The sequence below is a fragment of the Astatotilapia calliptera genome, chromosome 12, assembly GCF_964374335.1.
Source record: "Astatotilapia calliptera chromosome 12, fAstCal68.1, whole genome shotgun sequence".
Lineage (NCBI taxonomy): Eukaryota > Metazoa > Chordata > Actinopteri > Cichliformes > Cichlidae > Astatotilapia > Astatotilapia calliptera.
The window spans coordinates 31,467,799-31,537,408 of record NC_137433.1 but is presented as its reverse complement, the minus strand read 5'-3'; the positions used below and the strand labels follow the sequence as shown (position 1 = coordinate 31,537,408).

The 69,610-nt window shown below is 38.8% G+C and overlaps 3 protein-coding genes and 1 long non-coding RNA gene across 7 annotated transcripts; 3 read left to right on the top strand and 1 right to left on the bottom strand.

Moving 5' to 3' along the window:
• The first annotated feature begins 14,649 nt into the window (after window positions 1-14,649).
• Window positions 14,650-24,024, top strand: lhx6b (LIM homeobox 6b). Of its 3 annotated transcripts, none has more exons than XM_026188820.2 (9): window positions 14,650-14,879; window positions 15,507-15,637; window positions 16,195-16,326; window positions 16,719-16,840; window positions 18,702-18,922; window positions 20,085-20,185; window positions 20,273-20,368; window positions 21,117-21,288; window positions 23,311-24,024. In XM_026188820.2, exons 2-9 carry the CDS (start codon window positions 15,635-15,637, stop codon window positions 23,391-23,393), a joined length of 930 nt encoding a protein of 309 aa, XP_026044605.1. In that variant the 5' UTR covers window positions 14,650-14,879; window positions 15,507-15,634; the 3' UTR covers window positions 23,394-24,024. The 3 variants fall into 3 exon arrangements, with proteins under 3 accessions (XP_026044605.1, XP_080165535.1, XP_026044604.1); XM_080309409.1 differs by having other exon boundaries at window positions 14,652-14,879; window positions 18,705-18,922; XM_026188819.2 differs by lacking the exon at window positions 14,650-14,879 and having other exon boundaries at window positions 15,498-15,637.
• A 9,760-nt stretch (window positions 24,025-33,784) lies between these two features.
• krt1-c5 (keratin, type 1, gene c5) lies at window positions 33,785-44,822 on the top strand. The gene is made up of 9 exons (XM_026187850.2): window positions 33,785-33,922; window positions 34,765-35,150; window positions 35,365-35,447; window positions 36,834-36,990; window positions 38,931-39,095; window positions 40,005-40,130; window positions 41,596-41,813; window positions 42,968-42,999; window positions 44,487-44,822. Exons 2-9 carry the CDS (start codon window positions 34,773-34,775, stop codon window positions 44,600-44,602), a joined length of 1,275 nt encoding a protein of 424 aa, XP_026043635.1. The 5' UTR covers window positions 33,785-33,922; window positions 34,765-34,772; the 3' UTR covers window positions 44,603-44,822.
• A 5,249-nt stretch (window positions 44,823-50,071) lies between these two features.
• Window positions 50,072-51,658, bottom strand: LOC145432209 (uncharacterized). Its single transcript, XR_013912489.1, has 2 exons — window positions 51,442-51,658; window positions 50,072-50,246 (listed from the first exon to the last, which is right to left on the bottom strand). It is a non-coding gene; the product is annotated as an uncharacterized LOC145432209 (long non-coding RNA).
• On the top strand, window positions 50,811-68,460 carry shoc1 (shortage in chiasmata 1). 2 transcript variants are annotated; one of them, XM_026188588.2, is made up of 28 exons: window positions 50,812-51,169; window positions 51,470-51,545; window positions 51,621-51,750; window positions 52,121-52,211; window positions 52,292-52,461; window positions 52,557-52,719; window positions 52,802-52,916; window positions 52,982-53,123; window positions 53,215-53,319; window positions 53,479-53,608; window positions 53,848-53,942; window positions 54,627-54,872; window positions 55,469-55,891; window positions 56,422-56,607; window positions 57,016-57,210; window positions 57,318-57,410; window positions 57,836-58,017; window positions 58,133-58,205; window positions 58,372-58,435; window positions 58,803-58,978; window positions 59,063-59,162; window positions 60,455-60,566; window positions 61,335-61,456; window positions 61,625-61,712; window positions 61,900-62,031; window positions 62,618-62,767; window positions 63,134-63,842; window positions 66,804-68,460. In XM_026188588.2, coding segments are annotated over exons 1-28 (4,356 nt in total). In that variant the 5' UTR covers window positions 50,812-51,167; the 3' UTR covers window positions 66,890-68,460. The 2 variants fall into 2 exon arrangements, with proteins under 2 accessions (XP_026044374.2, XP_026044373.2); XM_026188589.2 differs by lacking the exon at window positions 56,422-56,607 and having other exon boundaries at window positions 50,811-51,169.
• The last annotated feature ends 1,150 nt before the right edge of the window (window positions 68,461-69,610 follow it).

Genomic DNA, 69,610 nt, shown 5'->3' with positions numbered 1-69,610 from the left:
ATGTGCATGAAACAAAAGGCTGCGACCTTAGAAAGTAAGAGCTGTGTTTATTTTTTGTAAGGCTGAGGTCACCAGTCTTACCATAAAGATAGGAACACTGTCACTGGTGTAGCCAGGTTTGAATCACTGGGGAAAAGGAAGGAAAGAAACAAATGCAGCTGAGTTTCCATTTTCCGATCTCGGATACCTTCCAGTTGAGATGCCATTTGAGCCAAACCTTTGTGAGATTTTAGCCTTTTGAAAGCACTTTTGTATAATTCCCTGCATACTGTAGCAATTTTAGAGCTAACCTGTTTGTAGTGTCCTTATTCAGATAAGTTTGATCTAGACTGAAGAATTCAGCTAAGTCTTTTACACTTTGCATACTTCTCTAATTGTGGTGTCTCGGAAGGAAGTTAATCAAATCTGTTGTAAAATGATAACGATATAAGCTATTTGTTAGCCTTATATCTAACATGTGCTCTGTAGCTGTAAATGCCTGCTAAAATCATACAGATACTTTATCCATTTTCTCCAAAATCCTCAGTGAAATTAATGTCACTTTTTAATTTGTTATATTGTGATTGCATTAATCTAACTTATTGATTTAACTTGTTAAGTTAGAAGAATATTACTGTTTTCTAGTGATATATTTGTGTTTCCAAAAAGATTCCTGAAGGTCTACTTTAAAATGACCAGAGAATCAGACTTCTAAAAGTTGCAACAAAATAATTCAAAACAACAACAAAAGATGACATTTTAAAGTCTTCAAAGCTGGTTTTCCTTCACGAACTTAGTTACTTGTAGCGACTGTATGCCAATTTGGACAGTTATTATATTATTATTATTAAATTAATTAATGGGCACTGGAGAATAAAAATGTATAGAGTCACAAATCGAAACTTTTGCTGACTATGCCCAAAATAAGGTGTTTAAACTATTATTCCCCAGGAATTTAAACTTCTGCCTTCTTTGCTCTAGCTAAAATCTCCCATTTCAATTTAAAATGTTATGAGTGCTGTAAAAAGTCCACTTCATGTAGAATCTATTTTCCACTGTTGTTTTGATTACCTCAAAAATGGCACACATGCTAGATTTCCATATATAGTTTGTTGTCTTCTCTGCATTCGGTTGCTTTATATTCTTCCCGAGTTCATCAAAAACAGCACTGTTCTGTAACCAAAATGAAAACACTAATTTTATATGAAATAATTTAATCCAGCTCATTCTGCTGCCTATATGTGGTGCTTTCTGAAAAAAATGCACAATTTAAAACAACTTATTGTTTAGAGGAAATCAGCGCACCTATTGTTTACAGTTGTCTGAGCAGGGTTTTTCACAGTTTTTCAGAGTTTAGCATCTTGATGCTTTGTAAGTGAAAACTGAGGATCACTCTTCAGCCAGCATTAAGCGTACAAACCAACCAACCAACGTCCGAGGCTTCAAACTGTATTTGGGTTCCATTCTGTTTCCTAGACATGATCGATATGAAGAAGAATGAGACGCATCAGGAACTAATTATCAAATCATCTTTTCCCGCCTTACAAGTGCCTGAAAAGGACCTATCTGCGCAGGTTGCCATGGAGATGTTGGCGCAGGCTGCAACCGAGGCTCGCTGCTTCCTACAGCATTCCTGGTAATTGAGATCAGATGCTCCTCTCAGTGGAACCTGGACTGGGAGTAACCTGGAAGCATTTATTTTATGGAGAAGATGTTTAGTTAAGCCTTGCTCCCGCTCTAAATGAGCCTCGGCCCAGCTCTGGTGATGAATACGATTGGTGAAAGCAGTGAAGGCTGGTTCCTGACTTCTTCCTTCCCCTGGTTCGGGTTACAGATTAGCAGACTTCCTGTCCAGTTGTGGAATAAGCCAAACCAACTGATGGAGAGGCAATAGGTGTATGGGCAATGGCATCATGTGTTATCTCAAATGGGATTTCTGACAGAGCCACACAGCATGGATCCTGAAAGTATCAACTTATTAGAAGAAGCAGCTGATTGCAAAGGAGGGCAGACCTCCTCTGGAGTCAGGTGGTGGTCCATATTAAGTTACTACATTACTTAAGTCGTCCAGCTGTACTAGTAACATTTTGTGTACAGTACAAACAGTACAGTACATTACTCATTGGACCAAATGGGCTGACATTAGCTAGTCACTAGCCAAATAGTGTTAAAAGAATAAATTTCAAAAATTAAAAAAATATTGTTTGCCAGCATCCTGTGAGGATCTAGCTGGTTTAAGTGCCAACGTGTAATTTCTTTATGTGGTCAAAAAGTTTAAATGATCAGGTACAAAGAGCAGATTGAAATGAAAAAAACAAACAAACAGCTAATGTCAGTCTGTTATTCCAAAGGTTTGGGCATTCAAACAACACTTGGCTTCAAACAGTTCTTCATATAGGGCAAACCCCCCCCAAAAAACCCTTACTTTTTTACATTACATTCAGCTGCTGTTCTTATGAGCTCTCATAATTTGAACTTTCCTTTTGGTAATGAAAGACCTGAGCATATAAGCCAAACTGTCAATTTTCTGGTCGAGCTATGTCTCATTTATAGCCACGAACAAATAAGATCATGGATGGAAGTGTTCGAAATGAGCATTCTTCAGAGGGTGACTGGGCTCTCCCTTAGAGACAGGGTGAGGAACTCATTCATTTATTAGGGATTCACAGTACAGCCACAACTCCTCCACACTGAAAGTAGCCAGCTTTGGTGGTTTGGGCATGTCCTACAGGGAGGAGGCCCCAGGGTAGACCCGGAGTAGACACTCAGCAGAGATCTGGGAACAGCTCAGTGTTCCTCCAGATTAGCTCTGCCTAGGTTGCTGGATTAGACTAATACATGCATGGCTACCAGGTATTACTTGTAAAGCGTGTATTGTAGTCATACCACTGTCCTGCAGACAGTTGGATGCAGTTGGCATGAGAAAACAATTTACAAGTGAAACTGATGGAAATGTCATTATTTGTGCACGCTATATTCAAGCTATCCCCCGACAAGATGAAAAGTCAGGTGATCACCAAAGTAAAAATGTTTCATTTGAAAAGGGACATGTTGAAAAGTTTGAATTTGGACAAAAACTCGATAATGGTGTCTTCACTCGGAGCACAAAGAGGTACAAATATTAGGTCTACAAAGGGTTAATAATTTTGCTCATTGTCTTGTATAATATATATTAATAATATGTAATAACCAAATGATGATGGAAGTTTTGTGTTTTGCTCTACTGCTATCAAGTGGTTCAAAGCAGCTGCTTTGATATATTTTCATGTAAAGCTGCAAATTGATTGAAATAGAAATGCTATATTTCTTTCCTATATAAGGATTTTATATGCATACAAAACATATCAACATTATTACTACCTAATGGTACTCGAGATAAATAGAAAGAGCCTGTCTCCTTTTAAAAATAGCGCTGTACTGTAGAGATCATCTCTAACTGGGTCAGCATAGTTTCTCGTAAGTACTGTTTAGGTGGTCATAGTGCCGAGGCCTTTACACTACTTGTTACAAATGATCTGGGATCTGTGGGAGGGGCCAGATTTGGAGTCATTCATCAGCTGTCGACGAGCTGGCACAGTTCACCATAGAAAAACACAGTGTGCCCCCTCTGTAATGCAGCCACTCTGTAGTTAGACCACATTTTAAGTGTTTACACTTAGAGGCACACATGGTCGAGAAAATAAAAGCTTGCGTGCAAATTTGCCACTCTACCAGAAACTGTCTCAGAACTGGTAAATGTGCCAACCATCTTTTTGTCTAAACTATCTCATCCCTGGCACCCTCTGCTTTACCACGCTCTTCTGCTCTTTATTCGCACTCATATGAAAACAAACTCTTTGGCAGTCCTGCTTGTGCTTCGGGTCATAGATCCTTTCCAATGCTCTCTGCTAAAACACCCCTCTGTTTCCTGCCCACCTCACCCTGTTCATCAGAGCATGAGCGTGCCCGCTGCCAGTCACCCCCACTTGACATGGCTCAAAAGTGCTGCCCTGCACCCGGGGCTGCTGGGATCAATAGAGCTTCAGGATATTGCAGTCGGCATCAAACTAAACACACAATGCATCCTGCACAAGTAATCTCCACGCTGAGTCTATTTGATGCGACAGTTTAAACACTTGAACTCAAAGCTCCCCTTTCGGGGGTGGTGGTGTTGAAGGAGGCTGGGTGGGCTGTGGTGGGGTGTGCATATGCTGACCTAAAGGGGTTTTCGTGATTAGGAGTCTCGTACACCTCTGATTGCTGCGGGTCACTGCAGGTGAGTACAAGTGGTCGGAAGGAAGTAATTTTCCTTCTGGAGCTGGTTACCTGATTGGGTAAGTAGCTGATCTCTGACACTGACCCAAGTCCTCTAACATATCTAGAGCTGAGCTGGAGCCTGTTTAGAGGCAAGATTTGGGGTAGATTAATATGTTGTCCTCATAAAATTAAAGATTTTGTAGATAATTGTCATATTTTTCCTGTTATTTTAGAGAACTATAGAATTATTGCACCTGAAGCAATTTAACTGAACTACATTAAAATACTTTTCTCCTGTTTGTTCTCAGTGAGTTGTTTTTTGTCATGAGTAGCTGCCAGGGCAGGGAAAACCCCTCGAAACTTCCTTCACACAGATGCGTGTACATATGTTTGTTATTGTCAGCAGAGAAGACAACAAATAAAAAACAAACCCTTCAGGGAGGAGAGGGGTCAAATTCACGAAGTGGAGAAGTTGGATCCAGGTCAGAATCATCAAAAGGTTAAAAATCCACAGCATCATGCTAATAGTTAGTCAAACCGTTTGAAATGTGAACCCAAAGCCTGATGACATCAACACTGTTTCTTTCACAAAATTTGAAAAGCTTCACCAGAGTGAGAGAAGATCAGTTCCTACACCCTGAAAATTACTGATCTTGACAGTAAAATAAGTACACAAGAGAAGTACCACAGATGACTCAATGGTAGAAAGAACAAAGTGTTAATTGAACACATAGGAGGATATGTAGCATGAACAGAACATGTTAGGCTAATTGAACACAGGTGTGAAGGACAACACAGGTAAGATTAGTTAGGCCTACGGTCACAAAGGAGGGAAAACGCTATGGAGACAGGAAGCAAAACCAACTTGGATACACGAAGCCCAATAATAATAATATAAAACAGGAAATTAATTGAAAGGATTCCAGCATCATGGCACACTGTCCATAATGAATAAAATAAACTTTTATTTTTAACAGAAGATTTCATGTACAGTAAATCCAGCAAATTCTAGCCTGTACTACTAATACTCAACATATATATTTTCAATATAATATAATCTGAATGACAGTAGAGCTGTAGGTGTAAGCCTTGGGCAGTCTTGCATCAATCAGCATGAATTGTAGTCACAGCTTGTTGCACAGCTGCAAAGACGTCACAAAATTAACTCATTCACTGCCATTGACGTCTATAGCCGTCATTTGCAGTGAATGAGTCAATGGGTTTAACTCATTCACTGCCAATGGCTGGCAGTGAATGAGTTAAAAGAAAAAAAGTTTAAATTGCTACTTTTACTAATGCTATAAGATCTCTTGGTTGTAAATGAAATTTCACCACAAACCAATATGAGTTTGGGATAAACTTGTGATGTGTATATCTCTGCCTTTTGTCCCTGTTAGTCGGGTAAACCAGGTGCTCACTGGCTACTAGAGGGGTTTCTACTTTCACCTAGCAGAGGAAAAGGCTTTGGTCTCTTTCCTCCCTCCTGTAGTGGAATTGATCAGCTGCTTCCTGTCTGTAAATAAAGAGGCATACTGTAACCCACTTGATAAATATCAAGGAGAATACGGCAATCAGCTGAAAGCAATTTGCATGTCTGTGCTCAAGCCAGCGGCTCGTGATTTTCTCTCCTGTCATCTATCATAGACCACACGCTTGGGCCAAAATACACAATACTCCCAAATTGCTGTCATATGGAGTGCAAGGCCTGAAAAAAGCCCTTCATTTTTCCTTGTCTGTACTTCAAATAAACTTGTATTTGTTAAATAACTGGAGAGGGTTTTTTTCCTCCCCAGTGCAACTTTTCAGAGAGAGGGATGGTGTAATGTGCCATTTCCTTTGTTTGTTGAAAGCTTGGCTGCAGGACTGTAATCTAGATGGGTTTGATCTTAGAGTAGACACAGCCTGTTGAACAATGGTTGCTGCTGGATGTTAAGTCTTTAAACATAAAACTGACCTGCAACATTCACTAGCTGGATGGAGTATTGTCTTGGTCTTTCTTGTTTTATTCATGCATCGTCACATTTTCACTACTCATTGTGTAAAAAAAAAAAAAATCCCAAAACATAATTTTTCTCACATTTAAACAAACATATAAGGAGACTTCTAGCACTGGTTCCCAGTTTTCAATTTGAACTAATTTATCACGTTCCAAACGCTGCCCGACCTCATTAGGAGAGCAACTGGGGGTTAAAATGAGCAATGTTTACATAGGTGACTTCTTGCAGTTGTACGAATAAAGGCAAATCCACCACTGAACTGTTCTGAACACTTCACTTCAGCATCCTAGTCTTTGACCCAAATTTGGCACGCTTGACTTTAAATCACATGGTAGGCACTCCCTAAAATATACCCTGCTTAGTCAGATATTGCTGCACTAAACAGGATGTTATGAGTGGTGTCATATTTATGCGTTATATTACTTCATGTTCTTTATTTGTATTCTTTCTTTTTCTTAAAAAAGGGTCAGCATAGTGTTGGTGACAGTAGATGGATGCCTTAGTGTGGCCAGTGTGCATCTTACAGATGACTGGCCACCTCATATAGGGCACCAACATGCCACAGAACAGCTTTTTGTGCTGCACTAAAGAAGATTTAAACTATTTATTGAGCCTATCAGCCTGTTAGAAATGCTTGAATTCATAAACTGAGGAAATCATTGTGCCATAGATATCTCTTCTTGGTCAGTTTTCAAACTCTTTCTATCAGTCTGTGGCTTCTTCCTTTAACAGTGGGGGTGGTTTGGTGGTTAGCACTGTGCTTTTTGCCTGTAGTTTGCATGTTCTTCCTGTCTCCATGTTCTTTCCAGGTGCTCCAGCTTCCTCCCATAGTTCAAAGACATGCACAGGGTAACAGTAATGGCCTAAATTGGCTGTAGGTGTAAAAGTGACCGTGAATTGTTGCCTGTTTTCTATGTTAGCACTTCGACAGATTGGTGACCTGTCCAGGGTGTGCCCTGCCTCTCACCTTATAACAGTTGGGACAGGCTCCAACTCCCATGTCACCCTGAAGTGGACAATCAATATTTTACGTTTTTCCAAGTCTTTTAGTTCAATACATGATGTTAATTTGTTAAATATGTTGACGAATGCTTGTAATTATTGAAATTTTAACATAGATGATTATTAAGCCATTTTTTAACCACGTTTTTATCTTTAGCAGCCATAAGTAAACATATAAACTACATTTCACAACTTCTCTGTTCGGTTGAGAAATTAGGGCTTTCCACATTTACTCGGGGGTCACTCTGGTGACTACACAAGTAACCCTGTTGAACTGGTTAGTAGAGCAGATAAATCTTTTTCCAACAACATTTTAGAGCCCTGCTCTCACTCAAACTTCGGATATGTAACAATACTCACACAGAGTAGCAGAGTTTCTACAGAAACAAGATAAGAACCTACTGTTGCATTTAGGGCTCACTCCACCCTTCTCCAAACATTTTAAATTCGGCCAACATGCCAAGCAGAGCATCAATCATCCCTGTAATGTGACTTTGGCCCTGTTCTCTGTAATATCCAGATACAGAGAGTCACGAATCATGCTCACTGCATTGTGACTGCAGCTCACCCCAAAAGAATCACAGAAAACAGACAAAATCATTAAGCACAGATAACTGTCTCCTAAAGAAGAAAGTTTGCATGTTTAACTGGTTAATCCTATAATCAAAATGTATATCCTTGCTGTTTCAACAATGGCAGGAGAAATACAAAAGAAGTGATGCAACATGTAATACTGACTGTCTGTGTTTAGTCTTTAAACTGTGCTGCCAGCAAACAAATAAATGAAATCGATTTAGGAAGAAAATAACAAAAACAAAACAGTGTGCATGCAAGAGATGAACCACATGATCATTATCAATTTTCTACTTCAGTTTCATGTCATTAAAAAAATCTTAATGTTGTGACAAACAGTTGTAATTAGGTTCTTCTTCAAAAATCGGGCTCTGTATAAGAAAGATGGTCGATGTACAACAAGATAACTTTGGTTTAAGGTGACAAATTTTGTGGGGTTTTACAGCTTTGTGTGAGACTGCAACCACATCTTTAGTGAGATTAAAGAAAAGTTATTTAATTTAGTGTATCTCATAACATTTTACTCTACTACATAAACGCTACAATATAAAATTGGGAATTTCACCGATAATAACTAAAAGAAAATCATCATAACAAATTAAAACTTTATTTCAGATCTTCTGTTTAATGTGTTTCACTAAACAATCTACCAGTAAAGTGAAACTTTTGCAGGGAAAAGTATTAAATAGGAGTTTTACAGTGAAAAAACATATTCTCCATCATACGGGTTTAATTTAATCAGAATTCATGGACAACATAAGCAAACTACCCAGAACCGTCCTCTGATCCTGAGTCAAATGCTGCTGAATCCTTATTGGTGCACAAGAGTATTTGCCCTTTGCAAAAGTGAGACTCGCCCACTTCAAACCAATGTATAAAGACCGCAGACAAAACTGCAAAAACAAATATCTCTCATGTGAAATTACCACAGGGTGTAAGATTAGCACAATATATTTTGTTCGGGTACTGCAGGACTCCTTTCCTCAGACTCTGAGACAGTAAAAAGCATTCCTCACTCATAAACTTGCATGTGCACATTCGTCCTTCGACAAGAAGAATGACTCATACTAAAAATGCACTAAGACTCATATTTTGGAGACTGAGATGACCTTTTAGTGAATCGTATCAGATAAACAAAACTTCAATAGGCAAAACAATGTGTAATAGTATTAAGAATAGAGAAAAAAGGGCAAAACCAGACATATGGCAGACAGCTGTGCATTGTACATTAATAAATTATTCTGTTCAATAGACCAATCAGGGGTTTCATACATTTGTTTTGATATTAGAAAAGTTGGAAACTGAGAGAAAATATACATTACAGTTTCCTTTAAAAAAAACTGTTGAGAGCACAACTAGATCTTGTGTGGAAAACTTGGAAAAAAATGATTTATGTGCCAAGTGTGTGAGAATTGTCTATCTTTCATAACTTCATTGACTACAGGCCAGTACGTTACACAAGCATTGTTATTGGGTTATGACAAAAGGACCCCACCTCAATATCGGGTGCTTCCCAGCGTTCCTCACTTTAAATTAGACTTTGCCCTCATGTGAACCTTGCTGCACGTCCACTGCGAGTGGACAACAGACGTCATACGTTGTTGACATACTAGCTATAAAACAATCCTCTGGGGCCTACCGAGTCTAATGACTTTAGCATGTGCTGCAGTTTTTTTTTTTGTTATGGCATTACGCCGATTTCTTATTGTTTGTATAGTAGCAGTGGTGTGAAATCATTACATCCACAAAGCTGCACAGGATGCAACAGGTGACCCATCATCAGATGTTTGCATTGTCAAGAGGCTGCTGTGCATTTCTTTTTGCCAGATCTTCAAGGAGGAAATTCTGTACAGTGAGCGGGGGGTGGGGGGAGGCGAGGACAAAGAAATGAGAAGTCACATGTGTAAAATAAACTTGTTGCATAGTGCAAATTATTTTAACGCTCACTTCCTTTTCTCTCTCAGGTTGCCTCTAACAGCCTGTGGACTAATTTCTATGGAAAGAAGTAGTAGAAGATCATCAGCAGAAATCCAATCCAGTCTGACGTGTATGGTCGCTCCACAGCGCCTTGATGAAATGCCTCTGTTTTGCTCTCCTGCAGTGCCAAACATGCAAAATACTAACTTGGAAATGTGACCCACTTATTGCTGAAAAGAAAAACCATCTCCCAGCAACACTGACCACTAATGTGGGTTCTGATTTTTTGCTCGCCACACACATGATCAAGGATGCAAGCCAAGGTTTGCTAGTGAGCTGTAATGTGAGGTGACTAGCACATGTTATCTAACAGAAGAAAGCCAGTTTTAAGCATATACAGCATATACAGCATATACAGCATGCTCAGCATGATGTCACCCATGTTAGTGGCAATAGTGAAATCCCAATAAGAAGCCTTGAAATGAGATGAGTTCTGACTCAAAAAATGTTCATAATTTGCCAAATGGTCTTAATGCTCTATTCAGTATGACTAGCAACTAGAGTGTTTGCTGAGTTCAGAGAGCAAGCATTTTCAAATATTTTCAAAGGTTTCTCATGTGATGTCATGCGCACATTATTGAGATTTTTCCATGATAATGGACATGATATAGCCACTGGTTGCCAGGAAAAAAGTAACTTCCCAGTGAATCCCAACAGTGGTTCACTGCATTCGCTGGGCGAAATCAATTGCAAAGTAGCTCCTGGACCAAAAACCTCCTTGGCTTTGAGTGATAGCAAATTTACACTCTTTCCTGTAGTTTTTCATGTTTGTCTGCTAACACTCACTAAGTAATAGCTGATTGGTAGTAAAACCGGAAATGGAGAACCAATACAGTCACAAGGAGGTTTATGCTTGTGATAGTTGGGTCACTAGGGAAAGATATGGGTCACTGACCATCTTTAGGCCAGTGCCAACAGCTGCCATCAGCTTCCAGCAACCACTTGCAACTGGCGAGGTAGTTCTTGTTTTTTCCTCATTGCATCCTGCCAAATGACCATTGACCAGCTTTGATTCTACACTGTCATTATATTTGTCATGCCCAAAATGGCTGACATGTTTATGTCAAATGGTTGGCGCTCACATGTCTGCAAAAGCTCTATATAAACAAAAGGTTTTCTGCAGCCACAGGGCTCACCCCCTGGTGGCCACTGAAAACACTGCAGGTTTAAGGGACTTTAGTGTTGGCTTCAGTTTTCAGAAATAGTAGGTTTGTGCTTCGTTTATACTGTGCATGACTTTTTCCAGTAAATCATATTCGGCCAAATGGCAGAAGAAACAAAAGTTAGTATTGTCAGTGCATTCAAACAACTCTGTGACACTTTTCTTCTGGCTAATTAAAAGTAAAAGTAGTTTGCCTTTTAGTTTAGACAAGTGGCTAGCGTAGAAAATTACTAGTAAATAAGGACTAAATAAAACAAATGTTATTTATATTGAGACTGTTACAAAAAAACATTTTAACGGTTCATATATCATGTAAGCTTGCCGTCTACAAGCAATACAAAGGTGGTGTTGTGAGCCAGATAGCTAAATAAAAAGCCAGTTAGCTGCACAGCATGTAGGCAAGCTAATGCTGACAGTTTTGTCACCAGATTGACTTTGTTGTCATTACAGTCTACTTTCATATAGGTATTCGATGGTTTCTTAGTTGCTGGAAAACATACCTTTTTGGAAATGCAGGTAACAAATCTGTCATTAACCCCTGATGACTTTTTTTTGGTCTATATGTTGACTTTAGTTCTTGAACAGCAAACTAGACAAAATCTGTCATCTAAACTAAAAGACCCACTTTATTGCTTTTGAATCACAGCGTTCATCTGATTGCTCAAAATATTGACATTTTAAATGTTTGAAATTCATTAATGAGTTATTGTAGAAATATTAGTAAAATATTAGCAAAAATGACGATAAAACACACAGCTGCTGAGTAGATTATCAACACTGGCGATGCTGAAAATTTCAAGAGAAGTAAGATATACCACACATCAGGACAAACAGATGTTGGCAATCAGAATTCTGGAGTGCACCTTTATTCATATACAGGCTTATAATATTATAAGTAATATATTTTTTTTATGAAGTATTGCCTCATTTATTGCTAGTTTACAACATCTCTTTTCTTTTATCGCGACACTGTTTCAGTTGGGTGATATACAGAATTCAGTTTTTGGCTTCACACTAAGTAAACACTCCAGGAAGCATCATTGTTTGCCACTTCTCATTTCGAGGATGAAAATGGTCCTTTCAGATCATCTGTCAAACATCACTGTCTTTGATAAAAACCTCATAGTGTTCACATGGTCAGAAACTGGTCAAAACCCTCCAAAAACACGGTCACATTATCATTAAAGAACCTCTTTTCTCTTACAGCTTGACCAGCCCACTTCAAGCTGACCCTGCTCCATCTAGTAATTACAGTTAACGCAGAGAGCTTCTGAAGTGCATTACACTGACAATACAAACTGAGACAACCAGGGTTGCTTTTTAAGTGATCAATAAAAATTAAGAGTCATTGATTTTGTGGAAACCTTTACTTTTGTTCTGTTTGTTCCCCTCTCTGAAGGTGTTTGGAGTAAAATCTTATATATATATATATATATATATATATATATACACACACACATAGACAAAGGGATATATTTTTGACGTCGATGCTGTGAAATCTCTAGGGAACACATTACTTCAAGCACAGAAAGAAAGATAAAAAGCATTTCAAACATTTAAAAGTATATTTTGTTATGAACATACATAAAGAGTACAAGTACCCAAATGGTAGTTAAACATCTGTCAACAAAACTTTCTTTCTACAGAAACTCAATTTTATATTGCCATGTATCAGGGGAGCTATTCATAAACCACATTTACTTATCAGCTTAGCCAATCAAACATGAATGTTTACATCATCATATTCACACAACAACCAAGGCGTTAATCGTCCTCCATGACCTCAGGGAACCCTGAAGTGAACGTGGCAGTCAAATTCAAATTCAAATTCAAATTCGTAACATGTTGCCATTTTAACATATTTAGAAACAACATAAAACATCATATAAATGACTGCAGTTAAACAATAAAGCCTCTTAAGTATCCCTGTGGAGATGCAAGCAGAATGAGGTGTGTGATCGGTGCTGGTTGTCTGTTTGTCAGTAAGATTACGTAAAAACGACCAAGCTAAATTTCATGAAACTTACAGAAGAGGTGGAGCATAGCCAAAGGAAGAAACCATAAAATGTTGGCACTGCTTCAGTTCACTTTCTTTAAAGTGGACTTGGTAGAGGATGTGCTCTGCACGTCCCTTCATTGTTCAAATGTGTAAGTAAGCATAAGAATAGGTATCTGACTACCGATGCTTTTCAATCTTTTCCACAACGAGTACAGTACTGCAGAGTCCCTTAAATTCAAGTGTTTTTGTCTGTCATTCAGTTTGATTAAATTACCTCAGAGTTGCTGAGATTCAATCAAACTTTAATATTGTCTCTAAACTACTGCCAATTGGGCCAGTAACATTATATTTAATTTCCTGTGGTATTTCTCAGCCTAAAAATGTCAGTGCAGGTGACAAACATGGCAGCAGATCAACAGAAACCATCAGTCAGGGATAAAAAAAAGTCAAGAAAGAGCTGCCTCTCTAGTTTACTAAGTAGCACTGTGATGCTGGGAAACATGTCATCAGTACTAAGTTTAAGTGTTGGAAGTAAAACTGTTATTCTAAGCAATGAGGGGCTTTCTCAGCACCAAATCATGGGTTCACTGCAAGGCGCTGTAAAAATACTGTGTAGATTATTGGATCATTTTCTATCGTTGGTATCGGTGGAGGAGAAGCATCACAAAACCCCTTCTTTGGAGGAGACCAGTGCCAAATGCTTGAGGTGAACAAAGTTATATCAGCATGTTTCTTTTCTGACAGGCAATAGAAAGGTGTCCAAGAAAGAGCTGGAGAATTACTATCCTGCAGGGTATGAGTGAAACTTTGTGGTGGGACTGTTTAAGTCTGGGGGTATTTTCTCAGTGCTTTGCTTAGACATTTTTACAAAGTCTCCTTCATCACGATCAAGTGGTCTATTCTATGATGACATCCTCCGCCTTCTGCTTTGCATTACTGCAAAACATGATTCATATTAGTGCAAATATAAGATACCCCCAAAACAGTTTTAATACAACTTGAAGAGTAGTTGTTAACCTCACTGAACTATTTCTGGAGGAAATCATGTTTGTTAGAATATCCCCAAAATGTATGGCGTCACTTAAGTCTGTCATTAAGCAGAAGGACTTCATCTTTTCACTGAAACTTTTTAACTCACATAATAATAATACTTTTGTACCCCAACTGTATATTTTTATGAACAGTATTCACTTATTTGCTAAAGCGCTGAACATGCACTCTCTAAAAGTATGAATAGAAATCTTCTGGGGCTAATTATATGCTTTAAACTCTAAATAGACCTTAAATTTCTGTAGAGCAGCATTTCCTATATCCTATAGGATCACAAATAGATTTTTTTTCCCCATTCTGATAATGCAAAAAAAAGTATACCACTTAAACCATTTTAGAAAAATTAAGAGAATTTCTACATGACTAATTATTACCACTGCAGACGTCATTAAACTCCTTACGTTGCAATCAACTCTTATACATGGAAGTGTGAAATCACTTCCATGTATAAGAGCTGATTGATGAAGTGGCCTCAAAGCTGTGACCTTTATATCCAAACGAAGAAATTCAGTTAATTAGCCGGTATTCGCTGTTTTTTTTTTCTTTTTTTTCTTGAATTAATGCGCTAAATCTACATTTTCCTGTGAGAAAGGAGGTCTGCTGGTCCAGCGTGCAGCATCACATCCTGTCTGACTAAACTGGGTGTAAACTCCGAGTCGAGGCGGGGAGGAACGGCAGAACTGTGAGACTGTATGGGAGGGTCACTAGAGCCACTGGTTTGTCCTGCAGAGTGAATGAAGTTGGATTATTATTATTATTTTGTGTTGAATGCAGAAAAACAGAAGGAAACCCTTGGGAGAACAAAAGAAACATGGTCCCCGGAATTATTTGGATATTTTACCTGTGATGTTTTGGAAAAACTTTCATCGGACGATGTTTTCTCTGCTTTTGGGAGGTTTTCTATGTATGAAGAATATGTTTTTATGTTCCCATAGGCCCTCTCGCCTCATTTTACTGCCTCCAATATTTATACCGTAGCTGGTAATTAACATAATCTTGCATTCGTGTTAATTTCGAGGAATGAAGGACAACACGAAGTCCGGATTGCCACCCAAACGCAGATTTTTTGGCAGTTTATGAATGCAGCTGTAATCACGCAGGGGAGCCTCAAGTACTTAAATGGGTCCATCATGAGAAAGAGACAATCAAGCTCCTTTATGTCTCAAGATCAGCTGCAGTTTCGGCACATTGTCTGTTATGAATAGACCGATCTCCAATTGAGCCTCTTCACTTTGAGATTTTTCGATTTTCGATTATACGGCTATTGAAATTAGGATGTGCCGCTTTTTTCTCTCTCTTAGCTTGGTGGCTTGGTTGCCTTTTTTTTGATTGACAGATGAAATTGACACTCGGGTTGCCTCTTATCAAGCGAAGCATTTCAATCTACCGCTAATTGCAGATATAGTGCCATCCTTTCTTTTCACTGCGTTTGATTGCATGGGAATACAGCCTCCTATCGTGCACAAGAGGAATGATCGATCATATATAGTTTTTCCCCTCCTAATTGCATCAAAATTTCTTTTGTTGCCAGGGTTTAAATGCAGGAGAAACTGTTATTCCTTGTTTTGGACCGGATATAGTGTGGGTTGGGGCAGAGATGCGTAATGCGCAGAGCAAGCTCCATCTCTTCTCCAAATAGGCAGCCTTCAAGATCCGAAAATGGTGAGTCACAAACATCTGGACGAGTTTGGTTTTCAACCTTTTCATTTCTTTGTCTTTCATTCACTCTCCACATTTTATTTATTTATTTTCGTAACGGGATAGAGTTAATTTGGGGGAAGCGCAGGTTTAATCGGGAGGAGATGAAGCGTAAAGACGCCAAAACTCAGTTTATTCACTTTCCTTTTGCGGTTGGAGTTCACACATTGCAACGGTTCTGGGCTGAGATACAGATTCATGTAATTTTATGAAACTTGAAATTGCATGTTGTATACAACATATACGGGTAAATTATTAGTAAATATACACAGAAATAGTTAGCACTCACTAGCTACCAGATCGAGTTTTTTTTTGTTTTGTTTTTGTTTTTTTATATCAATGTTTTTTCCTGGACTGGATCTTCATGTTGGCACCACGTCTCTGGTTAGGATTTACATATTTCACTGACGTTTTATTTTATTTTTAAATCTACAAGATGCAATGAAATTGTATTTGCTATAAAAGTGATTTATTTTATTTTATTTTAATTTATTTTATTTTATTTTGTTGTCTTTGCGCAGTCTAAATCGGAGGTGAAGAAGGAGTCTGGGGAGTCCAGCCCGTCGGAGGCCGCCTGCCTCTGCCCTCCTCCGGCGGCAAAGAACCAGTGCGCGAGCTGCGGCATGGAGATCCAAGACCGCTACCTGCTGAAGGTGCGAAATTAACCCATAATAAATCCTACAGTGAGAAGTAAGATTTGTTTTGTTTTTGTTTTCTTTATTTAAAGCGTAAGCTTCTCTTCACATCCCTGTCTTCAGGAAATCACTGATAATGACAGAAATGATCATCCTGCAAACGTTTTCTTTTCGAAAAAAATCCCAGTTAGTGTAGAATTCCACAGAAGACTGTACAGAACTGGTCAAATGCTTTTAGTTTTAGTTTTTTCTAACGCTGTTTAATTTCTAGTTGAGCATCTCGATTCAGAGAGCTATCGGAGTGTGATATGTCAGTGTGTGTGTGTGTGTGTGTGTGTGTGTGTGTGTGTGTGTGTGTGTGTGTGTGTGTGTGTGTGTGTGTGTGTGTGTGTGTGTTTGAATCTACTCAGGTCAACAACCTGAACTGGCACCTGGGCTGTCTGGAGTGTTCAGTGTGCAGAGCGTCTCTGCGCCAACACAGCAGCTGCTACGTTAAAAACAAAGAAATCTACTGCAAGCTCGATTATTTCAGGTAAGAGCTCTGATGTTTTACAACGACTGTAGTTTTCCAAAGCTGCCTGTAAGAGTCTTATAAGATTTACTTAACATTTTAATATTTTTCTTAATATTTTCTTACTATTTTTTCTTAGAGCTTTTTCGACCGTTAAAAAAAATAAAAACTCCGATATGTAATTTGATAACAGTCACAGCACTGAAATGTGTTTATTTTTCTATAAGGCCCGAACTGAAACTTATTAATCATCAGTTATCGTTTATATGGGATTTATATTAAATTTGGCAATTATTGAAGAATGATGTATGATAATAAAATAACATTTAGTGAAGTGTAGGTCGCCTTTTTGCCTGGTCGATGAAAATCATTCAGAAAAATTAATACGACGATTTAACTGAGAATATCCAAAAACGTGTATTATTAATGAACAACACGGGGCAATATTTCCTCTTTACGGAAAAGAATACACAAATGAAAAATGTGTATTTCACTAAAAGCATAATGCTGATACAGATTATTTATCTTGCCATTTTTAACAGTACCCGCCTGTCTTATCATATCAATAGAAATCTACACAGCCAGACTCGTTGGGCATCTACATATCTTCAATTATTTGGGGAAAAAATACAAAAAATAATCTTTTAAAATGCTCAAAGGGTGGAAAGTTTTCCCTAAATGTTTTACATTTAATCCTTCATTTAATAGAGTAGAAAAAACTTCCCATAAAACATTATTGTGCTTATGTGATAAATTATTGCACCTAAATTAAATTAAGTTCTAGCTGTTTTTACAGCTCATTGATCTTTGCTCTCCAAGTTGATCTTTTGGTCTCACTATGATTTGGCTTCAAAGTCATAATTGGAAAAAAACAAAAAAACAAAACAGAATAAATCACCAGTAAAACAATGTTTTTAAAATAACTTCTTGTGTTTCTATCTGCTTACTCTCATAAAACCTAATGACCAAAAGCCTCCAGAGGAAAGAGCTTGATTACCAGCCGGCTGCCCTAAATGTCCCTTTCCATTTCAGTTAGTTTTGGCCTTTTGACTATTTGAAAATTTGATAGAAAACTGGAGAAATGTGCAAAATCAACAGTTTTACTGACTGATTTTGTGGTTCTTTCTAATGGAAGCAGTGGCTATTACTTTAATTTGAACTTCTTTTTATTGACTTTTTTAAAAATTCAATCATCTTGAGATGTAGCAGTCCATTGCCACTGCCTGCTCTCCCACATTCTCTTACCCAGCATCTCACACAAATCACTCAACGATAAAGAGGACACTTATTATCTTACACTCACTTATTCTTCAGTCGAGTTACTATAAACCGTGTGACTCACAGAAATCTCTGCGTAGGACATTTAGTTTCCAGTGGTGGGAGGAATGCCTCCACCTTTCACTTTTCACGGTTCCAGTTTTCCAAAATCTCACTGGCTTTTCTTTCTGCACCAGAAATGTTCATATACTCAGTGAGATCATGTTGAATCACTGTTTTTGTCCCAGATTGTACCTTTCAGGCTAAATGCAGACTGTATTTGGTGGAGAAGCAATTTTGATTGTGTGTGCAATGTTTAATTACCCCAAACAGAGATGTTGGATCATGCTAAGATAAGTCATGTTCAAAACCTAAAGCTTTATTGAGAGCAGATGATGCAAGATCATATCAGTAATACGACTCCTCTGCACAGATGTTACACAAAACAGTAAAACTAATTATTTCATATTTTGCTGTTCTATTTAGTCCAACAGTTTTTTTAGTCTTTCTGTGTGTTAAAAAATTTAACAAATATATAATAGTTTGGTTGGACACCAGAATATCCCTTCTTGAACTCTGTAACCTGCAGCCAGCCTTCACCTGCTCGTGCCTTTCTTCTTCACAGTAGGTTCGGCACTAAGTGCGCCCAGTGTGGCCGACAGGTGTACGCCAGTGACTGGGTGCGAAGGGCTCGGGGCAGCGTGTACCACCTGGCCTGTTTCGCCTGTTTCTCCTGCAAGAGGCAGCTGTCGACCGGGGAGGAGTTCGGCCTGGTGGAGGGCAGGGTGCTTTGCCGCAGCCACTACGACATCATGCTGGACAATCTACGCAGAGCTGCAGAGAACGGTAACCCAACCAGTGAGAGTTAATCTCACAGACACCGAAGATGAATGTCTGAGGTTGGATTACCAGCTAAAAACTCTGGGGGGAAAGTACCTGTTAGTATTTAGGCACACTAGAAATGCAGATGTTTGATGACTGATGAATGGCAAAACTTTAATCATACATGATGTCCACGTGTGCAATTCTGAGGGATTTGTTTTTTGTTAATGAAACATTTTTGTGGTTTTTGACTGTTGGTCAAACACAACAACATATAAGAAGATTTTTATTCGGTCTGCACGGCTTAATGATGGACCTTTTCTGACTTTTTGTAAACTAAACAATCTGTAATTAGAGAGAAAAATCAGTCTTACTGATAGTTAGTTATCATCGATCCGTTTGTGGAATAAGATCACACAGGTCTTTTGGAGTGTTAATGGGTCCAAACATCGTTAAGAATCGGGCTGCAAGACTGGAGAACCAACATAGCTGACATGCTGGTTCAGTGGTTCAGATTTCGAACATATTTGTCATTAATTAAATAATTTGGAGTAAACCAAGTGGGCTTTTGAGGCCCCTGTGCAGTTATGACTTCACTTGTTTTGTAACCCAGCCTTGGTTTAAGCCTAAGTAACAGAAGGAGTAGTTCAAGCTCTAAAGCTCTTCTACTTCAGTTGCTCTCAAGCTATTCAGCCCCTTTTAACAGTGATATAATGCAAATAATCAGTTGGAAGGAACGTTTTTCTTGATGTTTTTGGATTTTGGATGCACCATTTTAACTGGTGTAAAGTTTCCGAATTGCTTTTGCTTTACTTTGACTATCTAAATTCCCTCCTGTTAATTTGTTGGACTAAAATTAAGTTGCGAGGGTCTGAAAACAGAGCGAGTGTAGAGGTTAAGAGAGCCTGGAAAGAAGGAAGAGACTTTACATGAAAGACAAATAGAGGAATAATTCCTTCATTTCTCACTCTGCTGTGCTCTCAGTGATTCAAACGTATCCCATAGTGGTGTAAATACTTTGGATAGTGCGGCTGCTGGCAAGAAAACATTTTAATTATGTTACTGAGTAAATCTTCCATTTTGTGACACTGTAATAAGATTTTCTTTTCCTTTAACTCGCTTTGTGTAACTTTGCACTCTGATGACTGCATTTTAATTAGCGAATGATTACTGTGTCTATCTTAAGGCACAGGACTGACTCTGGAAGGAGCGCTACCTTCTGATCAGGACTGCCAACCAAAACCAGCCAAGAGGGCACGGACATCATTCACTGCAGAGCAGCTGCAGGTTAGCACCATTCTAATACGTGTGTGTCTACAGCACAGTGTTACTTGGCATTTCATGCCCTCTGTGTCTGGCTTTGTGTGTTTGCAGGTGATGCAGACTCAGTTTGCCCAGGACAACAACCCCGATGCTCAGACGCTGCAGAAACTGGCAGAAATGACGGGACTGAGCAGGCGAGTCATACAGGTAGGCAATGGTCAAATCTGGTGATACACTATATAGTTCAAGTTCTACTTTATATCAAACTAAAAAAAAAAGTTTTCGTGTAATATTAGCATGATAGAAAAGATCAGAAGGATGGTTTTTCTTTTTCAGGCTCCTGGAAACTGGTTAATAATCACACTTAATAACACAAAGTTGTGATTGTAACTTGATCTTTTGGGATCATAAGTTAAAGAAACTGAGGAATCAGGGTATAATATTATCTGTTTAGTATCCAGAGTTTTAAAAGGGTGATCCCATTATTCTTACATTAAAACTTCACATGCTAACAGACTCATACCTCACAATACTTTTCTTGCAATTTGCTCTGATGATGCTTTGTCTTATTATGATTTAATTTTTATCCAAACGTTTTTGATTTTAAGGGTTTCCAAAAGAAAAAGCAGACATCTTTGAGAAAGCTTTCCTTTCTTTTCACTGTTAGTGCTTTAAAAACATGACCCCTCTGGGAATGATTCCATTTCAACTCTAAGACCAATAAAACACAATTACAATTGTTGTACTTCACAGAGAAGCCAGTTTAAACACTAACACCATTAAGCTGCAGACTAAAACACTCACACATCAAACTGTTATCACCTGGCTTAGGTGAAGAAACTAATGGGGTGTGGTGAGGGGAATCTGAACCCGGGACCTGCTCGGCGTTGTTGTAGTGTTTGATCATATCCACCTGCTTTTTGCACGATCACATTATCAGTAATATTTTTTACAGGTTTGGTTTCAGAACTGCCGGGCGCGACACAAAAAGCAGCCGCCTCAGAGCAGCTTCTCTCAAAGCGCTCCGCTGTCCAGGATGCCCCCGTCGCTGCCAGAAGATATCCACTATTCACCGTTCAGCAGCCCAGACCGACCACACCTGCTGGCCCTGCATGGATACCTGGACAGTGAGTGTCAAGTCTTTAATCGTCTGCTAGTGCCATTTAATGCAGGGCCCTTTTTTCCACTGCTGGCAGGTGAACGTTCAGCTTTCAATGCTTAAATGTGACATTTTACCTCAATCTCTCTCTCTTATATCATAAACTATGCACAGGTGGAAGCCAATTTACTCAAGTCCAGCGCTTAAGTAGGAACTTGAAGCATGTAAGGAGGCTACTTCGTGCTTCCTTTAAGGAAGGAAAGTCATGAAAGATGTAATTATTTTACATGTGAAACAGATTGTGCATTAAAAATAGCAGTTTGCAGTGTTAAACCACCAGTAGTAGTTTAACAGTGATTATCATTAAATTATGTTGCATAGAGGAAGCTGTGTCATGTTATGGATCGATAATATTTGTGTCTCATTAAGTTCAGTTAACACTATTTTTAATGCAGGACTTAATTTTAACTATTACTTATTAGTGATTAGTGCAGTGATTAGTGCAGTGGATTGTTAAATGTGTCCATGTTTGATAAATAATAAGAATAAAAAGAAGAATATTTCTAGTGGTTTACGCAATCACCCACACACAAACAATTCCTGGTCTGAGACCTGGAGGAGACACAAATCACTCTGGGATCGTGCCAAATGAAATATGGGGAGCCATCCACTCTGGTGACCTCTTGTGAATAATGGCAAATTTCATGTTTGCAATATGAGTATTTACATGAGAGATAAACGGTGCTTTATTCTGGGGTGGAAGCTGAAAATTTCATAGAGTGTTGAAGCTCTAAGGGAAGCTTTAAAGTAATATGATGGAAACATTTGACTGCTAACATGGAAATTTGAAGGACTGTGAAGGAGGGATCCCCTGTCTGTTTCGTTTGTTTTTTCTCATCAGAATTTTGGTTTGATTTCTGGCAACAAAACAGAAAAATGTATTCATCAGACTTTCAGTCATTGCTGGTAAATTCCACTTGTGTTCATGGTACTTAAATGTTCACTGGAATCGCTTTGCACACAAGTTTTAAACTAGCTGAGCAAAAAACAAAACAAAAACAACTTTCTGTTCAAGCACCATGAAATAATATGTGGCTTAGAATATTGTTTAAACATTTGTACTAGAAAATAAGTTAAAAGAGAAAACTGTGCTAGTTTTTTAGCATTGTAAAGTAAAGAAAGTTTTTAGCCTGCACATCTTTGTGGTCACAAAGATTACTACATAAAAAATAACAAGGAGCCTAATTTCTTTCGTGTTCAACTGATTTTTAATATGTATTACTCTATTTGTGCACTGAACTTAAAGTGAATGTTAAAAAACACTAGCTATAAATATTTGCACCCAAAACAGCTTCGCATTTTAAAACAATGACAGACTTAAATGTTTGTTTTGAGTAAAAATTAAAAAAAAATCTTTCTGATTTTGAAATTTCTTTATATTTGCATATGTAAAATAGAAAACAATAGCAATAATAAAGAAATAAAGTTTAGAAATAATAACATTTAGGAATTGTGATGTAAAAACTGAATGCCAAAACTCAAGTCTCAAAACATGTTGTTTACAAAAGTGTAGGTTGGGAGAAGAAAGCTATAAATAACTAATCACTCCTGGGAGGATTTTACAGTTTAAACATCCACCCACCTCATCTCCACCCAGTCCAGGTTCTTCAGACTGACCACAGGACAAATTTGCTGGTGGGTGGAAGTTATTTGTGAACAGCTTGTGCAGAACATTGCTGGTGACAAAACCAGCAACATTCACTGTACACTATGTAGGTATTTCATAGGTACAGATTACATCCAGTGAAGTTACACTTTTATAAAAATGCTGTAATAGTACAAGGTGTGCTTTATGGGTTTTAACACCCTATATGGGAATATTTTGTGATTTTGAAGTATTCACATTCACTCTGAGCCTTCTTCTCTGTGGTTTATCTCATTATTTTGATGCTTTAAGTATTTATGTCAGTCATCAGTAGCATATTTCTTCATTATAATAACGTGGTCCTGTTGCTTGCCAAGCTCATGTTGTTTCTCTTTCTTTGTGCAGCTCATCCCTTCTCTGTCCTCGCTGCTCCGGGCCACTTGACCCACCCGTCCATCTCTTTACCACAGCTTCCCATCAGCCGCTGACTTGCTGTGTCTACTTTTCCACCGTCGACACTCTGATGATGTTGTGGAGGGAAAAAAATCCTTTGGGACGCCCTGTCAGCAATTTGCTCCGTTTGGAAGTCAAGTCCTCGGGTGACGGCAGGACCGCGTTTTTTAATCAGTCGGGTTTCTCATTGTGAGACTGCTGAGTAAACTGTGGTGAAGCCTTCAGGCTAACACAGGAGTAACTTTTTAATTTTGTCTTGTTTTTTTTTTTTATATAATGCAGAAGACCACTTTTATTTTATTTTCCTTTTTTTTCCACGGGACATGAAACATTGCATCAAGTTGGAAATGGTTTTCACTTTCAAACAAGATATTTTAATTGCTCCAACATGAGCTTAAAGAAAAGAAGAAAAGAGGAGTGGTTGTAGCAGTGTTACAGTAAAACCTCAGCATTTTTCTTTTTTACATTTTGTACTGGTGATGAGCACATTTGCAGCTTTATTGTTGTTTGTTGTTGTATTGTTGTCAGAAAATGGAAACTCTTATTTATTCAGAGCAAAACTTCACTTTTAAAAACGCACTTTTGAATGTGTCTTGAAATGGAAAAATTCAGTTACTGTACATTGTAAATACGGTCATGGTTTAATAAAATGTATCAGATCCCTTATGAAGGTTTTAGTGTTTGAATAATAGACAATCAGGCTGACTTGAAGAGCAAGGAGTAAAGTGTTTATACGTGTGTGTGTGTGTGTGTGTGTGTGTGTGTGTGTGTGTGTGTGTGTGTGTGTGTGTGTGTGTGTGTGTGTGTGTGGGTGGGTGGTTGAAAATGCAACAGCTTCTCGAAGATGGAGTAGAAAAATGTGATATTGTATGAGGACACTATTTTTACACTCAAAACCACTAAATCTAAAGGTCACCTGTCAGAGGCTAAGTACCTAAAGTAACCTGTTATTAAGAGCAATATCCCACGACAAACCTGCACATCATCTCCAATTTACATGCTGTACTTTACAGAATTGTGATCAATCCCACTGCGAAAACGATTATAACCGTTTTCACTCAAAGCGTGGCCATCGATTGGGCAGTTTGTCGGCTTTTATGAGCTCTTCTAGCACAGATTATCTACAGCTGTTATACTGATTGACAGCACTTAAGGCGCCGTGATTGGCAAAGAGTGAATGGGATACTTCGAGCTAAAGCATATCGTTACATGTGTATTTTTCCAAACCGGATCAATGTGGGGGCTTTTTAACAGCAAATCCAAGAGTGCAGCACCTGTGCAATTTCACATTCCTGCTAAGGAAGACCCCTGTCAGGTTCTGTAGAGTTTAGCAAACCACATAAGAGATCACATGTGTGACCATGTGACCAGTATACAGTTAAAAAGAATAGGGTGCGTATTGATTTACTCGAGATTTTTTTATTGTATTAAACCAGTTTTCTGATGTGGTTTATAGATACAGATATATTTAGGATGGCATTAGCACGTTTTCAGATAAGTAGTAAGTTTTGAAGACCTACGGAAATTGAGCTAGCTGTTTACAACCAAAGTGAAAAGCTATTTTCTGTGCATAAAGAATGATCCATTTAAAGGACAAATGCACAGTATATAACTGTTTATTTTGATTCCTAGTTTGCATTTTATCTCATGAAATGAAATAGCTATTTGCACAAAAATCCAGAAACACCGGGATCAGTGAACTGACATACTTTCCATTGACGGTAGTCTTCCTCCTGTTGCTTGTAAAAAAGAAGCAGGAAAGTCCATTTGAGCCCCTGCTGCCTTTAAGCAGACAGCAGATAAACACACACACAATGGTTCCTTCATACTCCTCAGAGATTTAATTAAAGATGTCCATATGTTGGCTGGGCCAGGTGTGTTTGAGTGTCTATTTAGGTTGATTTTAATGTATATATGAGTGCTGTATTATCTCAGCGCTCTTGTTCTTTCCTAAACTTTGCGCTTAAATCAAACTTTCCTCTAATCAATCGCTTCCAATCAATTCAATCCAGGAGGAAACCTTTTCACTGACACGACGCTGCTCCTTGTGAAATCTCAGAACAAAAGCTGTCTTCATGCTGAGCAGAGATGATTATCAGGCTGACACAGCTTGGGCCACCTGCCAGCACTACACTGTAAAAACGCACATTTCTTCCCCTCTCAGACGCGAGCGCTTAAGGCAGCGTTTAGGCATGTCTCTCTCCATGCCAAGCATCCCCGAACGCTAAAGTCGACCCATTTTTGTCATGCTGTCATGCGTCCGCCTCTGTGATTGGCAGCCTCAAGTGGTTGCAGATGAAAGCGGGCCCCCCATGCTAATGAATAGGCCCCTGATTGCAGAGCTGCTCGCTCGCTGAATTACAGCGTCGGCCGCCTAATGAGCAGATACACTGCAGTGCCCCTCGTCTCCACGTATTCACATTTCTCTCCTTCACGCTGATGAGCGCTCCCCTGCGCAACAGTCAACAAAACCTCTGTGGAAGATTGCAACATGAGCCATCTTCATCAGCACCCTCCTCCTCCTCTAGTTTTTTTTATCAGACTGCCATATGCTGGCAGGGTCTTTTTTTGTGTGTGTTATTTTTCCTGCTTCACTAGATTATATTATTTGATTGCACTGAAGATGTTATACAAAGTAACTGAAAGGCTGATGAACATGATAATAGCTCAGTTCAGTTTAAATAAAGAAGCTAGATGTTTTGTGTTTTTTTCTTACTTCAGTGGTCTACAGTCAAATGCATTACAAATAAATGTAGTCAAACTTTGCTAATTTTACAAGAAACTAAAAATGATGCTTAAAATTGTTGGTTGGCTCTGATTTCATGACATGCACCTAAGTCAGTGAGTCAGTTCTTAATTGAAACCAGAAAAAACTCAAATACATTTTGACCACTGAAATTTGGCCAAAAAATTGCCAGCATAAGTCAAGGTAATTTTCATTTAATCATTCTTCCTTAACTATTTATCCAATTTCAATAAAACTCTATGAAGTATAAAACTGCATTTTCAAATTTCAACATTTATCTCTACTTTTGACCTTTTGACCTCCTCTTTGACCCTGGATCTGACTGGGAAGTTCCATGTTTTTTTTTAAGCATGTTAAAATATCCCACTAATAATAGTTCTCATTGAATGTACAAAACCTGAACCAATGAAATTGTACACTTACTGGCCACTTCATTAGGTACAGTAGTAGTACCTAATACCACAGTAATATGTCTCTTTTAGTGCTGTTCAATCGTTCGCTACAGCAAATATGACCTGCTGAAGTTCAAACTGAACATCAGAATGGGGATCAAAGGTTATTTATTTAATTTGAACGTGGGATGGTTGTTTATGCAAGGTGGGCAGGTCTGAGTATTTCAGAGTGTGCTGATTAACTGGGATTTTCCTGCACACCCATCTCTAGGTTTTGCAAATAATGGTCTGAAAAAGAGAAAATATCCCATGAGTAGAAGTTCTTTGGGGGAAAATTATGCCAGAGGAGAGAGTGGAAAGGCCTGGCTGCTTTAAACTGATAGGAAGGCACAGTAACTCAAATAACCAATGGTTACATGCAGAAGTGCATAAACAACACATCAAACCCTGAGGCAGATGGGCTGCAGCAGCAAAAAAAAAAAAAAAAACATACCTAGATCCACTCTTGTCTGCCAAGTACAGAAAACTGAGGCTGCAATATAGTTGCATCAAAACTGAACAATACAAGAAAATCATTGCCTGATCAAATCAGTCTCACTTTCTGCAGTGACATCGTAAGGTCAGTTTTGGCATAAACAATATGAAAGCACGGTATCAGTGGTTCAGGATGCTGGTGGTTTTTCATGCCACACTTTAGGTCTTTTAGTATCAACTAAGCTTGTTTAAATGATTTCCTGACCACGCCTATACCTTTGTAATTAGTGTACCCACTTCTGATGGCTGCTTCCAGCAGGATAACGCATCATATCACAAAGCCCAAATCATCTAAAACTGGTTTCTCATGTCACTGAGTTAATTGTGCTCAACCACCAGAGTCAAACTCAATCGAGTAGAGCACCTTTGGTATGTGGTGGAATGGGAAATTCATATACACCCAACCAAATGCAGCAGCTGTGTGAGGAATCTTTCCAGCACTCTCTTGAATCTGTGGCATGAAGAACTAATGCAGTTGAAGGGAACAGGGGGTCCAACATTGTACTAGTAAAGTGTCCCTAATGAAGTTCCCGCTGAGTAAACCAATACTTGGTTGTGGAGACATCCGTGTGCATACATGAAACAGAGTGATGAAACTAACACATCTATTCAGTAATGTTCTGGGTAAAACTGAAACTGACATTTCTCCATGTCAGAGCATCCAAACTTGACAAAACCTCTTGATGTAGCCTGGCAGATCAGGCTCTAAACAAATTCAGTACAGTTTTGTTCAGCTGTCTTTTGATTTACTGCTATTTGCTAAGCCTTGTGTATCAGTTTGTAAAAACATGGAAGAAAAATGTACCCAAAGGTTTATTAGGGTCTTCTTTGCTTCTTTGAACCCTTGTCCTTAGTTACACATGAATGCAGATTCTCTGCTTAAGTTGTTCAGTCATGTATCCCTAATATCTTTATTAATGTTTTTTTTTCTGTTCTTCGTGTACTTAGTCATGTAATTATTAACTCAATCCCAGAAGAAGGACATTTTTTCCAGTCATAGTTACTATGAGCAAAGAGTGTTTTTTTCTGATGTCCCTTATTCTGGAAGACAATTATTTTTTCCCACAGAAAGTCTTCTGTGACTCACAGTTGATGTCTATCTACAGCTTGGAGCAGCACGAGACTCTCCCAGTTAAAACATCAGCTAAGCATATTAAAAGATCATTCTGGTGTATTTCAATCAGATGTATTTCCCATTAAGGCTGCTACTTTGGCTCTAAAAGTCATTCTAACTTTGCTTCTCCTTCTCCACCATTCAGATCAGGGGTACTGAGGAGATGCAAGACAGGGCATCACAGCTTTGAGCTTTCATTATGTTCTTGATTCTTACATGAAGCTTTTAAAACCTTTGTTTTTAATTTTGACTCAGTATAAGTTAAATTCCTTACTTGCAAACATCTTACAAGACTCTTGACTATGCTGACATAATAAAATCAGACTATATCAACTGCGAATTTAATGTAAATGATGATTCCCAGTGTTCACATCTTACATGATAGGAATCTCCAGGTCCACCACGTCCCAAAGGTGACCAGATTGAGATGTGCTGGAAGGAAACATAAGAAGACAGATACACTGTGGTCATAAAGAGCTGGACATAACAGCAACAACACTCAACTAGGCTGGACAGTTTAAATGATGCTCAATAGGTACCAAGAGGCTCAAAAAGTTCCAAGTAAATACCCCCTCCACGAATGCTTCCACATCCCTCACATGCTTTCATTTTGTTAACGCTGAGCGACTATCTGGATGTTACAGCAAACGTAAGACTCTCCAGAACATGTGTTTTTCCAATCGTCTATTGTCCAATTTTGTTAAGCCCCAGTGAATAGCTTCAGTTTCCTGTTATTAGCTGACAAGAGTGGCACATACTGTGGTTTTCTGCTGCTGCAGCCGATCTGCTTCAAGGTTTGTTTGGAGATGCTGTTCTTCATGTCTCTTTTGTAACAAGTGGTTATTCAATTTAATGTTTCCTTCTACAACTGGAAGATTGACTGGTGATTGACTGATTTATGTCAACTAGCCTTTGCTATGCTAAAATGTAGCCTTTCTTACATTTTAGCATAAGAAGCTTCAAATTAAGTTTCTATTATGTTGACAGTTTACTTTATTTATATAGCAATTATCATGTTTAAACTTTCCTTTTAAGCTAATGTTAGCTTAAGCAGCTAATCAGCTATAATTGAGAAGATACTTCATCATGTGACTTTTTTTGTATTTATTTATTTTCAGTTATGCATTATGTTAGGTTTTTTGTTATATTTTTTATATAATAACAGTTTATATTCTTATTATTTATTATCAGTTTTGTCAATAACGTTACAAGGAAAACAGGTTTGGTAGCTACTCCGCTTCTAGCTACATTTATTGCAAAGTTTCAGTTGTAAACCTATTGATACTGCTCAGCCTTAGCATAGTTGGGTGTTATCAAAAGTGTTGCAGAGTGTCTAAGAGCCCCAATATCTTTTAAAGATTGAAACTTATGATCACCTTTTAGATTAGATTAGCTTTTATTACCTGCAACCAGGGCTGCTATGGCGGGGAAAAAATATAAGAATTTAAAAATTTGAAAACATTTTACAGGCCTTTCTAGAACCTAGATCTGGTTATAATAACCTTCTCTTTCTTTCTTTTCTTTTCTTTTCTCATCTTTTGCAGTCCTCCAGCTGTCAGCCAAACAGCAATGACTTTGCTAATTTCCTCCCAAAAACAGGTGTTTATTTGCAGAGGCCTCACTTGTAAATGTAATGTCATCAACCATCAACAATTTCATCTTTTTTTATTCTAAGACTCTAAATGTGTACCTCAAAAGTGGATTATTTGAGGCTTCAGAGCTAGACCACGTCGACAAACAGCATGATGGTTAACACTACACCAGTGAGCATTTTTAGGTGAAATGTCCTTTCTTTAGGAAAACTGGACCACAGTGAATTTACTTTATGGCTTAGAGTGTTTTGTTTAAATATAGATACTGCACAGCCCTACCATTTAACCCTGGCTATAAAAGCACTGCACAACTGTATTTGGTATCGTGTTTCCAAACAAAGTCAAAACAAAGCAACAGGAATTTATTTGACTCTGGATTTTGGGCCGTTGCATAGTGCGCTGTAGAAAGTCATAGAAATAAACAAAGAACCTTTTTTTGTGTGTGTAACCAATAACTCTTACAGTAGCACATGAGAGCAGGGGCCCTGACGAAAGGCAAGGAAATAGCTGAAACTTATGATTCACTTCACCCAGGCTGACGGCCAACCACGCACCATGCAAAAATAAACATAGGACTCCACAGCAGGTTCCCAGATAGTGTTTACTTTGGGGAAATGACAACTGGTTTTGAAACATCACTGCACTTAAGTTTGATTTATGAGAAGCTGGAGCAGATTCTGAATCAATCTCCTGAGACTGATATGCCTAGGTGTTGCATGTCATATAAAGACAGTGGCACTAAAGCACACCTGAAGGCTGAGAATGCTGTTGAATTACTACATTTCACCCTATCAGATGGAGACTAGCTTAAATCAAATGATTCTGTATATCATGTAGCTTCCTCCATTTCCACAGGTTCACAGACACATTCAGAAATTTCAAATTCTCCTATAATTCAGTCCTGGACAAATATTAAATACATAAAGTAAAGAAGAAGTCACTTTAGTGTATTACAATAAAGATCTAAATGTTTTTAATCTCTGCACAACCATTTCCATGTCAGTTATGTGGCGTATGGCTGCTAATGATGGCTGTTTAAAAGTTGTTAGAGCAGTGATTCCCCAAGTGTGGTCTGTCGGCCCCTTGTGGGCGATGAAGGTACTGCACTTTAAAATTACAGATTATTGTTTTAATGGAGATTCCCAAATAAGTGAATTGATAAAAACACAAAGAAGAAAGTGCTTCATTTTCAGCTCAGAGGTGATCAGAGAAAGGTTTTGTTGGATACCATGAAATTTTCAGACTTTAAAATGGGCCACAGTGACCAGTGGGCTTAATGCTGTTTCCTCCCCTTTAACAAAAAAAACCCAAACTTTACGAAAGTACACCCAGTACACTTATTTGTGTGTCTTGTAGTAGTACACTTAAAGGTTTGATCATATAAAGTCTATCACCAGTTAGAATAATTTATCAGTCTCATGGTAATGGCCTGATAACGATATAGGAAAGACAACATGAAAAGTTATATTTGTTTCGTATCCAGTTTGAGCTTCTGCCATACTGGAATGAGATGCCTGCTAAGGCTAAAGTTGTCCTTATTCCAGGCCATGGGATATCAAAAGCATGAGGACAACATGTGCAATCACTTTATACGTTATTTATAGGTTATATTGGCTGTAGTCTAATTTAAAGTCTGCAAGTTAAGAACCAGTTTTTCCATTTTTTCTCCAGTTTTTCAGCATTGTGAGCTAAACAGAAACATCACATAAATCATTACCCTTATCAAAAGATGTTGTGTCTTGAGCTTAAACTTGTCTTGAACTTTTGTATATTTTGACATGAAAATGGGAAATAGTTTAAGTGATTTATTTAAACTTGTGCAAACCTACATGGGATAAAGCAAATAAGGCCAATTTATAGTAAGCTTGAAAGTCAATATTTGGTATGCTCACTTTTATGGACACTCTCAGGTAGGCCTTCTTGGAATTAGTCTTGAAGGCCTCTTGAAGAAGAAGCTTTTTTATGTCGACTGCTTTTTGTTCCGTTTTCTGTCAAGCTGATCCTACACTGCTTCAGGGATGTTGCGCTCTGGGCTCTGGGGACGCTGATCTATGACTGACAGTATTGCCACCAGCACGGCTTTTACTGCGAAAGTATGCTGATCAGATTATTCATAATTCCATTAAATTTGACAAGATCCTCCAACACCACTGTCTGAAATACAGACCCAACCCATGACAGAGGCTAGCTCACAGATGGCTTTAGACACTCCCCTGACCTGGACTGGACCTATGTCAGGGATTTGCTGTATTTCTCCCAATATTTCTCAAGGAAAGGACTTTTAGATGCTTTTCATCTGCTGTAGATAGCGTTTTTGAAGCCTACAACCTCCATTTGTCATATTTACTTAATTTTTCAAGGAGACACTGAACATGCTGAGATATCCTTAGAATACTTAAAGTTATCCTCAAGTTGTCTGTTGTGTGTAGACACATCACTGGTTCATCCCTTGAGTTATAGGTTCCCTTTTTGTGCTTGAATGATTTATAAATCATTTCTAAGTAACTTAAACATAATTCCCCTGAAAATGGTCAAATACAAAGACTGGACTGAAAAATGAGTGAACAAGCAGCCGGTGCCTTTCAGAAAGCCTAGAGACCTACAGCTCAAGACCGCTTTAAAAAATTACAAGAACGTCTGGGTCATAAAGAAATCAGGAGTAGCTCAAGGGTTTTGCACTTTATTGGAATATAAATCTTTATTTCTATATAACGTTTCATTTTCATACCATGTCTCTTCATAATTCAAGTAACTTGTGTCTGAAAATTTGAGCTTTAAAAATACTTAAGTTCTCTGCTGTAGTATGTGTTTTAAGCCACATGATGTCGCTGTATCCTTGCTATGTCTTGCTTTTGTGCTTGTGAGAATCAGTTTTATGGCTTTTCCCCTTTGACTAAGGAACAAAGATCCCACACATACATCAGAAAAATGTAACGAATATCAACACAAGTGTATTTGTACAACATGTATGCATCCAGTTGTATTACATTATAATGTAGTGACACTGTAATACAGACACACTTGTCCTGCAGTTAAGACTGCATTCAGTTTAAGTTAATATCCATTTGTTTGATTCATTCTGGGCCAAGATGGACAGCTTTAAGTCATTAATGTTACTGTGCCTGCAGCCTGTAGAAACAGACAGGTTATAGGTGACTTTTACGGTTAGCTTAGAAACGGCACAAAAGAAAGTTTCCACCGTGAGCTGTCCCAGAATGTAGCTGGCCAATGCAGACGAGCGCTGGGCGGGGATGGCTGCAGTGAGATGTAATTCATACAGCACTAAATCAGGTCACTGTCACTGAGAGCTCTGATCTTCTTGGCATGATAAAGCCCAAAGAAATCAAAAGTCATACATGTTTTCAACAGTAACAAGGGATTATATGCTCTAAGATGGAAATAGAGGGCTGAGAGACAATTCACCCTTATAAAATGGTGCCTGTGCGTGTTGATGTGGGTGTGTGTGTCTGTGAGTGTGTAAATATAAGCCAGGTTTCCAGTTCATCCACAACTACGCCCTGCATTTCTTTGTGTATTCTCAGGGGTCTTCACTTTCTTTTCATTCTTTCTCTTCATTGTTCCCGTTTCCTCTCGTTTCTTCCCATCCTGGCTGGCCGTCCTCAGGTGAAGCCTTCTCACATCACTCTAAAGCCATTGTGTCTGCTCTCAATACAACCACTGTGGAAAGAGACAGGTCAGATTCAAGTCTGAGGAAGCTATTGTGAGGACAAATATAGAAGTAAAGGCCAAATTTTCTGCTGGGCAGGACTGGCTTGTTTTTTATGTAACAATATTGAGTGAATGCAACTTTTTTCCCCCAACAACCTATTACATTTGTTCTCTTTTGAACGATTTTTCTGCCATATTCATCTTAGATATACTTATATTACCTGAAAAAAGCAGGTTAAACTATAAACTATACTGACAGTAGCAGTACAGTTTTTCCTCAAATGAAAGGACACATTGATTTAAACTCATGTGCACCTCTGTATTTTTTCAGTCCTCCACAAGGTGTCATATTGCATCCTCTCCTTTGTTGTTGTGGGATTGGTTACATGACTGGCTCCTCCCCAGCCAGGATAGCTGATCCTCTACAGCCGGACTCACCTGTGAAAGCTGCTCCAGCAACAACAATCACTCTCACCATCAGCGACAAGAAGAGACCAACTGAACAACTGAGCTCCAGGTAAATACTGTTTTTGTCCCTTTCCTCTGTTTCTGTTCATCAATTTACAGCTCAGAGTAGCTGAATAGGGAACACATTTTCTGGATGATGTAAAGCTCTCAAGGACTTGAAATTTACTAGAACGTCATTGCTGTTCTTCTTAAATAACTCTGTGACGAGGAAAGAGTGATGATGCTTGGTATCCAGCACTTGTATTTCAAACACAGTGTTTCTTTAGTAGAACAGAAACATGATTGGTAATATTTCCTGCTTGAATGTTCAACAGAAACCTGGAAAAGGGAGACAAAAGATGACAAAAAATGTTACAGGGTGATCCAAGTGACTTTTTAAGTTTTTCAGGATCTCAAGAAAATCATTTATTGTTACATTTTTGGCAATCGTTTAGTAGAAAGTCATAAAACTCAGAGTTGTTTCAGATCTATCAAATCCAACAAGACAAATCAAATGGCTGATCTTGCTGGATTAATCATGTGACTTTAAGAACCAATAGGTGTGCACTGTCTGTTTTCCTAACCATTGTTGTCTATTCTGAAGTACTTTCTGTTTTTTCCTTTTGGGTGATTTTGAGAACAAAATAAGACAGCCATGACAGCCTGTTCATGTATCAATCTACTAATATTTTTATTTTATTTTCTTGATGGGAAATCATCTCAAAAGGAAACTAGTTATAACCTAGTAAATAGTGACTCCATTCTTTGAACAATGCCTAATGACATACTACCTTAAGATATGACAGGGTGCCTTGACTTTTAGCCCTGGTGTATGATAGGCATAAAAAACCTCTAGGTGTGTTTTTGTCTTCCTTATTGATCCTTATTGAATGTATCTAACTATCTGTGTAGTGGACACCATGGCATCTGCTCTCTCTGTGCGCTCAGTGCGGCAGCCCTCCTTCTCCAACATCTCTGTGAGGGGCAGTGGACGCAGCATCCGCTCCAAACCCTCTGTCTCCAATCTTTCCTCGATCGCCACTCTGTCGCGCTCCCTCTCTCTGGGCAATGGCCTCAACGTGCTGGGCTCCAGCCTCTCCAATGGCCTCAGCGTCAGCGAGAAGGAGACCATGCAGGGCCTGAACGACAGGCTGGCCAACTACCTGGACAAGGTGCGGTCACTGGAGAAATCCAATGCTGAGCTGGAGGTGAAGATCAAGCAGCTTATGCTGGACAGAGCTCCAAAAGGGTACGACATTGAGGGGATGATGGCACAGGCCCATGCCATTGGACAGGAGGTCAGTGTCTAGTGCTTTAGACTATACAATTCATTTTAAGACTTCCTGTCTTGAGAAAAAAATAATAATATTTGTGCATGATGTTCTGTCATGAATTCTCTAATTTAAAGTGCAGTTTTGGTGGAAGAACTCAACTTAACAAATTAATATTTAACTAGACACATTAAAACTACACATAATTTTAACTTGCTGTGCATTGTGTTCTTTCACTTAGGTGAGAAAGAAGACACTGGAGAATGCCCGTATAATGCTGGAGATTGATAATGCCAAGCTGGCGGCTGATGACTTCAGGGTCAAGTGAGTGTCACACTGCAGTCTTTTCCCTGGCTGTGAGTGTTCACATGGGAGCGCCAGACTGCAAAACAGTATGAATAAATGACCTTTCTGTCAGGGGCCAAAATAAATGCCTTATTCCCACGGTGGGTGCTCCAGTACCAAACAATGGCAACATCAGTTAGAGGGGAATATGATAGATGGTGCAGGCCAGAAAGAGAATCGTCCCCTTACGGAGATTCTACAGTTGGTAAGGTGAAGCTAAAGGTGACAGAGTCAGGAAATACCTGCTGCTGGTGTTTTTCACAGTGTGTTGATAGTATGTTTTGTGGTCTAATGTGAGGGAGTAATATGTCAGCTGACAGTGATTCATGTTATTTACAGCAAAGTGAGTGTGGACCTTAATAACTTTGAGCTTTGCAGGAGTTTGCATGCGATTTTTCACATTTGTGCATCCATTCCTGAGTGGCCTCAGTGCCAAATTCACAGAAGAGTTACTAATTAGCTCCAGCTGCCTTTATCAGGTGCCTGTTAATCAAAGTGTCAACACCCCTAACACCAGTATCCACACGAAGGAGTTAACAGGCTGTAAATCTGCTATTTAATGATGGATATTTTAATGTAGAAGTTCATGGGAACTGATTTTCTTTAAGAGCTACTTGCCTCCTGAGGTACTTGAGGAAAAATGAAAATAGCGTGGAAGTGTCACTTCTGGTACTTGTTCAAAAGTCTTTTTCTTTATGCAGAAGCAGGAATATTTTTGATCTATAGGTACAGAAAGATTGTATTAAATAATCTGCAGTATTTTCAGATCTCATGAAAATGAGTATTTTTCAATAATGTACACAAAAGGTACAAACCTGGCCTAAAATTGCACATGTTTACTGATGACCTCCTTTTCTCTTAACATGAACTTGTGAGAATTTACAGGGAATCGTGTTGGGATATTTTCCACATGTACAGACAGCAGGAAGTAGCCACTTCAGACACATTGACACAACTAGAAATGCTCTATGCACCATAGGTAACGTGGTTACTTGGATATAGTGTACAGGAAGAGCTGGCAGGTTAAAAGTAATTTCTGTGATTACTTTCTGCATTTACCCCCATTTCCTCAAGAAATTTTAGCTTTTCCCAGAATGTTGTGGTAATGTATGTGTGCATTCTTACTGATTTGCCTGGCTGACTTGCCACAAAATTGTGGTACATATTTCTATATATGAAATCTCTTCAACACAACACATGGGTCTTTTGGAAATAAAGTCACAGCTGTTATTCTGTTGATTGCTCATATCCAACCTGACTACATCAGATATTTCTGTTCTCAAGTGCAGAGCTACAGCACAAGTGTGAAAGTTCATTTATTTGATTTAATCTTGTCTTTAATGCCGTTTTTTTTTTTTAATGCAGATGGGAGGCAGAGGCCACCTTGTGCCAGTCAGTGGAGAGGGACTGTCAGGCTCTGAGGAGAGCAAAGTCAGACCACGACCAGATCATCGCCACTCTCCGAGGAGACCTGGACAGCCTGAAGGAGGAGCTCTACTTCCTCAAGAAGAATCACCAGGAGGTGAGACTGCTGCCAAAACGAAGGTTACAAGAGGTTAAACAGTGTTTACATATCCATTATTATTATCTTCTTCACAAGACACAAGTTCATATAAACTAGTTCTCTGCCAGGTCAGTTTGTGTTTTCTCCCACAAGGTTTAAACAGTGTCCGGTGTCTGAAATACGATAATATAAGTACAGGGACACACCCTTCATCTTTGTAACCAGACTGCTTCAAGATAACGAGGTAACTCCAATGTACACAAAGCAGGAGTGTTTGAGCCCAGTCATCGCAACAGTCTGTGTGTGTTTAGGCAGTCAGGTGTGGTGTCCAGGATGTAGACTGAATTTTACACAGAGGGAATTTTTTATTTTGTCTTAAAAATGTATAAAATTTGACTGACTGTAATTAGAGTGTTATCATAACTGTACAGCGCAGCTTTTTTATTTTGTTATTTTTCAACACATCTAATTTTTCTTAAATCGAGAATTAAAAAACAAAACAAAATTCATAATTGTTGCAGCCAGTAAGAACTACAAAACCCAAGAGGTGTTGATGCAGCTACCATATAAATGTCTCAGAAATTAATTTGTAGCAAAGGTGAAGTAGATGAAGCCTTCTGACACACAACCTGTGGTTGCACTCTTTTAGGCAGCTACAGTGATCACTCATTTAAACTTTAATTATCTTGTGAGCTTTATGAACAATACAGTAATAACTTTTAATTCACGGTGGGATTCTTTCTTTAAAAAACCTTATTATATTTGGCTAGTCCTCTGAAGATTATCACTTGGCACTGGCTTTTTCTTGAGGCTTCATATGTTGTGAATAAAAACTTTACAACTACTGTAAAGATTTAAAGGAAGTGAGAAATGGTAGCGTAAAATAGTTATCGGAGAGCTGTGAAGTTTCTGTGATATGAAAGCTGAGCTGATTTTGTGGGATTACTCCTGCACATGTAGCTGATGTTATTATGGGTGTCAAAGTAGGAAGGCGAGAATTAAAATTCCAGAACAACTATTTTGCACAGCTCTTAACTAAACAAAGAGCAGCAGGTCAGGTGCTGAAAGTACAACTCATCTGGGGAAATGCACGAGGAAGGACACGGCCATGAGAGAGGATGTGATAAAGGGCAAGGGATGAATGAGACAACACATATATATGCAGAGGATAACGAGAAACAAGCAACAGGTGTGAGAACAGCTGCATCTAATTACAGGTGACAGGCAAATAGAACTGAATACACGACAAACCACCAAAATGAAACAGGAAGAAACGGAACACGGAAAGAGAAACTCAGACATGACACAAAGACAGAAAGATAAACAAGCACCAAAACAAGACTGACTTCACAAGAAGTCACAGGGAACACAGGGGAGACGTGTAAAGCTAATTTAACAAAGTACATTAGAGTTTTGATTGACTCTAACCTACATCTGCTGTAACAATAGGTTAGCTCATTGAAAACAAACAGCCAATTAGGCAACATGGATGATGTTAAAGCAGGTTTACCAGCTCTCGCGCTGATGGCATGACTTTCACCTTCAGTCTCACGCTGCTGAAACAGTCTCACACCAGTTAAAAGGAAGCCTCAAAGCTCCTCCTTTATTAAAACAAACAAACAAAACAAGCAGACAACAGGTTTTTTCCATCTGAACATCAGACCTTTTTCTAAATTTCAGCTCTGGTCCCTGAACATCTCAGTTTACAAGCTTAATCCACCAGAGGCATTTAATGGTTTTCATTTAATATAGCAGCTCTTTTAGCACACAACTTCTTTTTGTTTGCTCAATGTCTCTATCAAAAGGCAGTACTAAGTGTAGTAAAACCACTTGAAGTTGAAGTTGGTGGATTAATAGGTGGACATCAAAATATTTCTGTTATAACCATGATTTACATTACAGTGCATCTACAGTAAGATGCTGCTTTTTCTCTCCATTCCTTCTTTAAATGTCTGCAGGAAATGAACTCCCTGAAGGCCCGTTTGGACAATGAGCAGGTGAACGTGGAGGTGGATGCGGCTCAAAGTCCTGATCTTGGGGCCATCTTGGCTGAACTCAGGGTCCAATATGAGGGCATTGTTCGCAAGAACAAGGAGGAGGCCGAGTCTTGGTACCTGAAGAAGGTGTGTAACTGCACAAACCAGCTCTTGTTCTTCTGTCTTTTCCCCACAGTAAATAAATATGTAGGACTGCTTTCTTTCATCTCTGCAATATTGTAAAAATTACAATTTATCCTATCCTAACAAACTAGATGCATTGGTTACAGCTAGTCGGGACTATTGCCATTCCTTTTTATCAGCATGTCCTAAAAACTCCCTGAAAAGCTGTCAGTTGGTCCAAACGAGTAGAGAAAGAGAGAAAGCGAGGGATCATATTTGTCCCTTGTTTGTTCACCGGCTTCCTGTTAAGCTCATCATTTAATTTAAAATCCTCCTTCTTGCATAGAAAGTCTTGAAGGGTCAGTCCACATAACATCTTAAAGACCTTAATGCATTATATTATCCCATCAGAGCGCTTCACTCTCAGACTGCAGGCCTACGTCTGGTTCCCAGAGTTTCTCAAAATAGAACTGGAAGCAAAGCCTTCAGCTACCAGAACCACCTCCCTAACTAGGTTCAATGATATACTAATTAGGCTTCAAACTTTCACTTTTGGCTTATAGTTAGCGCTGCATCAGGTTGACCTGAAACATTGCTTAGTTAACCAGCTTAGGCAGCTAGAAAGTAATCAAGTACTTCACCTCTTGTTACTCATCGAGCATTTTTATGCTACTACATTAATTTTCTTTTCCCTTCCCTTCTCTGTCATCACCAAATCAGTTTTAGCAGATAACTGCTCCGCCCTGATCTTGGTTCTGGTTTCTTCCTGTTAAAGCACGTTCGTCCTCTTCAAGGTCTCCAAGTCATAAGGGATTGCCTGATTTTGGGGGTTCTCTACCTAATGTTGTCGGGTCTTTACTTTACAGTATGAAGCACCCTGAGTTGAGTGCTGTGTTGAATTGTTTTGAATGTTATGTTTTTATGTGTTTACAGTTAGAGGCAGTACAGTCGGAGGTCAAAGAAAGCAACGAGGCTTTGCGTTGTGCCCAAAGTGAGCTCAGTGAGAGGCGGCGTTTCCTTCAGGCTCTAGAAGTTGAGCTTGAGAGCGTTCGTAAACAGGTACAGTACAGTTTGTTCATATACATTTGAATGACTACTTATCTTCTTCAGCGGTGAGGTTTCCGTGAGACGGAGACATTAGAAACCCTGTATGAGGGCACATGAATGACTGGTCCTCACCCCATCCTCACATCCTCCCCCGCACACTTGTCGAGACTAGCTTTTTGTCAGTTAAGAGCTGCTGCTGTATAGATACAATGTACACAGCAGGTTAATAATGTTTCCACAATCAATCAGTGTGACAAGACACAAAAACCTGGTGTTTTGTCTCCACTTCCAGTGAACTCAGTAATAATGTACAGCATGCAGACATGTTCACTGGAGGCAAATGTAGCTTTCAGATATTTGCTCAGCCTGATCGCACAGTAATGAATGCAGACGTATTATAGTGCTGACAGGAAAACTTCTTAATAGGTAAAATTACAAAGCAGCAGTTTTTGACTGATTTTCTGACAGTGGTGACACTCTTTATGGTCCGTGTGAACAGTGAGTTAATATGGAGGCTTTACCGTTTCATCCTCACTGTGTTTACCTCCATCCTCAAAGTTTCTACTGTTGCATGAAGACCATACAGCCCGTTAGAGCAGGAGTATCAGACTATAAATTTACAACTTAATATTTTTTTAGCCATTCCCAAAATTAAGACTGCTATACTACTTTTTGAAATGTGAAAAGCTTTAACAAAGCCAAACCTTTAACACAGCTTTGATCCTTCTTTATTTTTTAATTGATTCATTTTAGTCTCCTAAAGATTTACTTCCTGGTGCTGAGCATCCTTTACAGTAACGGCTTCATTTCAGCTTCTTATAGCCAGTGCCTCATTTTAGCTATTTGCACTACTGATGAGATTTAGCAGTTAAAGATTTAAAGAAAGTCAGAAAATCAAGAATAACGTGTCATTTTAAAATTTTCTGACTGTCGGAAATCACTGTGTACACAATCGATGACAATTTAAATGCCATTAAGAGCAACAAAAAAAATGTTCATGCAGTTTTAAATATTTAAATGGCTGTTTTGTTATTTTGTTATTTGTGATTCCTCTGTAATTAATTCCCCAAAAGGCAAGTCTATTCTACTTTCACCCTAAGCCAGCACCCTCATTATTGATGCTTCATCTTTAGCACACAGACATTAGAGCATTAATTATTTCACTTTAATAAAAAATATATATATTTTAATATCAGAGTGGGCAGTCCCATCTTAAGTAAGCAAAGGACGACATTTTAGACAACTAACTCAAAATTTGATTATTGTTCCCAAAGACATTATGTGTTTTTAACCATGCATGCTCAGACTGTTATCTGTGCTTCTCAGGATGAAGCTGTTCCTTAAACGCAGTTCTTGATGACATATAGCGAAGGAGGCGACCTGTCTGAATATTCAAGCCAGCTTTAGTAATTATGTAACACAGAGGAGAATATGTTATCTGTTGTGGCTATTCAGCATCAGTATGCTGTGTTTACAGGTTAGCGTGTTAGAGGGAAATCTCGGAGAATCGGGACACAAGTACTCTGTGGACATGGACCGTCTTCAGGCCATTCTGACACAGCTGGAGGATGAGCTGTCTCAGCTGCGTTTGGACATGCAGCGCAACAAGACTGACTACGAGCAGCTACTACGCATCAAGCAGAACCTGGAGATGGAGATCGCCACCTACAGGAGGCTGCTGGAAGGAGAGGACATGTAAGCAAGTAGAAAAACAAATCTAAGCCTAAGGGATGCACAGTCCCAAAATAACAACAGTCACAGGACCAGTTCCTTTTCAAATGCATATTTTTTTACTTGAATATTATCAAAAAAACAAATGACTCTTGTAGTTATTCATACTTTCTACAAGAAGGAGGCATTTGTACATTTATTAGTCTTCGAATTAAAGGACTTGTTCTCCATTTTGGGACATATGTGCATTTTGTTTTTAGCAGAAATAAGATTATCATGTCCGTCCAGTAAATTTAACCACAGTTTGTTTTAGATGAGCATAGATTAGAAACAGGGGTCGCATTTACACGGAAAAATCAGCGTACCAGGAATCTCAAGTTTATTAACACCTTATATTTTATTTGGTTATTTACTTTTGCACATACGTTTGTATAGACTAAACTTTGGACAGAGTTAAAATTAAGCTACCCAGAAGCAACTGTAGCATCATATTCAGTTCACTATGATTGTTCATATCAGAGTTATTATAGCTTTGTGCTTTCTAGTTAGTATTTTTATTTCATATTTGAGTTTTTGTTTTTAAACTAGTTTCTTCTTAGTTTGTTTTCAGAGTTGATTTACTTATTTTCAGTTTAGTTTTCAGAATTTGAAAATGTTTAGTTTTTGTTTAGTTGTTATTAGTTTCATTGTTTTGTTTTAGTCTTTTTAATTACTGTATGGAGGGCATGTCTCTGAGACCAAATTTAGAAAAATCAGTGCAGGTAATTTAATAAAAACACATAACTTTTTAAAAGCAACTGACCGATGGTCAGACTCTCAATAAAAATGTGCATCAATGCCTCATCAAGCAAGGTGTAATAACATTTTTACTACACTAAGCATAAATGTTTCAGTTAGTTAAAAAAAATGTAATCATTAACTAAAATGTTTTTACTTTTAGTTTGTACTTTACTTTTTAATAAACAAGCTTAATGACCTTAAATGGTATGAATATTAGTGACAAGGTGTAATAAATGATACCCATAACTACAGTGAAAAAAAGAATAGATATAAAATACAATAAATAATTAGACAAAAGAAAACATGAGAACAAAGTGTTTTTTCCCCACAATGCAGAACTGTATTTGTTTGAACGTGCTTTCTGCTTTGCCTTCACTGATTATAATTTTGTCCTACAGGGTGAAAGAAACTCCCCCTCCACCTCTTAAAAGTAAGTTCAGATTATTAAATGTAACAAATCTGTTGCAAATCTGAGCGTGTCATCTGTAAGTTTAGGTTGGATAATGCTAGTCTGGGAGAAGCACTTGAAATCCAACAAGTTTTCCGAGCCAGAGTTGACATGCTTTAAAACTGCTGAATTTAAACCAGAGATATAAAGGCTGTCGACGGTTTGTGTTAAATTCTTTCATAACAGAAGTTATTTGCTAGTAGAGCAAAAGAAACCGTTATAAATACAATATTGTGGGTATCATACTACAGGTGGATGGCACCAATAAGTTACTAAAAGTACCTTAATCTTACAGTTATGGTTTTTATAATTATAGTTTTTGCATTCAGAGGTGTGCTAAGGTCTGCTTGGGTCAGGGGGATGTCACTTGTCACGAGACAGTGATCGTGACACTCGTTGCAGATGTCCACTTGTCAGCCATTTAATACAACGCACCAACTAAAAATGTGATCTACAAGAGAACTCTAGAGAACTTTACAAGAGAATAGAATAGATATTTATCCACGGTGTCTGCTGCTGTCTGTGCTCCAAACATTTGAGAATTTAAGCGACTTGGGACAGAGTGACATAAATTCAAGGCTCGATGCAGATGTTCGGGTTTCTGAAAATGTTTTGTGACTCACTGCGGCACAATGTCACACTACAATCCACCAATCGCAATGCATTTTAAGGCCAACTTAACTGGATATTATCGCTTGCAGAGGTGGGACGTCTTGTCACTATTATGGAGTCCCTCTGAGCAACACACTCTTATTTGGTAAAATTTTAGTAAAGCTTTGCTTGGACAAATAATTAGAGTTTGGAGCTTCGTTTTCACCTCATTGGTGATGAAATGTACATCACTCAAATGCAACCAATGTAAAAAAGGAAGGCTTACTCATCAGCAGTTTCTGCAGCTTATCCTCAAGCAGGCATGATCGAGGCCACAGAATCTATTTTTACACACTTGAATACAGGTGTGCCTCGAAACTTTGGTGCGCTCTGGGCAAAAAAAAGTTTGAAAACCATTATTGAATGGTATCCAGTGTCATACCAGAGGCCAGAATTCATCACTACTGCAAAAGGGTCCCATGTTTCAGTACAGGCTTCTATAGGAAGTCAGTATAAAAAGAACTTGAGTGCTGTTGTCCTTTATGTCTGTTACAGTCTTCTCTTGTAAAGCTGGGTAATTTTAGTCATCTTAAATTCTTCCAGTAGGCCAACAATGCAGGAAAATCTGATCCTATTCAAACTCTTTTGTGAACATGTGTTCACTTGATACTCACACGGGATCATAAAAAAATCAAAATAGTACATGACTCACTCGGGGAAAGTAGGAATCCCTTTTCTCGGGGTCAGTGTGGCTTCGTAGCCTCAATATAAACTTCTTATCTGAGTATAGCACTGTTGTTACACTGTTAATGACACTTTCTGTGGCTTTAGATTAGCAGCATTAGTGTGACTAACCATTGTTCGCTCCTGTGTTACAGAAGACCCCGATGTGAGGACTAGGAAGATTGTGAAAGTCGTCACTCAAACAATGATCAATGGCAAAGTAGTCGATGAGTCCAGCGAGGTGGAGGAGATCGAGGAACGCAAAAAATGAACCAAAGTGCATCAGTACGGAAGCAATGTTTCATAAAGCATTAGCTGACTGTGGATCAAATTATTGTTTTCTTTATTTACTTTATTTAATCACAGCTAATTTTAGCCCTGTGAGGTTTAAATAATGGCTCCAGCTGTGACCATACACCTGTATTTTGGAGATATATAAAAAGATCTTCTTTCCTATATAATAGTCTTAAATAAATAGTTTATACACATCACTTAAAATTACTTTTTTGTTCCCACGATTGCAAAGAATATGAAAAAAGAAGCAAAAATGGCATATTCTTCTACCGTAGGGTTAGGGTTGTGGTGATCAGCAGTGATGAATAAGACATCACAAGATTATCACACGTTATTGTCAGTGTATTGGAACAAGGCTGACCAGATTCTTCTTCTTCAATACTAAAATAAGTCTGACTAAAGATTTATAATTGCTTCCACACTTCTGAGGGTTACAGTCAGTTTAGAAAATGATGCACTGTGATGGTCTTTGTTGTGCTTTTCAGTCTTTAAATCAAATCCATGAAGTTTAATTTTCTTAAAATGTCTTTGAAAAGGTCAACCCATTTTTAATGCAACTTCTCGTCACTATTTTCTAAAATAAAATGGAATTACTGATATATCCTAGTTCTGCAGCATGAAAGATTTTCACATATTTTTAGAAATTATTAATTAAGACCCAGTTATGCAAATAATATACATAAAATGTTCTTTTTCCAGTATCATCACAGGTGGCAAAAGTATTCTTTATGTAAATAGAAGTACAGAAACCTGTGTTTAAAAAGTACTCTGGTAAAAGTGCAGGCTCTGAGATGTACTAAAAGTACTTTTAGAGGATATTTCTACCAGCGATTTTTGTGCAAAGCTAACTGAAGCTTGTAGTAATAATAATCATCATCATCATAAAATTATGTTAGTATGTGAGACTACAAACAAAATTCCAATCTGTATTCCAATTCTAATGAATGTAGTCAGCTTGAATCTGTTATGTAGGACACATCATCATCTGCCTAAAATCAAATTTGCTACACTGGATGTAACCCAATTTGACCATGAACACAACAGTCCAACACTGGTCCAACACACTGCCTCACTGTAAATCCATCAGCGTAACACTGAAAAATCTGAATTAGTTAGTTTACCTCAGTGTGTTTCGCAGGATGTTTCAAAAAATATGAAAGTGTATAATTTATCAGAACACATCATAAACAGACCCACTGTTTGATTAAAAATGATACTATAAAACATGATAGTAACAGTTTACAATTTTCAAATATCACTGAGCAGTCCTTACCTTTAAATATAACCCCTGTTCTTCCTATTCTGTCCTGTCTTTCTTACGTCGTTCTCCATCTCTGGGCAGCTTTAGCTAGCACACACACTGCCCGCAAACAGTTTGTGTTGATATTTGTTGAGCTGTTAGAAAAGTTTCTTTTGAAATTATCTGCCACAGCATGTTATTCCCGTTATGCTGTCATAGATGACTTTGCTCAAATTGCATTAAAATGAAACATCCAGGAAAAAACATGATCATGTATTTTTGCGGTTTCCAATATTTTAAAGGTTTAATATATGTGAAAAGTGAAAATGAAAGTATTTCCTAAACTTTAAATCCTTTCTTTTGATCATCACTGGAGGCTAAATGTGTTTAAATATTTGTCTTAACTGTGCCAATAATGTCATTCATAAAGTGACTGTACCAACTCTGTTATTGTGTGATAGTTTCACTGTGAAAAACTACTGAAAGTATTGTTATGTACTTTTAATATCCAAATAAACATTTTAACCAAAGCGGCTTTACAGTGCCAATAAAACTCAGTGATTAAAATGTGTTTTGTGTTCTGGGTTTGTTTCAAACAGAAACCTTGACTCATACTCAGAGAACAAAAACGAAATGTGATTCTGCACCTACAGAGCAGAAACTACCAAACCTGAATCCAGCAGTGTCGGGTAACAACCTTTGTGTGTGTGTTTCTGTGAGTTTGTGTTCACATTAAAGTGAAAATTTACAAAAAAGATGGCAGAGCAAGCTCCTGCAGTGTTTAATGTGGTCTGCTGTGGTGGTGTATGAAAAAGTCAGATGTCAATGCAGAAACAAAGAGCCTACAGTCAAAGTGCAACAGGTGGAACAGGTAAGAATCGTATCAGAGTTTGTTTTGGGCTTTTTTGCTGTATGTGCGACTCGAGTAAAAGATACTTGGGTGTCTACCCAGAGGATTCGTCTTTGTTTTTGTGTGGGTTTTTTTACTGGGAAATGTTCCTCCTTTTGTTTCCTTGTGAAAACAAAGTGCTCCGTGTGCAGTCAGGATGTCATTTGGGGATTTCAGCCACTTTGAGTTTTTGTTGTCTGGTCGCTGAAGGATTTTATCTTTCTTAGAGGTGTTTGTGTGTTGAGGGAGGAGGCTTCATTTAAATACTGAATACATTTCAAAAATGTGTGTTCTTGGGATGACTCTAATATAGGAACACTGAGGACCAGGCAGTTGGGACACAAAGTAATGAATAGTCAGGATTGCTGGCAGGTGTGCAGCAGGGGTGTTTCCAGGCTTGTTAAAAAAAAGGCTGGCGTGGGGGACATTGAGGAAACTGTTAAAACCAAATAAAATCAGTTCAGTGAGTTGTATTTGCACACACCAACTGCTGCCATAAACGTGCATTAAGATTAACATGGCACCTAAACCGAAGCACAACATTTAATGGAGACCTATCAAAGCTAAAATGCAGCCTGGTTAGAACAGTAAATGTGATTAACTTATTCTGATGTTAGAGGCGATCGTGGCTCAAGAGTTGGGCGGTCGCCCTGTAATCGGAAGGTTGCCGGTTCGAGCCCCGGCTTGGACAGTCTCAGTCGTTGTGTCCTTCACCCATTGCCTACTGGTGGTGGTCAGAGGGCCCAGTTGCGCCAGTGTCCGGCAGCCTTGCCTCTGTCAGTGTGCCCCAGGGTGGCTGTGGCTACAATGTAGCTTGCCGTCACCAGTGTGAGTGGGTGGATGACTGGTTGTGTAAAGCACTTTGGGGTCCTTAGGGACTAGTAAAGGCTTTACTAGTCAGGCCGCTTAACTTACTGAGTGTTAATAATGTCTTACCGTTTGCAAAGTAAAGGAGGGGAGGAGGAGTAGGCTGTGGACCAAACCATGAGGCAGAGCCCACTTTAAAAAAATGAATTTGTTTGAACAGTTTGAATAATTAACCAATAGTATTCAGCTCATTCAGTGTTATTGTATACATTTACAACCATTCACTGAGGAGAACAATCATTTTTTTTGATGGGGAACCTTTTGATCTCACCCATAATTTCCACTTGCCTCCACTCACATGTCAACACATTTTTGCCTGGAGGCTGCTCCCTTCTGTACCTGGTTTGTTCGGTGTAACCATTTCTGTTTTCATTTTGTATTTTTGCAGTCTAGCTGAGCATTTCTTGGACATAAAAACTCAAATTCAAACTGCTTAAATAGCTTGGCTTCCCACAGGGGCAGTGTCTGTCTTCTTGTCTTGTAAATAGTGAGTTATTTAACCCACATTGACTGTTGTGGCTCAGTGTGTGGTGTGGGTTTTGTGTGGGTAGAGGTGATGTGTTAAATGGGATTCAGTCCAGAACATTGAAGCAGCCCCCTTAAAGCTCCCCAGACTGAAAAAAAACTTTTAATTAAAACCTGCTGTGACACCTCTGCTCTATGTTCTACATATGGACTGTCCTCAGTTTTCCTTTATTTTTAATGACATGTTTTGGATGGACCAGTGTTCTTTTGTTAAAATGTAGAGATTTCTTCTGTCCTTTAGATGATTATTCACAGCTGCTCTATGACAGAGGGGGTTCTAGGATTCCAGTCAAAGAAAATAAACCACCAGCTCTCCTATAAAAACCACTGGATGTGATTGTTGCAGTGTGTTTGGCATCCTCATCTAATTCCTCTCCTGTCAAGCTTCTGGAGAGCAGGAGTCATCTTTTAATTCAGTGTTGGGAGCATTCTTATTCACCCAGGCATCGCCCATAAAACCCTCACACAGCCTTGACAGTCCTGTGGTCTTGTAGAGACACAACACTGAACTTCACCTGATCTAAATACATTCTCTGTTTTCTTCTCTCCACACTGTCTGGGCATGACAGATAATCTTTACCAAGTCATAAGCAATTTAACTTGTTTTCAATGTAAGGCTATGTAAATAGTTAGTTAAACTGAGTGTCATTGATAATATGGCTGCCATTTTACTTCCTAACCCAGTGATAGAGTAAGCAGGTTAATATCACTCAACTAACTAAACAAATCCTTACTTACAATATAATTAGAGGACTTAGTGAATATGAATAGGTTATGTATTTCAAAGTATGGATAAACCATAAAAGATTGTATAATAAGTACAAATAAGTTTGTTGTATAATGCAAAAGTAGTTCTAAGTAAAAGAATAAAACTAAATAGTTACATAAATGTGGCAATATTTTTATAAGTTTAAATACATATAATAACAATTAGCTATCTGGAATAAATATCCATGTAAGTAAATATAGTTATAAAGTTATAAGTATTTAATAAAAGAGCTAAAGAGTCATAATATGTTGTGTATATTGCTGAAAAAGCTGAAGATAATGGACAAACGTTAAAACATATAATTATATACTATGATATACTATGAATAAAGTAGCTGAGACCAAACTGAGCTAAACACTGACAGTGTGACTGGATGAAAAACATCCTCTACATGAAAATAAAACATCAGAATAAGAGTTGTGTTTATGATGAATCAGTCTGACAGGCCTGTGGAGATGTCAGCTACTGTCCTGAAGTCTGCTGCAGCTGTTTGAATGTCTGTTCAGCAGCCCTGTGACACTCATGCTCCCTCTCACATCGTCATGAAGTCTCACAGTCTAATGTCTTCCTTGTTCAGGCAGCTTGTCACCACATGGAGCCACACTGCACAACACACAACCTACTGTAAGTTCAAACTATAGAAAGCTATGATATTTACTAGTTTCTATAATTATAATACAGTTGACTCTAACTAGAAATTATATAAATACTTGTGCCTTATATTAAGGTTGTTTATATTCATCTGTTTATATTGTATGTTTTAAATCATGGAAGAACATTCAGTTCATTCTGTGAATACCTGAGGCAGTAATCCAGAAATCGAGACAAACTCCAGCTCACATTTAGTGCAGTTTCATGTCAGTGTGAATTTTCTGTATGTTATCACTCCTGTGAGAAAGCACACATCGGCAGAATCTGCTGTCTTAAAGCGAAGCCTGTAAAGCATGCTGGTATTTTGTCACCTTGATGAGAAACTAGTGAACTCCAGACATAAACCTTTAAGCGTTTAATAACTTTTAGTTCATCCAATCAGGATACACAGAAGAATTACAGGGTCACAGAAGAGACAACACAAAGATAAAACTGTCAACACCCATTTTTTCTAATGAGGGGAAAGATAATAGAGAGGATGGAAACACCTCGCTGTTTGTTTCACTTTCTTTTCTTTTCTTTTCTTTTCTTTTCTTCTCTTTCTTTTCTTTTCTGTATGATTGAAAATCATCACGTGTTTGGAAAGTGAAAACCGGAGGGCCCATATCTTGTAGGCATATAGAAGAATTGGATTGGTAATTGTACTTCCTTGAATGATGTTGCTGTTGAAGAGCGCCCTCCTGTGGTGAAAAGTAGAGTGTACATGCAATTGAAAAGCAGAAAACACAGAAGCCATTTAGTTCATTATTACACTATAACTATTATTGTGTTGATTTGTATGGGAAATTGCAACCCAGTTTTTCCATATTTAATATAGAAACAATTTGCATTGTGCCACAATATGGCACATTAACACAAATACTGTGTCGGGAAAATAATGAATAAATAGCTAAGAAATATGTATTACAGTGAGCTTTATTTATGGTTATCTGTGATTTAAGTGATTAAAATCAGTCCATAGTCAACATCTTAGTTGATGTTATCCGTGGTGGACTGGCTTTATACAGGAATAAATAATGTATGACTTTTAAATTTACCTTTTATTTTGTTCAGTCCATTGGGGAATTTAAAGGGGCGTTTTGACACATAAATGTGTGTTTCTGGCATAATGAGACCTGTAGGCACTGACCCAAACTGAAATCTGGTGACATCCTGACATAGAAATGCTTCGTCACCAAGAAGAAAGGAAGGACTCGTGGACCATTGTACTGCAGAAACGAGTTCCTTACCAGACCAAAAACATTTATTCTAGCGCCTCTGATGGCCTATGTTTGGTATTAACATTGCCATCCACACAACCACAGAAAAAAACGTTGGCCAGCGTCCATTAAATATTTGTGTCCATGGGTCTATAACTTCAGTGGAGGCCTTTCCAGGATTTACAAAGAGCTTGTTGGGGTCCCAGAAATATTTTAGGTTTTCTAATTTTTTTTAGGCAAATACTATCCAGATATTTTTTTTTCAAAGGCTGATCCTAGCTTTACTGGTCATATGCCTCAGAGCGCATGCGTGACGGTTTCACCTTTTGGTGACCTGTTAATGCATCCTGAAAAAACAATCTTGGACACTACAGCCGCGCAACACTAAAACTTAATTGCATCATGTAAGTTTGCTGTTACTGAAACACACAGTGCTCTTATTTACTTTTTTTTGTCAGCTTTCCATATTTAAAGCTTTAAATTTAGAGTAAAAATGTGTAAAAAAAAAAAAAGTTACCTAGCTATAGTACGACACTTGCTAGCTAAGCAAGCTAATAAACTTGAAAGATTTCCACGTGAAAGTTATTTTTATCCGTTTACATAAATATATTTGTTTATAGCACGAGACATTAAGTTAGTTGGTGTGATGTAAGATACCGAGGTACAGACATGTTACCTGTAACTCCGCTTCTTTGTGTGCACAGGCCAGAAAAGGACAACTCTCCCCAGACTGAAGTCTTCCCTGCTATCAGATTTAAAGCTCTTGACTATGTTTTTGAGGTGAGCTTGTTCATTTTACCCGGAGTATTTCTCTAAAAGCTTGTTGTTCTGATTCTTTGTGTGTGTGTATTTCAGGCCAGCACCAGTCTGAAAGTCATGATGAACCTGCTGGCTCTGCCAACACCTTACCTGACAGGTGCCAGTGACCTGTATCCACATAGTGGAAAGCTGCTTGAAGACACCTACAGGAAACCGTGGGTCAGAGGTATTAAAAAAACAACAACTTAAGTTTGTAGAGCGGGGATGTAAGTGGACCAGACTAGTGAAAATCTCATTTCTGTTAGTGCAAAGAAGTTTGACTGCATATTTAATCCTAATATAAGAAAAAGATGTGCAACTTCAATAGTACATTTCAGTTTTTATATATGATAAAGAAATGCTGCCATAGTTAATGAAAGAAATCTGTCAGCATGACTCTTTGGGCTTTGTAATAAATCAACGTGTAAAATTACTAAAGTAATTTTGAAAGTACTTAAGCAATCATAAAAAACCAGTAATAGTGTGTTGATGATACAGGTAATCTTCACATGCCTGCCATATGAGTTAATTTGCTTATATATTTATTCCCTTGACAGGACAGGTGATCTCCACTTGCAGACTTAATGTCGGTGGCTCTGTCCTTGATAATCTGAGAGAGAAAAATCCACCAGTAAATTCAACAGAAAGGTTCTCCTGTTTAAAAACACAATCCATTCACTGAATTTTGTATTTGTGGAGAGATATCATAAATACTTGTTACTTTTCAGATTTGATGTGAAAGATGAGGTGGAGGTGATACCCAGCTCTAATCCTGACTCACTTCAGGATTTAGATGAAGATTTGTATGGTTCCCTTTTAAAAGACTCACAGACTGATGGTCCATGTCAGGAATCGTTTTTTAAGCAGACACCTGACGCGATCACGGATAAGAGTGAAGGTGAACCATTTCTGTATACTACAATAAAGTTGTAATTCTAATCTTCTTAAGGAAATCAGTTATGTTTAGTAAAACATGTTTGTGTTCTGTGAAAGACCTCTTCTTGCCAGAAGAGCTCATTCCAGTCGATCACCTGGCAGAGTTTAAGAGACATTTGCCTACACTGAGAGTCAAGTTGTCCAGATTGAGGATGCTTCCTGTAGCTGACCCGCTGCTGAGCTCATCAGGAAATTCCATCTCAGAAGACAACATGTTCAGGTGCATTTTAAAACCTGCAAATGAACAACCTTTGTGTGTTTATGGCCCCACTAACCATCATGTTAAACCTGTTGGATTGTAGCTGTTTCAAGCACTGTGCATCTTATGAAAAACCGGCAGATGTGGACACCACTAATGTTCAGACATGCGTAGACATTCAAGAGGAGTTTGTTAAACAGCCACTCACGAACGGAGAGGTAACTAATCCTTATAAACATGAGACTATTTGCTCAGTTTATTGTTAATAGTTTTTTCTCTGTAGTTGCTGCTGTTGCCTGCTGTAGTGGAGACTCTTCAGCTGAGCACAGAAAAGTTCACAAGGTTTTCAAACATCTACAGTCATGTGAATGTTTCCACTGAGCTGATGGACGAGGAGATTCCAGTCCTAGATGTGCTTCGAAAAGGTGACAAAGACCAAAATCCTTTAAGATGAAATAAAAAATATTTTTTTAAACACTATTAAAAGATAAACTGATATATTTGACTTTTCTTCAGCTTCCCTTTCAAATCCTTCAGTGGATATTTCCAAGTTTGATGTACCAGATGAAGCCAGTGAAGAAACCAAGATGAATGGAGGCCTGATTGAGTCAGATTTTGCAGGTACAGAGAGCTTAGATAAAAACTGTAACTTGTTGGTTATACTTTTCATCCAATAATAGAGAAATATACAGAGGCTACATCAGGCACACCATGTCTCTTCGATTGTTTGAGGTGTCTAATTCTCTTTCAATGTAAGTTTTAGTTTACTGTGTCTTTAAGGATGTGCGGTGCTTCCCACTGAAATGGAGCTGGAGTTGACTCTCAACCCGACTCCCCTGAAAAGTCAAACTGACATCTGTCTGTCCACCTCTGAGCTCAAGAAGGAAGAGATGTCTCCTTGTTGCAGAATGTGAGTAATGTCAGGTTGAGCTGCTAACTAAACAGTTCTGATAGTTTTTTTTTGTTTGTTTGTTTACTTTCACTGATTTCACATTAACTGAACAAGCATGATGCACACATAGAGATGTCATCTGTAAGTCATCTGGATTAACATTCTTATAAACTGCTACAGCATGATGAGAAAATATGAGTGATTCCCATTTTATGGTAATTGGAGAAGCTTTTGAAACAATAATGATTTTCATCTAGATCTTTGGTGTCGCCGAGAGCTCAGAAAGAGATGAAGGCGGTGCTTTGGAAGGCAGAGAAGCACCTGAACTTTGTGGTGGGCTTTCTGTTGTCAGGTAATTTTGTAATTAAAGGAAGACTCCACAAATTTTCCACATTAAATACTCAACACTGATTAACAGTGGAAAAGTGCCAAAGCCTCCACTGGCTCTTTAGAAACCACTTTGTTCACTGTGACAGTTTTGCTAAAGTGACTTTGGGGGAATCAGCAGGGGGAACAAAAGCCATTAAGTTTAAATCATATGAGTACACATTTTGTTTTTATTATGCAAAATTTGGGGTGAATCTGCTGCAGCACTTCTGACTAAGAGGACTTTAAAACTCACTGAGGTGCTGCAGTGCTTTGGCATCAATAGTTAAAAGGCTGATGTTTTTGGAGACCACAAGATGTCACTGTGGCCCCAAAACATCTTGGTCTTCAACCACCCATCTACTTAAACATTTCTGATGGGTTTGCAGCTCTAAATGGAGTCTCAAATTGGATGTAGAGACTTAAAACGTAATGTATCACAATCTAGGGACAGGGGTTGACAAAATGTGACTGTTTACCATGCAGAGAAAGTCAATTCAAATGAATGTTGCTATCATGAAAACTCTGGGGTGCATGTTTTTGTGTCATGATTGGACTTAAAGTGAGATTTTTTTTGTTTTGTTTTTTTGTTTCTAATCTATCACATTTACAGACGTACTGAACACAGAAATCTCTGAACTGTGTCACTAAATTGCTGTATTTCCTACAGAGCCTCAAATGTATGAACCAGCTGTTGACTTCCAGCCTCTGTGGGAAGCCTTAAAAGTTATCAAACTAGAGAAAGAAAGTTTCATAAGCGCTGCTGACAAACTGCAGTCCGAGATGGAGACGGAAGTCCCGCAGTTATCTTTGTGCTGCTGCTGCGACTTCACAGAGAATATGAAGTCTGATCTTCCCTCCATCAGAGAGGAAACTGGAGAAGACTTAAGTAAACTGCCACCTGAACATGTGGAGGGTGAGTGTTTTTGGTTTTTAGATGTGCATGAGTCCATGTGTAGCTGTATTAAACATATGTAGATAATTAATTACAAAGCTATCGGTTTACTGACACTTTTCCGCATCCATTTCTTGGAAGCAGCAGTCTGAGTAGAGATACCCAGACTTCACTCTCCCCAGCCACCTCCTCCATCTCTTTCAAGGACACACCAAAATGTTCCCATCTAGCTGAGAGACGTAATGTCTCCACATGTACTGGGTCTGCTTGGGCATTTGCTGGCTAAACATGCCCGAAATATCTCATCTAGGTGGTATCCTGAAAGGATTCTATGCCAGAACCTCCTCTGCTTGCTCCTTTTGATGCAGAGCAGTAATCAGTCTCAGGTGGGGCTCAGACCCCTTTAGGAATTATCCACTCTGTGGTGGTTTGCATGATAGTTTTTGTCCATCACTGTTTTTTGGCAGCTCACCTGGAGCTGGTTTAAATGCCGAAATGCCAGTCAAAACCAGGTTAATTGTTTCAGGTGTTTTGGGGTTTTTTTTAGTTGAAGTGCAAAAATTATTTATATTAAGTATCATCAGATCTCATCTATTTTCCTTCTATTCTGGTTTCAGTCGACTCCTTTCTATTGAGCACCACAGCTGAAACTCTTCTCCAAAAGAAACCCACTGATGATTCATCTCTGAATGCCTCCCAGATGCCTGCGTTCAACACAGTGAATAAAGATGTCAAACCAGCTCCTGTCACCACCAAATATGATATTGGTGGCAAGAAGTTTTCAGAAGTTGCAAGCTGGTCTTCAGCTCATGAAAAAGGCATCAGCAGACAAGGACATGACTGTCAGATGGAGCTGAGTGCAAAGATTTCTGAGGAGGCTGTCGCCTCCACACTGAATACTAGAGATGATGACAGAGGTTTGCTGTTGGCAAGAAATCCACCAGAGCTGGACCTTGACCCCCTGGCCACCTTCATGATGCTTAGGTCTCAGCAGATCGCTCCTGTTTCTGCATCACCTCAGAGCTCAGGCAGCACTGCAGGTACACTATGCTTACTATCTGTTCTTGCATAGTCTGAAGGTGATTTATGCTTTTGCAGCTTTATTTTCAAACATTGTTCTCTGAACTTAAGACCAGAATGTTTGTATCTATTATGTGAAAAATGTAAATGAAGTATTATAGTCAAAGTCTCCACAGGAAAACCGTGTGTAGCCACAGATCCCTACACTTCCCACAAAAGAAAACAAAACGCATCAATGCACTGTAAAGCTCTTAGATTCTTCATGTTAGATTCCTCAGTAATCATCATAATTTCTTCAGCTAATCTTTTAATCCCGATAAGTTTATAAACTTCTGCTCATCCAACTCACATAAAGAGGGCATTGTTTCTAAGAAGGCTCTAAAGCTCTCAGGTAAGCTGATTTTTTTTTTAATAGTTAAAAACCCTAACAGATCCAATAAATTTACCCTTGACCTGAACTTTCTTGCTATGACTCCAGATGTACGCCTGTAAAAACTAATGTAGCCTAATAAAAACATGTTTTACCTAAGCTCATCCTTTTATTTATCAGCACATGAGGTGAACCACCAAGCACTATTATCAGAGCTGCAGCCTTCTCCAGTGCAGAGTCAAACACTGGACGTGAGGCCAGGAAATTCAAACAGAGAGGAAGAACCTGCTAATCAGTGGATGGGTCAACTCAGTGGAAAATCACAGCAAAGACGGGACAGCAAAGTAGTTAAGATCAAACCTACAGGTGCGACACAAGTTATCAGAGTGAAGTAAAGTTACAAATATCCACACCTTACGTTCACATTTGAGTTTCAGTCAAGTAATTCCACACTTTTACAAATGTATCATTAGCAGCAATTTAATGGAGACCTGAAAGCCAGGCGCCTCCATAATTTTTTCATAGGGGTGGCCCTATTGGGGCTACTAAAAATATTGGGGTCACAGACCAAAAACAGAATTTCCAATATAGGTTACTTGAAAAATATGACAAAAAGAGACAGGTCTTGACAGGAGGGACCACATGGGGGGCCAGCAAAGTTTGGGAGTCAGGCTGCTTGACTGCATGTCTCATTGACCAGACTGTAGTAGGGTCTGTTTGGAAAGCATGGTGGTTCAGATGGTGTTTTAAATTAGTGTTTTAAACCCTGTGCAGACAGCCAGCAGCGAGCCTACTGTGAGCTGCTGGCCTTCGCTCAGCCTTGTCTGAGCTCTGCCAGACAGCTGGGGCTCAACTTCCCAGGGTGTGGAGACTTCAGCAGCCTGGCACCAGACCAAACTCACTTCCTTCTCAAACAACAGGAGAGGGCACTCTGCAGGGCCCCTGCACAGACTGCAGAACTGATCAAAGGTAGGAAATGCCATGTTAATGTTTTAATTTGCATGTTGTTGTATTAATGTATTAAACCTAGATTTGACAGAAGTAAATTATCTACTCCCTCTCCCACTGTGTTGCAGATCAGGAAGCGCTTTTCAACCTTGCATCTCTGATTCATGTGCTGGTGACATTTAAGGAGCTGCTGCTGAAGTGCGACCTCAGTACGGGTTTGGGTGAGATGAACTACTGTCACACAAGCACCCAACCTTTAAAGTTTATTAAGTTAGTTCAAAATGCTGCAGTTGTAAAGGTGGGAAAAATCTAATTGTAATAAATTAAAAGTTCAAACAGTTAACTGAAAGTAAATTTTATAATTGTGCTATTTTTATTATAACGTAGTATGATATTGTTTTTACTTTCATATAAGTAACGACTTTGTCGAGCCAGTAGGAGAGAACCTGGGTAAGATACAGAAATATCCCCTGTAAATATTCTAAAACAGTACGATAGAAATTATGCAATCATGTGGGATCCCATCACTCAAAACTGGAAGCTGGAATTTCCAAAATCTTAACTTTAGTTTCAGTGTCTACACTGAGGTTTTAACCAAACAGATGCCATGTTGTGAGATTTTTAACCTGGTGTTCTTGGACAACAGAGTACCTGACAAAGGCAGCTAAGGGATGTGCAGAGCAGAGTCTGCAGCAGCTGCTGAAGAGGCTGCACATCATCCTCTACCTCACTCAGAAAAACCAGGAGTCCAGCCTCAAACTGCAGGAGCTCCAGCACCTGGTGGCTGAGTGGCTGAACAGCAGTAAAGGACAGAACAGCACAGATAAAGTCAGTATTGTGTAATCAATCATATACTTCTATAAGCTAAATATGATATTCGTTAAAGTCATAAATCCTTATGTGAAAAACACTTGATAAGAGTTGCTTATTTACCTTTGTGCAGATTCTTGTTATCGTATCAGTTCACTGTGATAGCAGCAGATCAACAATAATCAACAGCTTGAACCAGGTGACAGGTAAGCAGCTCACTGATCATTTCAGTCATTTCAGTCAAAGGTTATTAAACTAAAAAATATTCAAAGAAAAATTAAATGCTGCAAAACATGCAGAAATAAGACAAACAGGTGACTGTCATTGTGTCATAGAGTTAATTATATTTGTGTTTTTTTGTTGTTGTTTGAGGCGCAACTGCAGTTTGTCCAGAGCAGGACAAGATAAAGCTCAATGGTGCAAGCGTAGTCAGCAGGTAAAAGTGTATCATAGTTCATTCATCTAGGCCTGTGTGATACATTGGTACATAGAGATATGAAGTCATATATAATTACATGATATTGTAGAGACACAATAAAGCTGTGCTTGAGGTCCCATCCCCTGCTTTCCAAGTTATTTTTTTTAATTAACATACATTCTTTATTTTATTTTATTGTTTCTGAAAGATTTGAAAAGCGTATTTTCAGTTTCAAATGGTAAATAATATCTATTTTATTATTTTATATTTTGGCAATAGCAAAATGTATACATCTCATAGCTATATTTTCAGATTAGGAGCCATTCATCACACTGTCTTGAGTATAAGTAAACACATTGTTGTCACACCTCTATCCTTTTTACAGCATGCATGATAGTGTGTGCGTGGTGGTGTATGAACAGGATATTGGCCCCGACTTCCCTTGGACCTGTTTCTCTCTAGTCGTGGAGTACGACCATCCGGGCCAGTCTCCATGGTCTGCAATCTGTAGGGAGAGGAGCATCAGCCACCTAACGTTCAACACCACCGTCTCTGATGCAGGTCAGCTGCCACCAAATTCCACGTATTCATATTATTGTTGATATGTTCGCTTAAATGCTTTTAAATGTGCTTGTTTCCCTAAAGAGAATATCTTGTGGTGCCTGGAGGACAACGTGCCGTATGTGTTGTTTGTGACGGAGGGACTTATTAACTATCCGCTGCTACTGCAAATGCTTGAGTCAGAGTGAGTTTTCCTCCTCATCCAGACAAGTAAAAACAACTGTGTTCAAGTATCGAGTATTATGACCAGCCTTTACATCAGAATAATTTTTAAATGTTTTACATCTGAGTAGCTGAGATGAAAAAATAGTAAAAATAACTAACATCAAGTTACATATCACATAATCTAATATAAGAAGTTTTAATTTAAAGTTAAACAGAAAACTACAGCCAGATTTTAATAACAGTTAATGCAGAGTAGTATGTAAGCGCATGAATGAAAAAGGAACAGTGCCTCATGGCAAAGCCCCATCAGCCTAAATCCATTGTAGGGTAATTAACCCTTTAAGACCTACCATAGAACCAAGTCCGCCAGAGCTTATCTTTATATTTTTACACGCAGTAGTGCCATTTTTGAGAGCATTTCAAGTTGCTATACATCAATACAACCGTTATAGCCCAAATTGTAATAATATGTATGCATTAAGTCCATAGTAACTACATAAATTGCAAAAAAATGCAATAAACTACAAAAAATTGAAAATTGTTTTTGGTTTTTTACATATATTTCTAGTTAAAGAAATTTAAGAGGTTTATCCCTCACAACTGTAAATACAAAAAAGTTGCACAAAATAGTTTCCAACAACAGGAAATTAAATTCATAGTCATAGTCAATTTTTATATACTGCAGGAAAAATGAAAATAAATATTATAATCCAAATTTTTGCAAAGCTATATGTGGAAGGAAACCATGACCCAGGGCAAGCTGATGGCATAAGATGTAAGTACAACTCCTCCGGTTTCATATGCAAAAAAAATTATTGCGGTAGCTTACGTGGTTCCGGTTCTACAGGGATTTAAAAATAGTTAAGCAAAACGGAACGTGCCTGCTCCAACCGGTTTTAAAGGGTTAAAGGAGGACTCAGAGTCACCTGATCAAGCCTATAACTATATGCTTTAAGCCTAATCTTGAAAGTAGGAGCTGGCCCCACGGAAAAATGAAGACTCTGCCTCCAATTGTACTTTTAAATATCCTTGTAAGCCTTGTAAGTAAGCCTGCAGTCTGAGTGCTGTTGTAGTCATCACAGAGTTTACTCATATCATGGATGGAGGAAACTTATTTTCTAGTTCTGCTGTATCACTTTTGACATTTTAACAGATAATTATAACTCTGACAGCTAAAAATCAATCAATCAATATGCTGCCTCTGCCTTGGACTTTCCTGACCTTCAGACAGCATTTTTTTTAGCATTTTTACCTGACCTCCCAGTCCTGACGAGCACTGTTTGATCATTTGGTGAAACATGTCTGTCACAGGTTTAATGTGATGGTGCTGGAGAGGAGCCACTGTCCCTCCCTGAAGAGGCTCGGAGGGATCCACAATTACACTCTCATCACAGTGGATGAAAGCACCGCCATCGTAATTCAGGTATCAGGAAACACATAAACACTTCATCTTTGTGAGGAAACTTCATGTAATACGGTGGTAGCTGTAAATTTTAAAGCACATCTAATAACAGTAGACTCCACAAATGTGGGAAAGGAAACATTTTTCTTTACACATCTCAGGCTCTTCATGGTTTGTAAATGTCTGTGATAAAATAAAAATCCGATGTCTGACAGTGTTTTTAAGGGAACTGGTAACATGTGTTTCACTTAGGTATGGAAGCTTTTTTCTAATGCTGAGAAAAAATGTACATGGAATTTAAACTGGTAAGTTATTGTGATGAAATTTTTGAGATACTTAACTCAAAATTTTGAGTTTTTAAGTTGAAATTTCAACATGCATAACTCAGATTTTTGACTTACAGACAAAATCAGTGATAAAAGTGTGCTTCCATACTTAGTTTTATGGTTTCAGCTTTTTAAACATCTTGGTTTTAGCCAATTTGTTTTAGATCCCACTCTCACCACTTGACGACCATCTTGATACACTTCTGGGCAGTTATTTTGAAGCATTATGTAACTTTCATTTCAGTCCAATCAGTCCTCATAAAGACAATATAGACAGTTAGACTTGTTATGGGGGCGGATTTCCTCTGCGTTTAGTCCCAATGCTCTAATGAGTCTCTTAAGTGAAAATGCTGACCAATAAACTCTGCAACTACTTAAAGAAAAACACACACTTTTTTGCTGTGTGTGTGTGTGTGTGTGTGTGTGTGTGTGTGTGTGTGTGTGTGTGTGTGTGTGTGTGTAGGAGCAGGATGAACTATGTCAAGAGCGAGCCAGTGAGGGAGTGGTGATGAGGCTGACTGCTCTCTCTCTTCAGTACAGCTGCTGCTGGCTCATCCTTCATTGTCCAGAAGGTCAGGGAGGAAGGTGGGTGTCCACATATACTTAACCCTACACCCTTACTTGGAGAGTGTATTTAACTTTGAACCAAGTATTGACCCTAAAACCTGATGATTTTGTCTTCCAAAAGGGTCCTTATTTATCTCCCCTAAACAGTAGTAGTATATGAGAAGGCTTGATTTTGTGTGTGTGCAGATTTTCCAGTGAGGCCTTCAGCAACTTGGTGCTAGTCTATTCATCTCTGGTGCTATTGAGAATGAAGTCTGAGGATTTGGATGTGAAGGTAGAACATAAGTGGTGCCCCTCTCTGTAACAGATCATTATTATGATTATCATCTTCATTCAAGTCAAATTAATATCCTTTCAGGATATTGAAGACATTTCACCAATATTTTAAACAAAAAGACCAAAAGTAATAAAAAAGAATAAACAACAGTAGGATACAGGCATTTCTGTACATCGTCTTGCAGGTGCTGTTAGTGTCAGATGTATTGGAAATGGCAAAGTCCATCAGTCAGATCTGCTTCCACAGCCTGATGTCCAGTGACAGAGACCCTGTCAGCTTCTTGAACAGAGACTGGCTGACTGTGATGCCCTCACAGGTGAAACTCATATCCCCAAATCAAAGCTATTCATACAGAAAGGTCTAGAATAAATTGCACTGTTTTCAGTGATGAATTAAAGCAGTGTTTTGACTCTATTCTTAAGAGCATGTGGATACATTTTTTTCTATGGTTAATTATAAGCTGGTCCAGTTGTAATCAAGAGGGATAACTGGACAGCATACAGTTAGAAAATACAGGTTCTGTGTAGATTTGTTTTTGTATTTCTGTAGTCACATTGCAGAAAACAGTGGTTGGAGACCAAGATATTTTATTATTAACTGTGATAATTAATACTGATAAATCAGGGAAAAATGCCATCTACATAGACAGAAATTCACAGTAAACAGAATGTTTTTTCATTAACTACTTATACTGAGAGACCAGTCAGGACCTCATAGGTTTGAAACAGAAATTATTCCATAAATGGTTGTGAAGTTTCAAAGAGACAAAAACTAAATGCACCTTTTACAACTGTCTTATGTCTGCTGTGTGATTTTATTTATTTATTTATTTTATGAATCAAAATCTATTACATGTCTTGTCATTGATTGCATTTCTTTTTTTTCCCATTTGCTTCCTCCAGGAAGAAGAATGTTTGTCACAGTTCCCTTGCATTAACCCCCTGGTTGGACAGCTGATGCTGAGCAGAGTGCCATCCTTTGAGTGGCTCCTGGGGGCCTCATTGTGTCAGCTGAAGGAGCTGCTTCCTGAGGTGCCACATAAAGTGCTAAAGGTGATCATGTGCTGTAAATATGTTTGTATTTGGAACACTTGTTTTACAAAAGCTTATTACTTTACACAGAAGTACAAATTACAAATAAAAATAAACAGAGTTCCGGGCGCCGGTTTAGCTCAATGCGTTGAGCAGGTGACCATATGCCATACGGCTAAGAGCAGCCGGCCCGGGTTTGAGTCCGACCCGTGGCCCTTTGCCGCATGTCTTCCCCTCTCTCTGCCCCTGCTTTCCTGTCCTTTCTTCACTGTGTCTATCAAATAAAGCTGAAAAAGTCCCCAAAATATTTAGAAAATAAATGCATAAAAAAACCGAGTTGTTAAGAAATTAAATTTGATTTTTTCCCTCCTTCTCTTCCGAGTTTAGCTCTTCAGTGACACGACCTCCCTGTATCCACTGGCAGCAGATCCAAAAGACCGTCAAACTTTGACCACTGAGACAAACCAACAAAGCAGCCTACAGACTCACACTGGGGATTATGAATGCATGAAGTCCCCCCATCCAGACCTTCTCTGTAGCAACCAGAACACCAGCTTCCTGTTCGAGAGTCCACAGGAGAGCTTCTACCCAATATTCGAGAATGGCAACTCAGATTTCAAACTTGACCTGAGTGATACTTTTGGCAGTTCAGATGTTTGTTTCCAGGGAAGCTGGAACATCAATGATCCATGGAGAGAGGATGGGAAGATCTCTGGCTGGAGGAGCATAGCTGGAGCAGTGGGGAGGGTTGTTGAAAGATCAGTCAATGAGTGGACACGCAAGACTCCGCTAAACGATTACACCACTTCTTCACACCCTGCTGACAGCCCACTCAAACTGGACTCTACCTTCAGTTACAGTACCAACCTGCAGCAGCCAGCCAGCCCCCAAACGTCCACATACCCTACACTCTACAAGGACTTTAATCCTCCCAGTCAGCACATCACCTACAGTCTTAGCACACCTACAGGTATCCTGTGGGGTCATGATCACGTTGGGGGAGGGATGACATCACTTTCAGCCAACTATGGCTCCAGATGCTGGGCAGGAGAGGAGAGGAAGAGGAACAGAGAGGCTGCAGGCTTGATTGGATCAGGTGAAAAATAGAAATAGAAGCTGTTCAGGTCTTTAGCACAATACTAGCTGTTGACACAACCTTTGATTCTATACTTACGTTGCCATGGTTCCCTGTAGTTTTTGTGGAAGATGTCTATGTCTGTAAATACTCATCAAAATCTCTCTGAGCAGCAGTAAAACTGAAAAGTGCAACACAAGTCGCAAATGGAGACCATTTGCCTTCAGAGTAAAAGTTGTTTCAAAAAGGTGGAGCTTTTACTTTGAAAGTGAATGTAGTTTGTATAGTTGACCATTCACAAGTTTACAATGGCAGGAAAATGCAACAAAGTATAAAGTACATTGTGCATTCTACACCATGGTCCTCAAACTTGCACAGAGAACAAACAACTTTTATTGTCTGGCATACTAACCTGAATTTTATGCTGGTGATGTGAGCTGAGTCACTTTTACTTCAAGAGTCAATAGTTTCCAAGCCTGAAGACAGCACATCAGGTGAGGAGCAAGACGAGGAGCATGCTCAGAATCTTTTTTTTTTTTTTAACCTTTTTTGTTGTTGTTGCTTTACAACTAAAGCAACAACAAAAAAAGTCCACTATATACAGAAAAACAAGACCCCTCTAAATCATGACAAACTATGGCAACGTTCATAATGCCGTGCTACTCCCGGTGAGACTGTCAGCGTGGAGTTCTGCTGTGACATCCCCAAGTCTCTGAGAATAAACATTCAGCAATTTTAACTTTCTCGATTTTCCTCCCAGGTCCTTTATCTACATCTTATAATTAAAAATTTAGTTGACTAGTCACACGAGAACCAGCAAACAAGTATAAGTGCGCATAACAGGAGTTGTGTTGGGTGATCTAATTTATAGATCCCATGTTCAGAGCTGCACGAGAAAATGATCCTGAACAGAGTTTGTGGTTGGAAATGCACATTATAGTCTCCTTTTTCTTATTTTGCAGGTAAACGTTTAGGTGCTAACATAGCCCATTTGTTCTTACTTTATTGTTACACCCCGGCCTAGGCAACCGGGGTGCAACGTAGAAAAACAAAGATAAGGAAAATAAAAATAAGGAAAATAAAAATAAGGTAAAAAAAACACACGAGAAAAAACTAATACGGGTTTCCACAAAAATCATCCCAAAACGACCACTATTTTCTTTAAAGCAAAATGATATTTATTTACAACGCAAGGCGCCAAACTATTTACAACGGGGGGGGAAAAAGATCGCGACGATGACAACTGACACACAGGGCTTAAATACATGGAGGGAACAATCAGGGAATGGACAACAGGAGGGAAACACAGCTGGGGCAAATCAGAACTGACGAGACAAGGAAACGTAAACTGAACACACTAAGATGACACAGACTTTCAAAGTAAAGTAGGAAACGCATAACAGTCACGCAAAAACAACACATTACCAACGCCAAATCGTAACATACCCGGAGGAGCACCTAGACACTCAAATCCACACACAATTACGGTCACAGCCGTAACACCCCCTTACCCAAGAATTAACATTAACCCCAAAATGTCTAATTCAAGGAGACAGTGCTCTAGACAGGGTGTCAGCCAATACGTTAACCTTCCCTTTCTTGTAGCTGATCTCCAAGTTAAAAATCTCGCAACAACAAGGACCAGCGCATAAGTCTTTAATTGGAGTTGCACATTCGGGAAAGGAACACCAGTGGGTTGTGACCGGTAAACACCTGCACAGGCAGCACACTTGACCCAGCATAGACCTAACATACCCCCCACCCAAAAAAACAAACATTTAAAACATACAACCCCAACGAAAAATGTTCGTGCCATGTCCAGCCCACACGGCACCGGCCACCGTCCCGCTGGCGACGCTGATGACTGGACGGGTCCTCCAGCGGAAACGGAAAACCGGAGCGGGCCCTCGGATCCTCCAGCGAAGACGGATGAAGGCTGGAGCGGTCCCACGGACCCTCCAGCAGACGACGAAGGCTGGGGCGGTCCCTCGGATCCTCCAGCGAAGGTGGATGAAGGCTGGAGCGGTCCCACGGACCCTCCAGCAGACGACGAAGGCTGAGGCGGCCCCTCGGACCCCCCAGCGAAGGCAAATGAAAACTGAAGCGGTCCCACGGACCCTCCAGCAGAGGCAGATGAAACTGATGGAGGCTGGAGCGGTCCCCCTGACCCTCCAGCAGACGACGAAGGCTGAGGCGGTCCCTCGGACCCCCCAGCGAAGGCAAATGAAGACTGAAGCGGTCCCACGGACCCTCCAGCGGAGGCAGATGAAACTGAGGGAGGCTGGAGCGGTCCCCCTGACCCTCCAGCAGACGACGAAGGCTGGAGTGGTCCCACGGACCCTCCAGCGAAGGCGGACGAAGGCTGGAGCGGTCCCACGGACCCTCCAGCGAAGACAGACGGAGGCTGAAGCGGTCCTCGGACCCCACAGTGATTGGACGAGCCCCCATATGTTACACCCCGGCCTAGGCAACCGGGGTGCAACGTAGAAAAACAAAGATAAGGAAAATAAAAATAAGGAAAATAAAAATAAGGTAAAAAAAACACACGAGAAAAAACTAATACGGGTTTCCACAAAAATCATCCCAAAACGACCACTATTTTCTTTAAAGCAAAATGATATTTATTTACAACGCAAGGCGCCAAACTATTTACAACGGGGGGGGGAAAAAGATCGCGACGATGACAACTGACACACAGGGCTTAAATACATGGAGGGAACAATCAGGGAATGGACAACAGGAGGGAAACACAGCTGGGGCAAATCAGAACTGACGAGACAAGGAAACGTAAACTGAACACACTAAGATGACACAGACTTTCAAAGTAAAGTAGGAAACACATAACAGTCACGCAACAACAACACATTACCAACGCCAAATCGTAACATACCCGGAGGAGCACCTAGACACTCAAATCCACACACAATTACGGTCACAGCCGTAACATTATTTTTTTTGTTGTTGTTTTTTTTACATTTGCAGTGTTGTCACCATCGAAGAAGGGAAGGCTGAGCTATGAGAGGGTGCCCGGCAGAGGTGATGGACAGACGAGGCTTAGATTGTTTTAGAAAAGAATGGGAGAAGGAATAAAAAATATTAAAATGCATTAAAACATTAAAAGTTCAGTCATGGCATAGTTTGCGGTGGGGGGGTTTTCTTCTCAGATTACATTTTTAGTTTTTCACCTAAAAGTCTACATTTTAAATGTTTATAAGCAATTGTGATTTTCTGAATTCCTTTTTTGTCACCGAAAATACTGTTAATGTTTAAAAAAGGAGGAACAGTTAATTTTATTAAAGTTCAAAGCAATATCATATGATTTTTGTATTATTTCAATCTAAACTATTGTTTATTGTATAAATTTGTTTTGCACTTTTTCATGTTATAGTATTAACTATTTTAAGCTGTTTTACAGGACACGCTGCTCCTTTTCTATTTATAATTATCTATTTGTAATTTATCAAAATTCAAAATTTGTTTGATGATTTTTTTGTAAGTGTCCCTGAAGTTTCCCAGGCTGGTATAGAAACAGACAATGATTAGTACTAATAACATGGTAGCATTTTAAATTGATTAACGCCTTAAATCTGCTTACAACTACATTATAATGTGTTATAAATGATTATATGTTTAAATACTGCTAAGTAACAAGGAGAAGGTGTTGGCAGGTTCTTCTTACAAAACAAGATTAAGCATAATTATAATTATCTGCACATGTTTGCTGTGCCCCCTCCCCATACTGAGCATGCTCAATTGAGGAAAAACAAATTGTGATTTATGGCTGGAGGAATGGGATGGAGGGTGTTTCCCAGTTAACCTGATAAAGTCTCTTTTTAGCAGCTCCAATGGCAGGGCTTCTTTTTTTATATATATAATTTAGTGAAGCAATCCCCTTATCGTGCTCTCTCAGCATGTGGAGAGAGTGCTTATCTTCACGAGCCAGCAGAGTGAAGCCAGCTCCCTCAGGAATGATCCCCAGACAAAGACGACCCCAGGGACATCGACTCCAAGCCTCCCTGCCTCTGGACAGCCATATCAAGCACTGACTACCACCATCAATAACCCACCACTTTCTTTTTTTTTTTTTTAAATGTATCCCTCTCCCTACGTGTCCGTCTCCCTGGCTGCTGCCTGCTTAGAAGCAGTGGACAAACAAAGAGAGAAATGGTTTGTTTTTTTAATGGCACAGGAACAAAAGCAGTCAGCAGGGTGGTCAAAGGAGTCCCCCTATGAAGGCGAGGCAAACAGTAGCCTAATGGTGCAGTAATGGTCCCTGACTACACTGGAGCCCTGCACTGAATGGGACAGGAGATATATTGTGGGAAGGAGCAGGCTGTTTAAACCAAAGCATCCTTTAGTCTGGCTCCTATTTTGGCTTCAGCTGTAAAGGTCACACTGTTATCTTTAATCACAGCCTGCAATTAAGAGTCACCTGTGAGTTTTCTGTTTTAAAGAAGAGATGAAGCCCCAGCAGAAGCACCTTTATAGTTGGATAGTGATTACAGATAAGGTGGGGGGGCTTTTGGGCACAAAAAGCAGCACCTCAAAATGCTGAGTAAAATGAAAATGACACAAGCGCCATGAAACAAATCAACGAATAATGATTCGCATGGTAAGAATAAAATTTTCTGAAGTATAAGTAATGTGTTGGTATTTGATAATCCAAATGTAGATTTATCTTGTAGTTTATCACCTGGTTCTAGTTTTAATATATAAGGTTTATTACATTTTCATTATATTCTGGGATTCCTGTTCTTAAAAAAAAAAAAAAAAACACAATCTAAAAAGCCGGTGCTGAGTTTTGCACAGGGTTTTTATAACATAATTTTTTAAGGCAAATACATTTGAAAATAAAGTGAATTTAAGATTAGGATTTTTTTTTTTTTTTTAATTTAAAAAAAACTGCCTCCGGGAAACAGTTCGTGAAATAATAACTAGTCAGTCAGTGATCATCAAGATAACAATTTAGTCATGTGTCAGTTCAAGTCAAGTCACACTTTGACAAACCTTGAATCATTGACTTAGCAATCCACTGCACACATGGTGTCACAGTTGTGCTAAAATTATAATTGTATAAGATAACATTGTATGAATGTTAGCTTATACTGAACGATCTAAATTGTTTAAACTAATGGTGCTGTAGAGGATAACCAAAATGCTACATGAATGTCCATCTGTACAAAATGTGGTTCCAGTCCTTCAGTTTTCAGGGTGTTGTCCCACAAAAATGGACCTTTCCAGGTAGAATGGGTTGCTTTAGTTGATAAAAAATGATAAAGTTTACCACTATATGCCTCCTGATGATTAACAAAAATGTATTTAAGGCTAAGCAAAACTAAGCCCCAATCAACAAGGCTACTTAAAGTTTGCTTTGTTTTACATTTCTGATGAAAACCCCTCACATGGTACCAACTGTCGAAATGAGATGGTGCTCAGGTAAAATTAAAAGGAACAGTGCATCAACTTGCAAGGGACAAACTCCAAAAATAAAACGCCTGATTATGTGGTTTTTGTCAGCTGTTTGAACGACGGCATCAGCAGGACGTATTACGTTATATATACTAGTATACATGTAGTTAAAAATGTTAAGTATCCAAACAGCTCAGACTTAATTTACTGTAATTTCTCCGAACTTTGGCAGTGTTGTAACAGTGTAGGAAGAAGTAATGCAATTTGGTCTACTCCTAAAAAAAGATCCAGTGTTTGGGGTCCTTAGGGAGTAGTGAGACGCTATACAAATACAGGTCATTTACCATTTACAACATTTGTTTTTATATGAATTCTGCAGT

Bases quoted from the DNA above. Each gene is read 5' to 3' on its own strand.
- lhx6b (XM_026188820.2), top strand. The intron at 18,923-20,084 runs GTAACCCAACCA...GTCTATCTTAAG, and splicing joins ACGCAGAGCTGCAGAGAACG to GCACAGGACTGACTCTGGAA. The intron at 21,289-23,310 runs GTGAGTGTCAAG...TTCTTTGTGCAG, and splicing joins CCTGCATGGATACCTGGACA to CTCATCCCTTCTCTGTCCTC.
- krt1-c5 (XM_026187850.2), top strand. From the start codon at position 34,773: ATGGCATCTGCTCTCTCTGTGCGCTCAGTGCGGCAGCCCTCCTTCTCC. The intron at 35,151-35,364 runs GTCAGTGTCTAG...TCTTTCACTTAG, and splicing joins CCCATGCCATTGGACAGGAG to GTGAGAAAGAAGACACTGGA. The intron at 41,814-42,967 runs GTAAGCAAGTAG...TTTGTCCTACAG, and splicing joins CTGCTGGAAGGAGAGGACAT to GGTGAAAGAAACTCCCCCTC.
- shoc1 (XM_026188588.2), top strand. The intron at 51,751-52,120 runs GTATTAAAAAAA...TTCCCTTGACAG, and splicing joins CAGGAAACCGTGGGTCAGAG to GACAGGTGATCTCCACTTGC. The intron at 52,462-52,556 runs GTGAACCATTTC...GTTCTGTGAAAG, and splicing joins GATCACGGATAAGAGTGAAG to ACCTCTTCTTGCCAGAAGAG.